Source organism: Globicephala melas, chromosome X (genome assembly GCF_963455315.2).
Source record: "Globicephala melas chromosome X, mGloMel1.2, whole genome shotgun sequence".
Lineage (NCBI taxonomy): Eukaryota > Metazoa > Chordata > Mammalia > Artiodactyla > Delphinidae > Globicephala > Globicephala melas.
Genome location: NC_083335.1, coordinates 84,864,647 through 84,936,136, shown reverse-complemented (window position 1 = coordinate 84,936,136; position 71,490 = coordinate 84,864,647). Strand labels below are relative to the sequence as shown.

The window sequence follows — 71,490 nt, the reverse complement described above, 5'->3', positions numbered from 1 at the left end:
CCCTAGCATGTTAACTAGTCCATTATCCATGCCCTACCTTCTGACCTTGAACCTGGACCATTGTTAAGTCTTTCACCATCTGTGCCCCTTTGGTTAAGACTTCAAACCTGGGCTTATGGAAAATACTCTGGCATTAATGGCCTTCTTGTCTGAATTCAAATATAGGGGATGAAAACTACTGAACTTAAAAGGACTTCAAAGTGGTCACTACTGGTGAAATACAGACTACAGTCAGATATAATAGGGTGGGAGATTGCAATGTGGACCAAACTGTTCACAGTGATAAATGTAGATTCTAGTGGAGTCACAGACTGGAACACAGACACTCCCATGATCCATACCTGACTCTGTGTGAGCCGAGGAGTCTCCACGACCTAGTCTGCATGACCGCATATGTCCAAAGTCCAGTCTGTATGACCCCCAAAGTGTCTACACCCCAATCTGTGTGACTGCAGGAGGTCCCTACCCTAGTACATATGTACCCAAGAGTGTCCACATTCTAGTCTTTGTGACATGAGGCATGTCAACACCCTAGTCTGTATGACTCCAGAAGTGTTCATACCACAATCTGTGTTACACCAGGAGTGTCTGTACCCAGTCTGTTTGACCTGTTTCCAAAGTGCTCTGTGCATGACTCATGGGACTCCACATCCCGGTCTGTTACCCTAAGTGTTCAGACACCTATCTTATGACCATAGGAGTGTTCACACTCCATTCACAAAGGAGAGAAGAAATGAATAGATATTCTTTCATTTCTGCTGCAGATAATTAGATAAATGTAGATTCAACTAAGTTTTTTTTAAAAAAACTTAACAATAATCACAAGTTGAATTAAAGACAGGAAAGAGAACTTTCAAATCACTTGAAAAAGAATGAGAAATGATTCCATAACAAAAGGTAGACCACTAAGGAAATACCAAGAAGGCATAAACAATACCAAAAACATAAAACAACACAGAATTTCACTTTCTGACAATAAACATTAATGGATTAAAGTCCATACATTAAGTGACAAGGGTACGCAGATTGAGTAAAAATTCAAAAATCAACCAAATAATGTCTAAATCAAAATGATTCAGAAAGATTGTTTTAAACAATGAGTAAAAATGTGTGAGAAAAGTAAAGACAGAGAAAACAGTAGTTGCAATATAAATTGAAGATAAAATTAACGAAAAAAGCATTAAGCAGTTAAAAAGGACCCTTTTTATTGATCCAGGGCATGACCAACATTGAAAATATAACAGTCATAAATTTCTATAGTCCATATAACAGAGACCAGACCTTTAGCTAAAGAAATAGAAGACAGCCAATTGAATCCTTGCCAACTTATCCATATGGTTGGATCAAGTTGAGCAGTCTCCACACCAGACATTAAAAATATGATATAGGCTTATAAATTAGGTTTAGTGGAAAATGCAGCAAAATAGAGGAAGTGGTCTACTTGTTTTCCTATCCCGGACTCAAAGAGGGATACTCTCGTGGCGTTGGGTGTTCTCTCTTGCAGTGAATATGAGTGGCCACAGGTACAATGTTTAACGTTCCTATTAGATCTTGACGACGCTAGGTCCGTGTTTTTTTTAAAAATTGTTTTTTAGGGAATTCCCTGGCGGTCCAGTGGTTAGGACTCCGTGCTTCCACTACAGGGGGCACGGGTTCATCCCGGGTCAGGGAACTAAGAACCCGCATGCCGTGCAGCACAGCCGAAAAAATTTTTTTTAAATTTAAATTGAGGTATACATGACATACTATAAAATATTAGTTTCAGGTGTAAATATAATAAAATATAATGATTTGATATTTGTATAAATTGTGAAATGATCACCACAATAGGTCTTGTTAACATTCATCACCATATATAGTTACAGTATTTTTTCTTGTGATGAGAACTTTTAAGATTTACTTTCAGGGGGCTTCGTCCAGTAGCTAAGACTCCGTACTCCCAATGCAGGGGGCCTGGGTTCGATCCCTGGTCAGGAAACTAGATCCCACATGCTGCAGCTAAGACCTGGCACAGCCAAATAAATAAATATTTTTAAAGAAAGATTTACTTTCAAATATGCAATACAGAATTATTAACAGTATTACTATAATATTACAGTATTATTATAGTTGCCACACTGTACATTAAATCCCCATGACTTATTTATTTTATAACTGGAAGTTTGTACCTTTTGACTCCCTTCACCCATTTTACACTCCCCCCACCATACCTCTGGCAACCACCAATCTGCTCTCTGCATCTATGAGCATCCACCTCCCACAAGGTCCATTTTCAGGTGCTTATTCAAAAGAAGTCACTGATGGTCAAATTCTACCTCACAGCCTCGTCTGACTAAAAAAGATGTGCACTGCTCTATTACTGAACCACAAGAAACCCTCAAGTTATAAAAACAAAGAACAAAAAACAAGGACTTCCCTGGTGGCGCAGTGGTCTGCTCGTCAGAGCGCCCCCTGTTGGGAGGAAATGCTGGGCTTCACGTCTCAGCCTCTCTGGGTCACCAGATGTGGGCTGGCCCCGGCAGGGCTTGACCTCAGGGAGGTGGCTCTCAGCAGCTGAGGCCCACCCTGCCAAGCTGACAGCTGCAGCCAGTGCTTCCTTGAAAGGGGGTCTGGGTGGTGCACATCCGCATCTACCACTGCCAGGAGAGACATGAGGAGAGGGGCTGGGAAAGAAACGTCTGGCCACTGGGTGAGCAACTGGGGACCCAGTTTTTTAATCTGTGGTCCTGAGCCAGTCACCACTCCACTCTGTGCCTCAGTTTTATCCAGATCCAGTTGAGAGTTGGGGAGTCAGTTCATTCATTCTTCTGACATATATTGCCTGCGCCTCTACAGTGTGCCAGACACAGTGCCAGGATTTAACAGGGAACAAAACAGGTAAAACCTCTGCCCTCAGGAAACCAGCATTCCCAGCGACCCCTAAAATCCATCCAGTGATGCAGCCTCAGAGCAGAGGTCACCTCTGGCCTTGCTTTTGATGATTGTGACACACAGTGAGTGCCGTGGCCTCAATGCATATTAGGACAGATGACTGGCTGGCACGGAAGCTGAGGAAATGATCAGTGGGATCCATGTGATAGCAGGAAGGAGGGAGCCACTGTGGCTTCTTGAGCAGGAGAGCAAAGAGATAAGTGTGAGCTTTAGAAGGGCTATTCCAGCAGCAGTCAATAACAAAAGTGCAGGAAGAAGAAAATTTTACTTCGTGTCACCCTGCTCCTTGCAGGGGTCAAATAAAGAAAAATAGATAGCCGAGGCCAGGCCACACTGCCTGCCGAGCTGTGTGTTAAATGTTTTCGGCTTGTTGTAACCAAGTTATTGCCCATCGATGGCAGCAGTGATTGGGGATTTGCCTTTATGATCTGACCACAGGGTATCTGGTTTGTTAGGCTGTACCTTTTGCAGCTAGACCCTCCAGGGCCTCTCTCCTCCATGTGGCCTTCACAGGATAGCTTGGACCTCTTTATATATTGGCTGGGCTCCAGTTGAGGGAGGGAAAAAGAGAGAGAGAGAGAGCACCAGCAAGTGAGAGAGAGTGCACCTAAGACAGAAGCTGCAGTCTTTTTATAAACTAACCTGAGATGATGTTCCATCATTTCTGCCTTATTCTATTTGTTAGAAGTGACTCTGTAAAGCCAGGCCACACTCAAGGGGAAGAGATGACACAAGGGCATGAGCACCAGGAGGAGGGGTTCATTGGGGACCATCTTAGAGGTTGCCTCTAAGGTGTGTGTGTGACTTCCCTGGTGGCGAAGTGGTTAGGAATCTGACTGCCAGTGCAGGGGACACGGGTTTGATCCCTGATCCGGGAAGATCCCACCTGCCGAGGGGCAACTAAGCCCGTGAGCCACAACTACTGAACCAGCTCTCTAGAGCCCTCGAGCCACAGCTACTGAGCACTCGAGCCACAACTACTGAAGCCCGCGTGCCTAGAGCCCGTGCTCCGCAACAAGAGAAGCCACCGCAGTAAGAAGCCCTCGCACCACAACGAAGAGTAGCCCCTGCTCGCCACAACTAGAGAAAGCCTGCGCACAGCAACAAAGACCTAACGCAGCCATAAATAAATAAATAAACAAACAAATAAATAAATTTTAAAAATAAAATAAATTTAAAAAAATAAGGTATGTGGGACCACAGACAAATATTTTTTGCAAGGCCTCTGTCTATATGAATAATTTGAATAAAAATGTACTAAAATCATGGGTCCATATGAAGTATTATGATTTATTGATGAAGATTTAGAAAAAAGTATAGAGAAGAGGTATTTATGTATTCATTTATTGTCCAATCAATACACCTGAATAATCCTTGTGTGTCCAGGCTCCATCTCTTCCTCTTAGGTCCAGGAACCATCTCCTTATGTTTTTTATTGTCAAGTATGCCTAAAAAGGAAAAATAACAATTTTTCACCTCCCATGTAGGGAAAAAACAAGTTTTCCACCTCCTTTTGTGTTTCTCTTTCCAATGTGTCTCCTTTACTACTCACACAGAACACTCACAACACCTCTGACACCACATGTGTGGGGTTTTTTCCCCACACCAAGCAATTCTCTGTGACATCAGCTGGGTGTCTTACAATTGAACTCAGTTCTGACACTGTCTACCTGGAGATCCCACAGGTTAAGGGCTGAGCCCCACAAGACTGGCCCCCACCCCACTTCAGATGCCATTTGCTAGTAGTAGGTCCCCAGGTTACCCACAAATTCTGTCTGATTTGGTTGCAACTTGGAGGTTCCCACGACCTCCTCTCCAGGTTGGATTAGTTTGTAGAGCAACTCACAGAACTCAAGGAAATACTTACTTACATTTACCAGTTTGTTAAAGGACATGATAAAGGATGCCGATGAACAGCCAGATGAAGAGATACCTAGGGTGAGGTCTGGGAGGGTCCCTAGTGCAGGAGCTTCTGTCCCTGTGGAGTTGGGGTGCATCACCCTCCTGGTATGTGGATGTGTTCACCCACCCGGAAGCTCCTGGAACTCCATGCTATTGGGATTTTATGGAGGCTTCCCCACGTAGGCATGATTGATCATTAACTCCATTTCCAGCCCTCTCCCCTCTCTGGAGGATGGGGGCCTGGGGCTGAAAATGCCAAGCTCCTAATCGTGGTTTGGTCTTTCTGGTGACCATCCAGGAGCCCACCCAGAGTCGCCTCAGTAAAATAAAGGTGCTGCTAATGCTCTTATCACGTAGGAATTTACAAGGGTTTCAGGAGCTCTGTGTCAGAAACCGGGGCAGAAACAATATATATTTTCTATTATCTCACAGTGCCATTCCTGGCTAATTTCATCTTCCACCACAAGAAGGTAGCAACGCCATTATTACTCACAATGCCATGGTTCTTTAGAACATGTTTGTACTGGAAAGATATAGATCACTAGCCTCCACAGTTCCCTAATACCATTTATTTAATGCTGGTTACATCTTACTTGGGACATTGCATCATCCATTGGCCTGCCCATAAATACTGGCTTCCAGTGACTCCTCATACAGAAGTTACTGTGTTTTGTTGATAAAAACCACAAAAGCAAGCCTTACACAGAGGATATGGGGAAATGTGAATAATACTTCCTTTTCTGGTCATGTTAAATTTTCTGTTTGGAATTTTATAGCATAAAGGTAGAACAAGATAACTTGTAACCACGTCTTCTCCTGAACTCTTTGAACAATAATCAGTGCCTCCTAGAATGAGATCTACTGCAAGCTTGACTGCACCCCTGCCTTCCACTCACCACCACCGGGGGGGGAGGAAAGAAAGGTGTCCATGGCGGAAGTCCCAATTGTACAAAGAATGTCCATTCTTCATCTGGCATGGCTTGAGACTGACCTGGGGAGCATGATGTCACCGCATTGATGAGCCAAGAGACCCCATTGGAGTTGTGGAGCAATTGTCTTGAAAGTCTCTGCAGGAAGTGGACGTGGCCCAGAGTACTGCTTGACACCTGGTGCAGAGCTTGTGGAGGGAATGACAGCCCTGGGTGCCATACAAGGTAAAGGCACCTGCCACCACCTCTGCACCTTTAGGTGCCCTAGACTGAACGTAGTCCCACAGTTGGAATAGTCACGGTGAGAGCTGGTACACATGCAGCTCAAGCCCAAGGGCTGGAACTGAATGTTCAGGCCTAGAGCCTTGAACTTGGCCTATAAACAACATGAGTGATAGTCACTCAAAATCAGGCTGTCACCACCATTCTGATGCCCCAGTCTCATAAGATCTTATGAAAGAAATGCCACACCAGCCATCAGGAGTGATCTACTTGCCAGCCCCACGCCCCAGCCCAGAACTGGCCACAGAGCTCTGGGACAGTCCTATAGGTGTAAGTACCAGAGCTCATCAGGGCATCTGTCTGACCCTATACATAGGGTAAAGGGTAAGAGAGAGCACCTTCAAAAAGGAAAAATAGGGATCAGGGCTCATGGGGGTCCTGGTCCAGACCAGGACCTCACTCAAGTGGTACTTCTGGCCCGGTCAGTCCCAGCCACCAGACAGGGTTTTAGGCCACTTTGAGGAAGCCACTCCAAAGCATGGGGGCCCCTGCATCTCAGGGCCCGGAGCAGGGATCCTACTTGCACTGCCTGTGGCTTATGTACAAGATGTACTAGGTTCCATATAATCTTTCATCAGAACATTATTAAAGAAAGTTAGCTTGTAATATGTTAATGTGGTGGGTTTAGAATATGTCCATGAATTCTTCGACACGCTTCCATTCCAGAGATGGTACTTAATTCCCCTCCCCTTGAGAGTATGCTAAACTTAGTATAGTCTAAGTATAGTATAGTGAGTATGCTCACTTCTAATGAACGGAATTTGGTGAAATGTACAGTATGTAATTTCCTAGACTAGCTAATAAAAGGCACTGCAGCTTCCTGCCTGTTCTCTCTCTTGGATCACCTGTCTGTGGGAAGCCAGATGTCATGTTGTGAGGCTGTATCAAGCGGCCATATGGAGGGGTCTATGTGATTAGGAACTGAGGCTTCCTGCCAACAGCCTTGTCAGTAAGCTTGGAAGCAGACCCTTCTGTCCAAATGAGACGTCAGATGAGACCACAGCCCCAACTACCATCCTGGCCGCAAACTTGTGAGAGAACTGGAGCCAGAACAATCCAGCTAAGGCACTCCTGGACTCCTGTCCCTCTGAAAATGTTCAAGATAATAAATGTTTGTGGTTTTAAGCCACTAAGTTTTGGGGATAATTTGTTACACAGCAAAAGGTAGCTAGTACAAATACTATTGGTTAAATTTATTTAATAGAACTTTATAAATTCAGTTCAAGGGTGGGGTGAAGTGAAGAAAACAGAGAGGGGATATACTTAGCGTTCCAAAATGGAAAGATCTTCATGTTTAAGTTTGTCAGCAGCTACCATTTGTATATTAGAAGTTGTGCTAATTACAGATGTGTGTCATTTTAAAAGCCCCCAAAAGAGCTACTGAATAATTCTTATTAACCTTGAGTTACTGGATATATTTTAAAATATGAAACTGCATTCTAAAACTATAATTAAAACTTGCAAAGAATTTATACTTGTTTTCCTTCCAGGTAGTCTGGATAAGTGTTTGTTTATGTTTTTGTACAGAGTTTGCTTTCCACTGACACAATTAAAGACTCAGCAGAGCTCTTACACAGCGTGACAGAGATGGTGGCGCCATGGGATGTCAGGAACCAGGGTTTCTGAGTCAGTGATTGGAGGAGAAGCCACCTGCCCATTAGAAATACCCATTTTGGATTTTATTGCTTCCTGGAATCATCTCCCAGGGCTAGGATGAGGCAAACAAGGTGTCTAGAGTGTAAAATTTAAGGAGACATGTCAACTGATGAATGGATAAACAAAATGTGGTCTATCCCTATGATGGAATAGTATTTAACCATGAAAAGGAAAGAAGTACTGATCCCTGCTACAGTGTGGATGAACTTCAAAAACATCACTTGATATGGGGAACCAGAGGTTACCAGGGGACCCCAAGAGGAGCTGGAAAATGAAGACAACGTGGAGAAGGCGAAGTTGAAGAATGCAGGGATTCTGAGTCTTGATGGTATTTTCTGAGCCCCTGGATCCAGCCTCGTCCAAACTATACCTGAAGCTCCCAGTTGTATGCTGTGAGTCAGGAATTCAGACAGAGCACATCAGCAATGATGGCTTATCTCTGCTCCTCCTTGTCTGGGGCCTCAGCTGGGAGGCTTGAAGGCCAGGGGCTGGATCGTCTGAAGGCTCCCTCACTCACACGCATGGTAGTTGATGCTGGCTGCAGCCTGGGCCTCTCCATGTGATTGGTTTGGGCTTCCTCACAGCATGGTGGCTGGCTTCCAAGGCCAAGCCCTGTGAGAGAGAGACAGGTGGAAGTTGTACCACCTTTCATGACCGGTTTTGGAAGTTACATAGTGTTCCCCCATCTCCTATTCATCGAGGCAGTCACAAGGTCCTGCCCAAGTTCAGATGGAGAAGAAAACAGGTTCTGCTTCTTTTTTTTTTTTTTTTTTTAAAAACCAACCTTTCAATACCTAGGTGTTGGGTAGGAGTTTTTTTATTTACTTATTTATTTATGTATGCATTTATTTTGGCTGCGTTGGGTCTTCGTTTCTGTGCGTGGGCTTTCTCTAGTTGTGGCAAGGGGGGGTCACTCTTCATCGCGGTGCGCGGGCCTCTCACTATCTTGGCCTCTCTTGTTGCGGAGCACAGGCTCCAGACGCGCAGGCTCAGTAGTTGTGGCACACGGGCCTAGTTGCTCCGCAGCACGTGGGATCTTCCCAGACCAGGGCTCGAACCCGTGTCCCCTGCATTGGCAGGCGGACTCTCAACCACTGCGCCACCAGGGAAGCCCCAAGGTTCTGCTTCTTGATGGGTAGCAACAAAGTTCTAGAAAGGCACATGGGGCCAGAAATATTGCTGTGACCATTTTTGGAAATTATGATCTACCACTAACTGAATAAGACACTGGGCAAGTTGCTTCACCTCACTAGGCCTCAGTTTCCTCATCAATTAAATGGGGATAATAATAGTGTCTATGGTGGAGGGAGAGAATCACATGAGATAATGCATATAAAGTACTTAGCCCAGTGCCTGCAATATGGCAAGTGCTCAGGGAAGATTAGAAATTATTGTCAGAATTCCCTGGCGGTCAAGTGGTTAGGACTCCATGCTTCCACTGCAGGGGGCATGGGTTCAATCCCTGGTCAAGGAACTAAGATCCTGCATGCTGCATAGTGTGGCAAAAAAAAATTATTGTCAACAGTCATTAGCATTGATCAATGAGGCATCTTGGTACAGCCAAAACAAGGTGTTGTGGGTTGAATTGTATCCGCCCCCCAAAATATATTCAAGTCTTAACCCCTGGTACCTGTGAATGTGACCTTATTTGGAAATTAGGTCTTTGCAGGCGTAATTAAGATGTAAGTTAAGGGACTTCCCCAGTGGCACAGTGGTTAAGAATCCGCCTGCCAATGCAGGGGACACGGGTTCGAGCCCAGGTTTGGGAAGATCCCACATATTGCAGAGCAACTAAGCCTGTGTGCTGCAACTACTGAGCCTGCGCCTGCCAGACACAATTACTGAGGTCTGCGTGCCTAGAGCCCGTGCTCCGCAACAAGAGGAACCACCGCAATGAGAAGTCCGCGCACCGCAACGACGAGTAGCCCCCGCTCCCCCCAACTAGAGAAAGCCCGTGCACAGCAACGAAGACCCAACGCAGCTGAAAATAAATAAATAAATTTTTTTAAAAAGATGTAAGTTAAGATGAGGTCATACTAGATTAAGGTAGATCCTGATTCCAATCACTGGCTCCTGATGAGAAGAGGCACAGAGATACATACACAGTGAGAATGCCGTGTGACGAAGGAGGCAGGAATTAGAGTGGTGCGTCTGCAAGCTATGGACTGCCAAGCATTGCTGGCAACCCACCAGAAGCTGGAAGAGGCAAGAAAGGACCCTCCTCTGGAGCCTTCAGAGGGAACATGGCCCTGCCACCAGCACCTTGATTTCAGACTTGTAACTTCCAGAGCCATCAAAAATTTGGGGGGTTTTTGTTGTTGTTTTTTGCCATGCCGCACAGCGCCATTTGTGGGATCTTAGTTCTCTGACCAGGGATTGAACCTGGACCCTCTGGCAGTGAAGGCGCGGAGGCCTAACCACTGGAACACCAGGAAATTCCCAAAATGTCTGTTGTTTTAAGCTTCCCCCGCCAAAAGACTCAGCAGACACAGGCACCCTACTCTTCCTGGCACTGAGAATATAGTGATGACTAAGGTAAGGACTCTGCCTCCGAGGGGCGGGCAGCAATACAAGCAGTAAAGCAATGAATGGAGGGGCTCTGAGAATGATGGCATGCTACTATGGACAAGAGCCTCTGTGTCAGGGGTACCTAAGTTTGATGATCTACTCTGAAGCCTCACAGGACACTGTGTAGTCGTATTCACGGCTATGATTTATTACAATGAAAGGACACAAAGCACAGTCAGCATAGGGAAAAGGCACACAGGGTGAAGTGGGGAGGGAACCAGGAACAAGCTTCTAAGACTCCCGTCCTGGTGGAGTCCTACAGGATACGCTTCATTCCTCCAGAAATGAACAGTGACAACGCATCTGAAATGCTGTCTACAGGGAAACTCACCCGGGGTTAGAGTCCAAGATTTTTCTCAGGGGCCAGTCACGTAGGCACCCTCTGGTTAACATGTACCAAAATGCCAGACCCCCAGAAGGAAAGCAGGTGTTCAGCATAACAGGGTACAGGGTTTGTACAACCATTTAGGCACAGTCAGCCACTTGCCATTTAGAAAGTGCTGGGAATTCTCCCCACATCTGAGGTCCCAGATGTCAGCTGCATTAGTCAGCTGCCATGCAAGTTACTGCAGACTGGGTGGCTTAAACAGCAGAAATTTATTTTCTCACAGTTCTGGAGGCTAGAAGTCCAAGATCAAGGTGCCACCAGGGTTGGTTTCTAGTGAGGACTCTTTTCCTGGCTTGTAGACAACTGCCTTCTCGCTATGTCCTCACATGGCCTTTCCTCTGCGTGCACCGAGAGAGCGAGATCTCTGGGGTCTCTTCCTCTTCATCTAAATACACCAGTCCTACTGGATCAGGACCCCGCACTTATGACCTCATTTAACCTTGTTTACCTCCTTAAAGGCCACATCTCCAAATACGATCACTTTGGGGGTAAGGTTTCAACATATGAATCTGGGGTGGAGACACAATTAAGTCTGTTACACTAACCAAGGGCCAATTTTGCAAGCAGGCCTCCTATGTTAACTCTTTCCAGCACAGGCTCCAAACCCAATTCCAGAAGCCTTGAAATGGCTGACAGTCACATTGTTCCCTGGGAGGAAGGGGGCTCCATTTGGTGCTTGTGGTCCAGGTTAAAATGATCCCTTCCCTGTGTGTTGAGAACCTTCTTGCTACCTTGGCCACAGCTGACAAAACCAGAAGTGGATGTGTGAGCAGAAGCCATCCCTACAGGTTAAAGGACAGAGTGTGTCTTTTTTTTTTAAATAGATATGCTTGTTGCTTATCTATTTTTAAAATTTTTTTATTTATTTATTTTTGGCTGTGTTGGGTCTTCGTTGCTGTGCGCAGGCTTTCTCTAGTTGCGGCGAGCAGGGGCTACTCTTCGTTGTGACGTGCGGACTTCTTACTGCAATGGCTTCTCTTGTTGCGGAGCATGGGCTCTAGGTGCATGGGCTTCAGTAGTTGTGGCGCACAGGCTCAGTAGTTGTGGCGCACAGGCTTAGTTGCTCCACAGCATGTGGGATCTTCCTGGACCAGGGCTCGAACCTGTGTCCCCTGCATTGGCAGGTGGATTCTTAACCACTGCACCACCAGGGAAGTCCCCAGAGTGTGTCTTTTATTTGGCGGGGAGTCATTGAAGGGTTTTAAGCAACACAACTGCTAACATTGCTGATTGAGAGAAGCTTCATTTGTCACAAGTAGTTGAAACATGAATTTCCTACATGTGCAATTAACTATGAAATGGTTCAGGGCAAGTTGAGAACTTCTGACTGTGTTTACTAGACCCTTATGAGTAAAACATAATTCCATGTACATATAAAATGCAGCACCACATAAATTTGTGTCAGTCTTTACTAGAAAAAGAAAAGCTGAACATGGATTGAACTGCTACTTCCTTAATAGTAAGTAGGTGTCATGGATTTGGGAAATGACTCATAAGTGTTGACATGACTCAGGATTGTATGAAACTAGGCCATGTAAAACTTTATTAAGTCCCATTTCACTCAAGCTTTTTGTATACAAGTTATATAAATGGAATATATGCTAAGAGTGTATTCACAGCTAGCTCTGAATTAAGGGCACTGTGCTTATAAAAGGCATAATTCCACTAATCAAATTTTATTTTTATTTTATATTAGGGTACATTAGAAACTTACACAGAAGTCTAGAGAACATCAAAATGAGCATTCTGTACCATCACCCAGCTGCAACCTTTATAAACTATGGCCAACCTTATTTCATCTATATTCCACGCACTATGTACCCTTCAGATTATTTTGAAGCAAATCTCAGATATCATATTATTTTATCTAGAATATGTCTGTATATGTGTCTGAAAGATAAGGACTCTTTAGAAAATCTAACCTCAGTACCATTTCCTCATCTAAAAATATTTAAAAATCCTAAATAGTGTCAAATATCCATTCAGCCTTCATATTACCCTGATTTTTTGTATATATTCAGGATGACTTCATATAGATAGGCACATACTGTTGGTTGTGTCTCTTTTTGTGATGTCATCAGTCATTGATGGGCGATGCCTGGATCCATTTATTCACAAGGGGGTGACAAAATGGAATGTTCTGATTCTCTCGTTCCTTCTTCATTTATTAGCCCAAATACATCTATAAAGGGAACTTCCCCTTGCCAATTCTTTGCCTTGTATAAGAAAACCAGGATAGGACTTCCCTGGTGGCACAGTGGTTGAGAGTCCACCTGCCAATGCAGGGGACACGGGTTCGTGCCCCGGTCCGGGAAGATCCCACATGCCGCAGAGCGGCTGGGCCCGTGAGCCATGGCCGCTGGGCCTGCGCGTCCGGAGCCTGTGCTCCGCAACGGGAGAAGCCACAACAGTGAGAGGGCCGCGTACTGCAAAAAAAAGAAAACCAGGATAAATGCTTGATTCTTTCCCTGTATTTCCCAGTTTCCAATATAAAGAGTTGTTTCCCAGGACTTTCCTGGCGGTCCAGTGGTTGAGACTCTGCCCTTCCACTTCAAGGGGTATGGGTTTGAGCCATCCCCGCATGTGGCCAATAAGCGGTGTGGCCAATAAAATAAAATAAAAAAGAGTTGTTTCCCAAGGTGACCAATAAGCTATTTTTATTTGTATCATCATGAATTTGTGGATTTTAAACAGGTTTAGGGACTTCTCTGGAGGTTCAGTGGTTAAGATTCCAGGCTCCCACTGCAGGGGGAGCGATTAGATCCCTAGTCCTATCCTGGTCTGGGAACTAAGATCCCGCCAGCCGCCAGGTGCGCCCTCCAAAAAAAATAAACAAACAGGTTTACATTTCATGTATTTCAATCCATTACAATTAAAACTTTGGTGACGCTCAAATCGTCCCATCTACAAATCAGTGGGATCATCTTCAATTTGTTTTCTGAATCAATCACTCATGACTTCTGGTTTTTCTGTTCCAACAAAGCTTTCCTTTCTGGTATTGTAGCCTCATTTTGTTTGCCCACATGGCTTGAGGTTTTGTTAAATTTTCCTCTTGATGGCAATGTTGCTCCAGAAATGCCAAGATGCCCTCAATCCCTCACCTCATCTGCATCTACACTGTTTCTTCGCCCGCCTTTCGCGTCTGAAAAAAACGCCTCCGAGCCAGATGGCTGCTGGAAAGGAAGTTGCTTGCTGCAGGGTTTGCGGGAAACCTGCTCACTGCCGGAGAACTTGCCTTTCTTTCTCCTTTGAATATGAAATAAATAAATCTGAGGTCTAAACTGCAAAGTCCCATCAGACATCACTTCTAGAATTCCGTTTCTACTCGATCTGGGCTTTGTAAATCCGCACTAGTTAACCCCACATTAGATCCCCGCAATTTTCGCACGTTGTCAAGAAATGCTGTAGGCTAAAGGCCTGGAGGAGGGCGTCCCTAGCCACCAAGCCCTGAGGTCCCGGGCCTCACACACCCGCCAGGCTCTGGGTGTCCTCCTCTGTTTGTGGACCCAGACGGGAGGCCGGTAGTTCTCAAAGCGGGGATGCAGCCGCATACTGCGGACGTGTTAGAAATGTAAATCCTCGGACCCCACCCCAGACCCACTGAAGGGGAACACTGGGGATGAGGCCCTGCAGCCTAGGTTTTAACAAGCCCTCCAGTAGATTCTGTGAACTAGTGCACTAGGCCAGGTGTGCTAAGTGGGAAATAACTATTTGGGGCAAGTCCTCAAAAGCCCGGTCAGAGGGTCCCCATCAATTGATCGGTGTGCACCATACAATGCTCACACAGAGGACGCGCGCGTGCGCTCTAGGGGAGGGATACAGTTTTGTCTTGCGGTTTTATCATTTATATTGGAACGGGAGCCCTTTCCCACCCATTAAATAGCCTTCCGTTGCTTCCTATTTCTTTTACTTTCATTCCAGAAATGGTGTTTTCTTTTATCATTAGAAAGGTCATCCACGCTGCTTGCAAGTTTTTCAGAAAAGAAGGAACTACGACGTTGTAGTAGAAATAAATTACAAACATAAACCCAACATCCTAGGAATAGTTTCTCATTTCTGTACTTTACAAGTTTATATATTTCTAAATTTCCGTGTTTTTATTTACATAAATATATTTTTCTAAAATTGGGTTCGCTTGTACGTACTATTATATTTTGGATCATACCTTTTCACTTCTGTATGTATTGTTATATAATATGCAGTTTTCCAGTAATGATAACTTCTGAATGCGTATTTTACAATTTTAAAATTAAAATGTAATACTTGATTATAGTGAAAATTTTAAAATATAGAAACATAAAATAAATATTTCAAATCTCAACCTAACTTTCTAGAAATATATCCAACATTACCAGCTTGATTTGCATAATTTCAGACTATATCTATTTGTATACAATCATTCAATTATATCTAATATATATGAGCATGAATACAAATGCCCAGGGTTCATCAGACCAATCCATATAATATTCATCTTGTAAGATACATCTAATTGTATATGTAAACATAGTTATAAACAACACATTACACATTTTTATACAATTAAGATCGTATCACATATAGTGTTTCATGCCCTCAGTTCATCATTCACCCTCATGTTATAAAAATGTCCCATATAGTTATTCTCAAAGTGCCTGCTATTTCTTTATTTTTTTATAGATTTAAAAAAATATCTAGTGTTTATTCTAATTGGAAAGTCAACACATTCATTTACAAAGTTTAGAAAAATTAGAAATTATAAAAGAGAAAATCATTTACTTTTAACCCTCATATAAAATCACATGTTTAAAAGTTCTAGGTGCATTCATTTTCTGCATGAATAATATTTATATTTCACATAAAAATGAAATGAATTTCTACAGTTTTATATAATATTTCTCTATTCCTCATATTATGATCATTACTCACAAGTTTGTATTCCAAAAATTATCCAAAAAGTAAAGGCCTAAACAGGCTAATCCTATTCCTCAGACCTAATTACTTTTATATTTAATTAGCAGTATGATTTAATTTAATTAGTAGTATAATTTCTAATTTTATTTATTTTAATTTTTTTATTATTTATTTATTTATTTTTGCGGTACGCAGGCCTCTCACTGGTGTGGTCTCTCCCGTTGCGGAGCACAGGCTCAGCGGCCATGGCTCGGGCCCAGCCGCTCCGCGGCCTGTGGGATCTTCCCGGACCGGGGCACGAACCCGTGTCCCCTGCATTGGCAGGCGGACTCTCAACCACTGCGCCACCAGGGAAGCCCCATAACTCCTAATTTTAATCTACCCATATATGGCTATAAATATTTTTACAACAAAATATCAATGTATATGTACATTTGTTTTACTTCTTGGATTGATTTAGGAGTTTTTATTCTTTTTTTTTTTCCTCAGTGGCTTGGAAGTTATATTTTCTATTCCTACCAATGACTAGAGTTAATTAGTATCTCTATTGTCTGCTTTTTAAAAGTCCGAGGAATCACTTTAACCAAAACAGATTCATCAGCATCACAGGACACTCTTCTTCCTCCTGTCTCTCCTGTTAATATTTTTGGTAATTTAATGCCTAGCTTGTTATCAAAACTTATCAGAAGTGTAAAGTATATAATTACTGTTATCTTTTTTGATAGTCAATATTTGTTTATCTATACCAGCATTCTATACCAAATTTTTTGCTCACTTTTGACCCTTGCATCCCACTACTTCGTTGTGTTATATTCCTGTTAGCTGGAGTACATTCTTTGGTACATTTTTCACCTCAGGTCTGTGGGTATTGATCATCACATCCTTATTTGTCCAGTCATAACTGTATTTTGTCCTATTCGTTAACTGAGTAGTGTTATAGATCTAAGTTTAAAGCTAGTTTTCAAGCTACTACTCCAATCAGTCATATAACAAATATTTATTGAGTGCCCACTTGGTGTCAGGTACTGTTCTAGAGACTGCATACATGAGAGGAAAAACAATGAACAAACAGCTCTTATCTTCACCATTCAATCGAATGAGAAATGAGATATCACTTTGATCCTATTCTCACAAATTTAATCTGTCCTTTTTTCTTTTACCTTTTTAGGATTTTCTTTTGATCTTTACATTTTCTTTTGATCTTTACATTTGATCTTTACATTTTTATCCAAAGTGATAAGGAATGCTGTGAGGGGGCCTCAGCTTCACTGAAAGGTTGGGTGGGGACACTCCTCTGTCAGCCATTGCCAGTGAGAGCCAGTCAGGGAAGGAGGTGGATGGGGCAAGGGGTGGGGAAGAAGTGGGGTGAACAAGAAGGGCCTTGGGATCAGCCTGGGGTGATCCACCTATCCTTCAAGTTGTCCAACATGAAGGTCCATAAGGGGTTCAAGATCAACAAAAACATCTACTCTTCTTCTTGCTCAAAAATAAAATTGTGTTTATTACAAACTTACAACACACAAATAAAAGGAAAATAAATGGAAAAATATACAGAAATAAAATCCAAAGTGTTGTCTTTAATACATAAAGAATTCTTACAAACCAAAAAAAAAAAATTCAATTTTTTTAAATGGGTAAAGGATGACAAATTATTTTTTTTAAACACCACAAGTGGTCAGAATACACATGAAAGGGCTTCCCTGGTGGCGCAGTGGTTAAGAATCCACCTGCCAATGCAGGGGACACGGGTTCGAGCCCTGGTCCGGGAAGATCCCACATGCCGCAGAGCAACTGGGCCTGTGATTCACAACTACTGAGCCCGTGTGCCACAACTACTGAAGCCAGCGCGCCTAGAGCCCGTGCTCTGCAACAAGAGAAGCCACGGCAATGAGAAGACTGTGCACCACAACGAAGAGTAGCCCCCGCCCGCCGCAACTAGAGAAAGCCCGCGCGCAGCAATGAGGACCCAACGCAGCCAAAAATAAATAAATAAATAAATTCACATATTAAAAAAAATACACATGAAAATATATTCAACAGCTGCCTGATAATCAAAGAAGTGTTATTTCTCTGTGATGCCTTCTTTGATTCCCACCCCCTCAAGTGATAATTTCCTTGCTCTGTGCTCTCACAGTGCTGTCAGTGACCTATGTCTTATACAGTGTAGGATATGTCTAAACCTCCAGCTCTCTGACTGATCTGCGTACTCTTCAGAACAAGAGTTGTGTCTTTTATTTTGTTTTATTTATCATAACACAGAATGGACTTTTATCCTTTTATTGTACAGTTCTATGAATTTTACCACATATTCACGTGAGCACCACAGCAATCAGGATACAAAACACTTCCATCACCCCAACTATCCCTTTCTAGATACACCCCACCCCACCCCAACCCTCTGTAAACCACTGATCTCTTCCCATCACTAGAGTTTTGATTTTTCAAGAATATCGTATAAATGTAATCATAAAGTATGTAATCTTTTCAGACAGGTTTCTTTCATTCAACATAATGATGTTGAGATTTCTTCACGTTGTGCTGTGTATGAGTAACATGGGAGTAATATTCTATTATGTGGATGCACCATAGTTTGTTTATACATTTATATATTCATGGATATTTGGATTGTTTCCAGCTTTGGGAAATTATGCTCAGAGTTACTATAAGCATTCATGTACAAGGGTATACTAGTTTATACTCAGAAGTGAAATTGCTGGGTCACGAGGTAAGTGTATATTTAAATTTATGTGAAACTGTGATCAATTTCCAGAGTGACTGTGACATTTTGCTTTCCCACCAGCACTGTATGAGTGATCCAGTTTCTCCATATTCTTGCCAGCATTTGGTGTGGTCAATATTATTTATTTTAGTCATTCATTAGAACGTGTGTATCTCATCATGGTGGGTATCTGCATTTACTTAATTGTAATGAGGTTGAACATCTTTTTATGTGTTTATATTCCACCTTATATCTTCTTTGATGACATATCTATTCAGATCTTCTCCCCATTTTAAAAAATGGGCTTGTTTTCTTATTGTTGAGCTTCAAGAATCCTTTACATACTCTGGATACAAGTTCTTTGTCTGATGTGATGTGCAAATACTTTCTCCTAATCTGTAGCTTCATTCTTTTAACACTCTTTCAAAGAGCAAAAGTTTTTAATTTTGGTGAGGTCGAATTTAATCATTTTTCTGTTATGGATCGTGTGTTTAATGTCATGTTTAAGAACTCTTCCCCTAATTCCTGGTTAAAAAGTTTTTTCTTTTTTTTTTTTGCTGGGCTGAGTGGCATGCAGGATCTTAGTTCCCCAAGCAGAGATAGATATAACCTGCAACCCCTGCAGTGGAAGCACAGAGTCCTAACCACTGGACCACCAGGGAAGTCCCCCAATGTTTTCTTTTAAAAGTTTGATAGTTTTATGTTTGACATATAGCTCTATGATCTGCTTTTGTTAATTTTTGTCTAAAGTTTGAGGTTTCCATTGAGATTCATTTTTTGCACATGGATTACTAATTTTTCCAGTGCCACTTTTAAAAAAGACTATCCTGCTTCCATTGAATTTCTTTTGCAACTTCATCAAAAATCAAAGGTCAGTATTTGCGTGAGTCTATTTCTGAACTTTTGCTCCATTGATCTATGTGTCTATTCCTTTGCCAATACCATACTGTCTTGAATACTGTAGTTTTACCGAAATTCTTAAAAACGAGTAGGGTGATTTCTCCAACATTATTCTTCCTTTTCAAAATCCTTTTAACTACTCTAATTCCTTTGTCCTTCCGTATCAATTTTAGAATCACTTTGTCTAAATCTACAGAAACTCCTGCTGGGATTTTGATTGGTATTGCATTAAATACCTTGATCCACTTGGGGGAATGGACATCTTTCCTGCACTGAGTCTTCCAGTCACTGAACACATTTATTGCGCTCTTGCTGATTTCTTTCATCAACATGTAGTTTACAGCATACAGTTCCTGTATGTGTTTTGTTAGGTTTATAACTATTTCATTTTTGTTGGAACTGTTGTACATTTTGGGGAAGTTTCCAATTGTACATTTCTAGTTTATAGAAGCGTGATTGATTTTTGTTTGTTGACCTCGTATACTCTGACCATGTTTTGCTTAATTATGAGTTCCAGGCATTTTTTGTTTTGTTTTGCTTTTGTAGATTCCTTGAGATTTTCTACATAGGCAATCTTTTTTTTTAATTTTAAAAAAATTTTTATTGAAGTATAGTTGGTGTACAATATTTTACAAGTTATAGGTGTACAATATAGTGATTACAATTTTTAAAGGTTATACTCCAATTATAGTTATTATAAAATATTGGCTATATTCCCTGTGTTGTACAAATAAGCTACAATCCTTGTAGCTTATTTTATATATAATAATTTGTACCTCTTAATCCCCTAGCCCGTTATTGCCCTTCCCCCATTCCCTCTCCTCACTGGTAACCACTAGTTTGTTCTCTATATCTGCATAGAAAATCTTGTTGTCTGTGAATAAGGACAGATTAATTTCTTCCTTTTCAATCTGTATGCCTTTTCCCTTTTTCTTGCCTAATTGCACTAGTGAAGACTGCCAGTACTATGTCCAGTAGAAGTGGTAAGAGTGAACATTCATGCCTTCTTCCCAATCTTAGGGTGAAAGCAATCAGTCTTTCACCTGTATGATGTTAGTTGTAGACTTTTTTTGTGAATGCCCTTATCAGGTTTAGGAAGTTCACTACCATTCCTAGTTTGTTGACTTTTTATCATGAAAGGGTGTTGGATTTTGTCAAATGCCTTTTCTGCATCGGTTGAGATGATCATGTGGTTTTCTTTGTCCTTTATGTTCTTTTTTTTTTGGCTGCACTGGGTCTTAGTTGCAGCTCACGGGATCTTCATTGCCACGTGCGAGATCTTCATTGCAGCATGTAGGATCTTTTTAGTTGCGGCATGTGGGATCTGTAGTTGTGGCATGCGGACTCAGTTGCAGCATGTGAACTCCTAGCTGCAGCATGTGGGATCTAGTTCCCTGACCAAGGATCGAACCCGGGCCCCCTGCATTGGGAGTATGTAGTCTTAGCCACTGGACCACCAGGGAAGTCTCAATACACAATTCTTAAAATGATTTATATAATACCCAGTTGTGCCACAAGGGTAATTTCTTTAACTTCATTGGGTCTTGCAAAGTAAGAGTATTTCCTGTTAGCAGTGGAACTGAATGCCAAATGTCCTATGAGAGTCCAGGCCACCACCCATGTGAGCCTTTGTGTGAAGTTACTGGAAGCTTCAGCCCCATCTGGAAGCCCCAGTCAGCCTAATGGTTTGCCCCTGAAATGAAGGTCTTTGTTTTCCCAAGAAGTTCCTGAATGGTCCATGGTTTCCTCTGATCTGAATGAGAACTTAGAAGGAAGTGAGAGAGCACCTAGCAGTCTCTTCTTTATGCTCCAGTTCAGCATCATACTCAAGATCAGATAGGGACTTCCTGGCGGTCCAATGGTTAAGAATTCGCGCTTCCAATGCAGGGGGTGTGAATTCGATCCCTGGTCGGGGAACTAAGATCTCGCATGCAAAAAAAAAAAAAAAAAAAAAAAGATCAGATAATTTGAAGAAAAATTAGTTTGTGCAAAGCATAATCAAGGATGATTTAGTTAAATTATAGGCTTTATTTCTGCACACTTTGTTGACAAACATAAAATTCATAATTAATGTAAGTGACACCCAGAGGCCTCTAAGTATTTAAAGGTAGAAATCAAACCTATTTGTGGTAGATTGTGGAAATGGCCCTAATTCTCCACTCTTCCCTGTTTCCATGTCCTTGTGCAATGTAACTTCACAGCTCCTCCCATCAAGAGGTGGAGTTTATTTCTTCACCTCTTGAATCTAAGCTGCCTTAGGACTTGCTCTGGCCCATAGGACAGTAGCAAATGTGATGAAAGCAGAGGCTTGAGGTATGCTTACATATGCTGTTCTTGGGAACCCTAAGCCTAGGGTTAGGGTTAGGGTTAGGGTTAGGGGTTAGGGTTAGGGTTAGGGATGTGAGCCAGGCCAGCAGAGGTCTCTCATATACCTACCAGCCTGCCAACTGCCAGATATGTGAGCGAGGCCATCCTGTACCCTCCAGCACCAACTGAGCTGGCCTACCTACACCGGAAGAGCCACCCAGCTGACCCACAGAATCATGAGAAGTAATTTAATGTTTATTGTTTTAAGACACTAAGTTTTGGGGCTGTGTCGTATGCAGCAAAAGACAACTAATGCGCAATTCTTTTTTTAAAAAAATATTTATTTATGTTCGGCTGTGTTGGGTCTTCGTTGCTGCACGCGGGCAGTTGTGGCGAGCGGGGGCTACTCTTCATTGTGGTGCGTGGGCTTCTCACTTGCGGTGGCTTCTCTTGTTGTGGAGCTGGGGCTCTAGGGTGCAGGCTCAGTAGTTGTGGCTCGCGGGCTCTAGGATGCAGGCTCAGTAGTTGTGGTGCACGAGCTTAGTTGCTCTGCAGCATGTGGGATCTTTCCGGACCAGGGATCAAACCCATGTCCCCTGCATTAGCAGGCGGATTCTTAACCACTGCACCACCATGGAAGTCCCAATACTCAATTCTTAAAGTGATTTATATAATACCAACATAAAGATGGAAAAAGATATTTTTAACTAAGCCCTTGTTATTGTTCAAGCATCATCAAAAATATCTTTGCATAGAGCGCCTTATTTGAAATGAAGGAAAAGTTTGTTTCATTAGTGTCAGGAGCAAGGTGAAGATGTCTGCTCTTGCCATTTCCATTTAACACTGTAGTGGAGATTCAAGCCAGTGCAAACAACAAAAAAAAAAAAAAAAAGGAAGGGAGAATAAAGACATGCACATTGGAAAGGAAGAAGTAAAACTATCTTCATTCATAAACGATATGATCCTATATGTAGAAAATCCTATCCTAAGAAATCCTTTTAAAAATAACTACTAGAGGGACTTTCCTGGTGGTCCAGTGGCTAAGACACTGCGCTCCCAATGCAGGGGCCCAGGTTCGATCCCTGGTCAGGGAACTAGATCCCACATGCCACAACGAAGATCCCGCATGCCACAACTAAGAATTGGCACAGCCAAATAAATAAATAAATATTTTTAAAAATAAAAATAACTACTAGAACTAATAAATAAGTTTAGCAAGGTTTCAGGATACAAGATGAACATACAAAATCAATTGCAGTTCTACATACTAGCAATGAACAATCCAAAAGTAAAATTAAAACAACTGCATTACCAACAAGGACCTACTGTATAGCACAGGGAACTATACTCAATATCTTGTAATAACCTATAATGCAACAGAATATAAAAAAGAGTATATTAATATATACCTATATATAACTGAATCACTTTGCTGTACACCTGAAACTAACACAACATTGTAAATCAACTATATTTCTATAAGATTTTTTAAAATATTTATTTATTTATTTGGCTGCGTCAGGTCTTAGTTGCGGCACGCAGGATCTTAATTGTGGCATGCGGGATTTTTAGTTGTGGCATGCAGGCTCTTTAGTTGCAGCATGTGGGATCCAGTTCCCTGACCAGGGATCGAACCCGGGCCGCTGCACTGGGAGCATGGAGTCTTACCACTGGACCACCAGGAAAGTCCCTCTATAAGAATTTTTTTAAAAAAGAAGACAATTGGGCTTCCCTGGTGGCGCAGTTGTTGAGAGTCCGCCTGCCGATGCAGGGGACGCAAGTTCGTGCCCTGGTCCGGGAAGATCCCACATGCGGCGGAGCGGCTGGGCCCGTGAGCCATGACCGCTGAGCATGCGCGTCCGGAGCCTGTGCTCCGCAACGGGAGAGGCCACAGCAGTGAGAGGCCCGCGTACCGCAAAAAAAAAAAAAAAAAAAAGAAGAAGAAGACAACTGCATTGACAATTGTATCCAAAAGAATAAAATACTTAGGAATAAATTTAACAAAAGAAACTCAAGATTTGTGCTCTGAAAACTTAAAACATTGCTGAGAGAAATTAAAGAAGGTCTAAATAAATGGAGAAACAATTCATGTTCATGGGAAACACTCAATATTGTTAAGGTGGCAATTTTCCCAAAATTGATCTATAGATTCAATGAACTCTCTAAGAAAATCCTAGGAGGTTTTGTTGTAGAAATTGACAAGCTAAACCTAAAATTTATAGGGAAGTGCAAAGGACCTGGAATAGCCAAAACAATTTTGAAAAAGAGCAAAGCTGAAGGACTTTTACTACCCAATTTCAAAACTTACTATAAACCTACAATAATCAAGACAGTGTGGTATTTGCATAAAGATAGGCATATAGATCAATGTAATAGAATTGAAAGTCTAGAAATAACCCCTAAATTTATGGTCAATTGATTTTGACAAAGGTACTAAGATAATTCAATGGGGAAAAGACTGTTATCTCACACCACACATAAAAATTAATTCAAAATGGATCATAAACCTATATGTAAAACTATAAAATGTTTAGAAGAAAGCATAGGAGAAAATCTTTGCAACTTTGAGATTAGGCAAAGAGTTTTTCAAAAAGACACCAAAAAACCCATAAAAGAAAAAAGTTGGTAAACTAGACATCATTAAAATTTTAAATGTTTACACTTCAAAAGATATACCTAAGAAAATGCAAAGACAGTGCTTGCTTCAGCAGCCCATATACTAAAATTGGAACAATATAGAGAAGATTAGCATGTCCCCTGCACAAAGATGGCACACAAATTTATGAAGCATTCCATATTTTTAAAACATAAAAAGTAATACCCATTAAAATGAAAAAAATGTTTTAAATTACAGAAATATGTAGCATGAAGAGTAAAGTTTACTACCTAAAATTTCTATCACCCCAGAATAAACACTGTTGAAGACTTTATATATATTCTTCCAGTATTTTTTTCAATGAATATTGTAAAATAAAATCGTATTTTTCTCAAAAAAGAAGACAAACCATAGACTGAAAGAAAATATTTTCAAGTCACATATCTGATAAAGGACTTATATCTGGAAAATACAAAGAACTCTTCAAACTCAGTAAGAAGACAAACAACCCAATTTAAAAATTGGCAAAAATTTGAGTAGACATTTCACCAAAGAAGATATAGGAATGGCTAATAACCACATGAGAAATAGATGCTCGGTTTCATTAGTCTTTAAGGAAATGCAAATTAAAACCACAATAAGGGCTTCCCTGGTGACGCAGTGGTTGGGAGTCCGCCTGCCGATGCAGGGGACACGGGCTCGTGCCCCGGTCCGGGAAGATCCCACATGCCGCGGAGCGGCTGGGCCCGTGAGCCATGGCGGCTGAGCCTGCGCGTCCGGAGCCTGTGCTCCGCAACGGGAGAGGCCGCGGTGGTGAGACGCCCGCGTACTGCAAAAAAAAAAAAAACAAAAAACAATAAGATGCCACTACACACCATTTAGAATGGCTAGTGCCAAAAAGAAAAATAATACCAAGTGTTGACAAGGATGTGGAGAAACTAGAACCCTCATACATTGTTGATGGGAATTTAAAATGGTACAGTCATTTGGAAAGGTGTTTGACAGGTTTCTTGAAAATTTATTCATAAACTAACTATACAGCCCAGCAATTTTGCTCCTAGGAATCTACTCAAGAGAATAAAAGCATGTCCACACAAAGACTTGTATGTGAATATTTATAGCAGCATTATTCATAATAACCAAAATCTAGAAACTATCCATATGTCCATTACTGGTGAATGGATAAATAAAATGTAGTATATCCAAACAATGGATTACTATCAGCAATAAAAAGGAACAAAATACTGATACATTCTACCACATGGATGAACCTCAAAAACATTACACCGAGCGAAAGGAGCCAGATAGAAAGGCCTACATGTTGTATGAGTCCATTTATGTGAAAAGTCCAGAAAAGGTAAATCCACAGGGACAGAAAGGTCAGTGGTTGCCTGGGGCTGGGGAGGTCGGGAGTGGGGAGTGACTAAAAGTGGGCTTGAGGGAAATTTTGGAAGTGATGAAAAAATTCTGAAACTGGATTGTGATGTTGGTTGTATGATTCTATCAATTTATTAAAAATCGTTGAATTAGGCTTCCCTGGTGACGCAGTGGTTAAGAATCCTCCTGCCATCGCAGGGGACACAGGATCGATCCCTGGTCCAGGAAGATCCCACATGCCGCGCAGCAACTAAGCCCGTGAGCCACAACCACTGAGCCTGCGTGCCACAACTACTGAAGCCCACGCACCTAGAGCCAGTGCTCCGCAACAAGAGAAGCCACCACAATGAGAAGCCTGTGCACCGCAAGGAAGAGTAGCCCCCACTCACCACAACTAGAGAAAGCCTGTGCACAGCAACAAAGACCCAATGCAGCCAAAAATAATTTTTTAAAAAAATCATTGAATTGTACACTTACAATGCATGAATTTTATGATATGTACATTATACCTTGATGAAGCTATAAAACATGTGCCCAGACTCAGGAGAGATGAACAGGCTTTATCTTGCCCCAGCAGTCACAGCAACAACCAACCACAGTGTGTGCCTGGAAGATAAGCCAGATGAGGAACCAGGGCTAAGGAGATGCTGCTGCCACCACTGTTCTCTTGACCAAAGACTACTGACTTCCTCAAGGACCTGCTATTAGAATTGTGAGAAGCTTTTCCAGCGTTCTTTGCCACAAAAGATTTCATTTTCTTGGCTTGCAATCAGACTTCTCCAGTCTTCCACAAATAGACCGTAATTTCTGTGCTATCTCCCTGTTTCTCCCCAAATCATACTAATAACTAGTGAGGTGCAGCTGCAGCAATTTCTTAACCAAGAAGGGATCACAGGTGCTATTGGGCCTTAATACCATCAAACAGACCTTTTGTTTGCCTCTGGAAAGAAATTCCCATTTCCCTCAAAAGATCTTCCAAAGTTTTACCACTAACCCCAAGCTTATTTCCTTTTTTCTTCCAGCAGATGTCCCATCCTACATGATCTGGAAAAATGGAATTCTCCTTACCTTTCTTCTCTCCTTCCTGCTCAGTCATTGCCATCTTAACCCCCATTCTTGCTTCCTTCTCTGGGTCTCTGGAGCCCCAGAGGATGATGTGGCTATATTCTGAGATTATGTCTTTTCTCCTTTTTAAAAATTTTTTAAAAAAATTATTTTAAACTTTTATTTTATTTTAAAAACATTTTTAAATTTATTTATTTTTGGCTGCATTGGGTCTTCGTTGCTGCATGCGGGCTCTCTCTAGTTGTGGTGAGCGGGGGCTACTCTTCGTTGCGGTGCGCAGGCTTCTCATTGAGGTAGCTTCTCTTGTTGCGGAGCACGGGCTCTAGGCGCAGGCTCAGTACTTGTGGTGCACGGGCTTAGTTGCTCTGCGGTATGTGGGATCTTCCCAGACCAGGGCTCGAACCCATGTCCCCTGCATTGGCAGGCGGATTCTTAACCACTGTGCCACCAGGGAAGCCCCAGGAATTAATCTTTTTAAAAAATATACATACTTTGTTTCTTAGAGCAGTTGTAGGTTCACAGCAAAATTGAGCAGAAAGTTCCCATGTACCTCCTGCCCCCCCCAGCCTCCCCAACTATCAACATCCCCCACCAGAGTGGTGCGTTTGTTACAATTGATGAAGCTACATTGACATGCCATTATCACCCAAAGTCCATAGTTTACATTTGGGTTCACTCTTTTTTTAAAAAAAATTTATTGGCGTATAGTTGATTTACAGTGTTGTGTTAGTTTCAGGTGTACAGCAAAGTGAATCAGTTATACATATACATATATCCCCTCTTTTTTACATTCTTTTCCCATATAGGTTATTCCAGAATATTGAGTAGAGTTCCCTCAGCTATACTGTAGGTCCTTATTAGCTATCTATTTTATATATAGTAGTGTGTATCTGGTAATCCCAATCTCCTAATTAGGGTTCATTCTTGGTGTTACACATTCTATGGGTTTGGACAAATTTTTAATGACTTGTATCCACCATCACAGTATCATACAGAGTATCTTCACTGCCCTAAAAATCCTCTGTGTTCTTACCTATTCATCCCTCCCTCTGTCCTAACCCCTAGCAACCACTGACCTTACTGTCTCCATAGTTTGCCTTTTCCAGAATGTCTTATAGTTGGAATCAAACAGTATGGAGGCTTCTCAGATTGGATTCTTTCACTTAGTAATGTGTGTTTAAGTTCCTCCGTGTCTTTTCATGGCTTGATAACTCTTTTCCTTTGACCACTGAATAATGTTCCATTGTCTGGATGTATCACAGTTTACTTATTCACCCACTGAAGGACATTTTGGTTGCTTCCAAGTTTTGACAATTATGAATAAAGCTGCTGTAAACATCCACGTGCAGGTTTTTGTGTGGACATAAGTTTTCAGCTCCTTTGGGTAAATACCAAGGAGCGCAATTGCTGGACTGTATGGTAAAAGTATGTTTACTTTTTTAAGAAACTGCCCAACTGTCTTCCAAAGTGGCTGTACCATTTTGCATTTCCACTAGCAATGAATGAGAGTTCCTGTTGCTCCACATCCTCACCAGTGTTTGGTGTTGTCAGTGTTCTGGATTTTGGCCGTTCTAATAGGTCTGTAGTGGTATCTTATTGTCGTTTTAATTTGCATTTCCCTGATGATATATGGTGTGGAGTATCTTTTCATATGCTTATTTGCCATCTGTATATTTTCTTGGGTGAGGTGTCTGTTCAGGTCTTTGGCCCATTTTTAAAAAAAATAAATGTATTTATTTATTTTTGGCTGCCTTGGGTCTTTTTTTTTTTTTTTTTTTTTTTTTTTTGGCGGTACACGGGCCTCTCACTGTTGTGGCCTCTCCCGTTGCGGAGCACAGGCTCCGGATGCGCAGGCTCAGCGGCCATGGCTCACGGGCCCAGCCGCTCCGCAGCATGTGGGATCTTCCCGGACCGGGGCACAAACCCGCGTCCCCTGCATCAGCAGGCGGACTCCCAACCACTGCGCCACCAGGGAAGCCCTGCCTTGGGTCTTCGTTGCTGTGTGCAGGCTTTCCCTAGTTGCAGCGAGCAGGGGCTACTCTTCGTTGCAGTGTGCGGGCTTCTCATTGTGGTGGCTTCTCTTGTTTGTTGCAGAGCATGGGCTCTAGGCTTTCAGACTTCAGTAGTTGTGGCTCGCGGGCTCTAGAGCGCAGGCTCAGTAGTTGTGGCACACGGGCTTGGTTGCTCCACAGCATCTGGGATCTTCTCAGACCAGGGATCGAACCCATGTCCCCTGCATTGGCAGGCGGATTCTTAGCCACTGTGCCACCAGGGAAGTCCCTGGCCCATTTTTTGATCAGGTTGTTTGTTTCCTTTTTTTTTAAATGCTTATTATTTTTAAATTGAGATATAATTAACATATACCTCTGTATTAGTTTTAGGTGTGCAATATAATGATTTGATATATGTGTATATTGTGAAATGATTACCACATTATCATGTTTTTTTTTTGTCTGCTGCACTCTCACCTCTTTGCCTCAGATCCGAGGGGTAGAGATGGCTTCTCCTATTCCAGGCAACCCTTTCCCTGGGCTCTGACCCCCATTGCCTCCCACCTCCTCAACGATCTTTCTCTCAGCTATCCTCTCTCTTGTGTTCCTACTAGACTTTTACCTTCTGCAAATAAAATGGCTCCCATGAAACCTGAAGCACTGTATATATTTTTAAGGTTAATTTATTTAATTTTATTTATTTATTTATTTTTTGGCCACGCCGCATGGCTTGCAGGATCTTAGTTCCCTGACCAGGGATTGAACCCAGACCCTTGGCAGTGAAAGCATGGAGTCCTAACCACTGGACTGCCAGGGAATTCCCTTTTTACATTAAAAAAATTTTTTACTGGAGTATAGTTAACTTACAATGTTGTGTTAGTTTCTGCTGTACAACACCTTCTTACATTTATTATTTATATTTTTTATATTTAATATGTATGCCTTTCACATTTCTTGCCTATAATTGTCACCAGCCTATATACACTAACCTGAGCATTTTAGAACTATTGACAGTAGGTACATAATATCTATAAATCCTAAGAATTTTATAACAACAGATGAAAAGGGGATTTTCTCCCTTTCTCTTGTAATTTGGTGCTCGAGTTGCAGTGTTGAAGCAATGTGCTCAAATTGCTTTTATTTTCCTTAATTAAAGGCACAATATTATCTATTCTTATCTGCAAAGAAAAAAAAGATACATTACAGAAGGAAAAGTAAAACAAAAAAGCGATAGTCCTTTTCCTTTCAGGATGACAAAAAGAACACACAGAATAAATTCCAGGGACTTCCCTGGAGTTCCAGTAGTTAAGACTTCACACTTCCAATGCAGGGGGTGCAGGCTCAATCCCTGGTCGGGGAACTAAGATCCCACATGCCGAGGGGCAACTAAGCCCATGCCGTAACTACTGAGCCCGTGCACTGCAACTAAGACCCGACCCAGCCAAATAAATAAATAAATAAATATTTTAAAAAAAAGAATAAATTCCACTCCCTCCGGCTCATCCAGCTGCCCTCAGGCTGGCCAGTGAATGATGAGAGGAGAGCTATTTGGCTTTGGGCTGAAGTTAGCGTGTGCTTCAACCAGAGGCAAAGCTCTGATGCTTGCAGGAGTGAAATCACAAACTATTAGACCAGGAAACTCTGAATCACAGTCTGATAGACAGATTGCTCTAAACATTTTTAAGGAAGTAATAAATTCTCTATCACACACATATAGTATACCTTTCTCTATCTTTCGGCCTGCTCTAACCCAGGCACTGTGGAGGGAACACAGGAATATGAGGCACGCACTATTCTTGTCCTCGGACTGCCATCAGCCTCAGAGCACAGCTCAGCCCAGGCCCGTGCTGCCCCAAAATGGAACCAGCAGAGCCGGCGTGGCTGAGCAAGGACTGGGTGAAGTCCAGAGGGAAGGCAACGCATGACCGTGACCAAGGAGGGCAGGTTCTATGGAAGACTCGGGCTTGAGAAGGTGAGAGCAGGGAGAAGGGGACAAGTGTCATGCAAAATGCCCCGGAATTACTGACAAATAATACATCACTTGTAATAATACCTACTTGTAGATAATACATCACTCACAGGTAAGAGTGCATTTAGCCTATCCATCCGCATCTGACTATGAAGGTATCAGGCTTGATTCCCCAGTTCATAATTTATATTCATGTGATTGTTCTCATATTTGGATTGAGAAACTAGTTTGGATGAACCAAACTTTATTTGCCTCCTCACCAATGACATCAGTTGATCTTCCTGCCTCAGTTGCCCTCCATCCACCACACCCTCTCCTCTAGCTCAGAGGACACTGCATTACCAATCATTGTTTTCTGGATTGTCTCTTCAACTAGCAAAGAAACCACAAGGGCGGGACTCATTCATTTTTGTCCCCCACCCCAGAGGGCTCAGCGCTGGGCTTACTGTGGGTTATGGGAGACTATGAGGTTTTGTGGAAACCTGGGGAGTGCACCGTTCATGCATTCATTTATTTACTCATCCCCCAGCTATTTCTTGAACATCTCCTACACGCTTGAAACTGTAAAGTCAAGCCACAAGTCTCTTGGCCACTTACGGATTACAGAGGAGGGATGATGGGGTAAGTCCAGGGGCCACGGGAGCCCACAGGAGAGGCACAGAACCTGAGCTAGGGGTGTCAGGGAAGGAGTCCTGTGGAAAGAGGTGCCTCAGCTAAAATCCGAAAGATGAATAGGAGTTTGATAGATGAGTGAGGTGAGGGGATAGGGGAACAGGGGACTGAATTTTAGAAGACACCACTCAGCTTTATTTGTGCTGGTTGTGTGGCCTTGAACAAACAGGTCACCTAAATTCTCTGAATTTCAGTTTCCTCCTTAGTAAAATGCAGACAAAAGTAGCTACCTTGTGGACTGGTTGTGACGGTTAAAGGAGAGAATGTATGTAAAGCCTCTGGCAGAACACCTTGAACAGTAGATATTCAAGAGACCTCTCAGGGAATAGAGATGCCTGAGTAATTCATCAGGTCAATCCCCTGTATTAAAGCAGGGACAGAGCTTTTGTCTGGGGGCAAGGATTCAGTTTGAGATCCAATTCACTTTGGCTCTGAAAACTCGAGTCAACTAAGGGTGAACCAAGAAGACGTCAAGAGTTCAGCTATCAATGACAACAGACCAAACCAGTAGGTGGTTACTACAGTTGCAGGCCATCAGACGCCAAATAATTTTGTTTTGCAAATTATGTATTAGGCCAAAAAGGAAATTGATCCTGAAAGTTCCAATTCATGGCTGCAGGGGCACACTCAAGAAATTTCTACCCTGAGGCCGGGGAAAGGGCAGCTGATGGTGCTCTGGTTGGCTTAGTTGTCACCTCCCATCATTGGCAGCAGCTTCATGTTCTACTAAAAGGGCAGATTTGGTGTTTAGGGTCCTAAATTTCCCTGTGTGGAAGTGAGAAGATCAGATTTACTCAAGCAGGGAAATGTTCAGTTCTGTGTCCAAAATAGAACCAAGTTATTGAGACTGAGAAATCCCTCATTTTTGCTGAGTTAGCCGAGTTTGGGAAACATAGTTAACTGGATTTTAAAAGACACAATGCTGTAATGATGTCTTTAGAATGAGATAGTGGTTGCTAGGGGCTGGGGGGGAGGGGGCATTGGGAAAAATGGGGAGATGTTGATCAAAGGGTACAAACATCCAGTTATGAGATGAATAAGTTCTAGAGATCTAATGTACAGTGTGGTGACTATAGTAACAATACTGTATTGTACACTTGAAATTTGCTAAGAGAGTAGATTTTAAGTGTTCTCACCACATACACACACACACACACATACACACAAACAGTAACTCTGTGAGGTGATGAGTGTGTTAACTAACTTGATTGTGGTATAAAAACAGACACATAGATCGATGGAACAGAATAGAGAGCCCAGAAATAAACCCATGCATATATGGTCAATTAATTCATGACAAAGGAGCCAAGAATATATAATGGGGTAAGGACAGTCTTTTCAATACATTGTGTTGGGAAAACTGGACTGCCACATGTAAAAGATGGAACTAGACCAATATCTAACACCACACACAAAAATTAACTCAAATGGATTGAAGACTTGAATGTAAGACCTGAAACCATAAAACTCCTAGAAGAAAACAAAGATAGTAAGTCCTTGATATCAGTCTTGGAGATGATTTTTTGGATCTGACTCCAAAAGCAAAAATAAACAAGTGGGACTACATCAAACTAAAAAGCTTCTGCACTATAAAGAAAACCATCAACAAATGAAAAATCAACCTATGGAATGGGAGAAAATATTTGCAAATTATATATCCAATAAAGGGTTAATATCCAAATATATAAAGAATTCATACAACTCCATAGCAAAATTCCAAACAATCCAATTAAAAAATGGGCAGAGGATCTGAATAGACATTTTTCTTTTTTTAAAAAAAAATTGATTTTATTTTTATTTATTTTTGGCTGCATTGGTTGTTTGTTGCTGTGCACAGGCTTTCTCTAGTTGTGGTGAGCGGGGGCTACTCCTCGTTGTAGTGCATGGGCTTCTCATTGCGGTGGCTTCTCTTGTTGCGGAGCATGGGCTCCAGGCATGCAGGCCTCAGTAGTTGTGGCACGTGGGCCCAGTAGTTGTGGCTCGCAGGCTCCAGAGAGCAGACTCAGTTGTGGTGCACAGGCTTAGCTGCTCCGCGGCATGTGGGATCTTCCTGGAACAGGGTTCAAACCCGTGTCCCCTGCATTGGCTGGCGGATTCTCAACCACTGAGCCACCAGGGAAGTCCAACAGACATTTTTCTAAAGAAGGCATACAGATGGCCAACAGGCACATGAAAAGATGCTCAACATCACTAATCATCAGGGAAATGCAAATCAAAACCACAATGAGATACCACCTCACTCACATCTGTCAGAATGGCCATCATCAAAAAGATAAGAAAGAGGGACTTCCCTGGCGGTCCAGTGGTTAAGACTCTGTGCTTCCACTGCAGGGGGCAGGGATTTGATCCCTGGTCGGGGAACTAAGATCCTGCATGCTGCATGGCCAGCCAAAAATAAATAAAGAAAAAATTAAAGAAAAAAAAAACGAGAAGAAAGAACACGTGTTGGTGAGGATGTGGAGAAAAGGGAACCCTTGTGCACTGTTGGTGGGAATGTAAATTGGTGCAGCCACTATGGAAAATAGTATAGAGGTTTCTCAAAAATTAAAAATAGAACTACCATGTGATCCAGCAGTTCCACTTTTGGGTATTTATCCAAAAAAATCGAAAACACTGATTTGAAAAGATATATGCACCTCTATGTTCACTGCAGCATTGTTTGCAATAGCCAAGACATGGAAACAATCTAGGTGTCCATCTATGGATGAAGGGATAAAGAAGTTGTGGTATATATACACAATGGAATATTACTCAGCCATAAAAATGAATGAAATTTTGCCATTTGCAGCAACATGGATGGACCTTAAGGGTATTATGCTAAGTGAAAAAAGTCAGACAGAGAAAGACAAATATTATGTGATTTCCCTTACATGTGGAATCTGGAAAACAAAACGAACAACCAAATCAAACTAAACTAAACTCACAGATACAGAGAACAGATTGGTGGTTGCCAGAGGGACTGGGGGTTGGGAAGGTGGATGAAGGAGGTCAAGAGGTATAAACTTCCAGTTATAAAATAAATAAGTCATGGGGATGTAATGTACAGAATGGTGACTAAAATCAATAATATTGTATTGCATATTTGAAAGTTGCTAGAAGTAAAATCTTAAATCTTAAAAGTTCTCATCACAAGAAAAAACATTTTGTAATTTTATGTGGTGACAGATGGTAACTAGACTTATTGTGGTTATCATTTTGCAATGTATACAAATAACCAATCATTATGTTGTACACCTGAAAATAATATCATGTTATATGTCAATTATACCTCAATAAAAATGTTTGTTGAGTAAATGAATTTTGATTAGGCAGATCTAATACATTCTATAAATTTTACAGGTGTTCCTCTCCTGCCTAAGATCGAATCCCAAACTCTTGTGTGAAAACCTCACTGAATTATTTTAAAAGAATAACTGGCTCTCTAGGGTGGGGTGTTGCCTACCAAATTACTTTGATCAGTCCACATAATTAGGCTTTTCACCTCGAGGCCCCTGACCAATCTATGGTTTTAACAGTCCTCACAAGCACGCATGCACTTGTCTGTGTGAGTGTTCATATAAAGTATATACACATGTGTTTGTCTGAAGAAGGGCCATATAAAGGTCACATAGCTTGTCAGAAGCCTTTTCAGCTCATTAGCTGAGTTTCTGGAGATTTCTCAGCCTTGTGGTTTAGCTTTCCCTCTGCCAAGTGGGGATGTGTTTCAGTTTCCTATTTCAATGAAGGTTTAGAAGGATTGCTGTGATACCACTTTCCTGAATGAAAAATGTCACTTGACCACAGGGAATAACCTTGAGGAAACTAAAGGCTGGAAGTTGAGAGCTAATATCTCAAGGCAGTATTGTTAGCATGTAAGCCTTTATGTTGATCAAAAACAAACCTATTCAAAGCTTAATCAAAATATGAGATAGAGGGGACTTCCCTGGTGGCACAGTGGTTAAGACTCCACCTGCCAATGCAGAGGACATGGGTTCGATCCCTGGTCTGGGAAGATTCCACATGCCGCAGAGCAACTAAGCCCACGCGCCACAACTACTGAGCCTGTGCCCTAGAGCCCCTGATCTGCAACAAGAGAAGCCACCGCAATGAGAAGCCCGCGCACCGCAACGAAGAGTAGTCCCCGCTCAAGGAAGCCCGCGCATATCAACAAAGACCCAACGCAGCCAAAAAATTTAAAAATAAATAAAATAAAATAAAAAGTGACATAAATATAGATATAAACCTTGCAGTGACACTTCTTTGGTTGAAGGCTCATAATTGCTTAAAAAAAAAAAACCTTTTTCTTTTTTGAATTTCCAGTAGTTATTACCACAATTTCAAAGACAGCAAAGGCTACGAACTCTGAATCTGGGGAAAGAGAATTGAAGTGGACAAGTGTTGAGTGTCATAATGGGGCTCCCAGACATGGGGCTGGAGTGTCTTCTCTACCTCCGTGTGGGAGTTCCCTGGCTTATGGACAAGAATTTGTCCTTCGCGAAAAAAAAATAAAATAAAAAAAAATTTAAAAAAAAAGAAAGAAAGAAAAAAAGGGCTTCTCTGGTGGCGCAGTGGTTGAGAGTCCGCCTGCCAATGCAGGGGACACGGGTTCGTGCCCCGGTCTGGGAAGATCCCACATGCCGCGGAGCGGCTGGGCACGTGAGCCATGGCCGCTGAGCCTGCGCGTCCGGAGCCTGTGCTCCGCAACGGGAGAAGCCACAACAGTGAGAGGCCCAAGTAACGCAAAAAAAAAAAAAAAAAAAAAGAAAGAAAGAATTTGTCCTTCGCGCAGACGTAGAGAATGGACCTGAGGACACAGGGCGTGAAGGGGAAGCTGGGACGAAGTGAGAGTAGCATTGACATATATACACTGCCAAATGTAAAATGGGTGGCTAGTGGGAAGCAGCCGTACAGCACAGAGAGATCAGCTCGGTGCTTTGTGACCACTTAGAGGGGTGGGATAGGGAGGATGGGAGCGAGGCTTAAGAGGGAGTGGATATGGGGATATATGCATACATACAGCTGATTCACTTTGTTGTACAGCAGAAATTAACACAACATTGTAAAGCAATTATACTCCAATAAAGATATTTTTTAAAAAAAGAGGGCTTCCCTGGTGGCACAGTGGTTGAGAGTCCTCCTGCTGTTGCAGGGGACACGGGTTCGTGCCCCAGTCCGGGCGGATCCCACATGCGGTGGAGCGGCTGGGCCCGTGAGCCATGGCGGCTGAGCCTGCGCGTCCGGAGCCTGTGCTCCGCAACGGGAGAGGCCACAACAGTGAGAGGCCCATGTACCACAAAAAAAAAAAAAAAAAAGAAAGAAAGAAAAGAAAAGAATTGGCCCTTTGGCTGCCCAAAAAACGTTTTCCCTTTAGGAATATGTTCAGGTTCACTCAGCGCTAGGCAGGGAGAGAAGAATGCTGTGTCAGCTTAGTTACTGCTGCAAAGCAAAGGACTGCAAAACTTAGTGACTTTGAATTACAACAGTGTATTTGCTCACAATCCTGTAGGTAGGCAATTTGAGCTGGGATCAGCTGGTGGTTCCACTCTTGGATATCTCTCTGCTCAATCATGTGGCTACAGTCAATGGAAGGATCGTCTGGGCTGGAAGTTCCAATGGCCTTGCTCACATGTCTGGCAGTTGGTGCCGCTGTCAGCAGGGGTGCTTTGGTTCTCTTTCACGCTCCCTCTCATCCTCCCGACCAGCTTCCTTGCATGGAGGGCTCAGGGCAGCACTGTACTAGGGCCCAGGCAGAAGCTGCAAGGTCTCTTGAGGCCTAGGCTCTAGATTTCACATAATGGGAGTTCTGTTGCATTCTGTTGGCCAAAGCAAGTCACAAAGCCAGCCCAGGTTCAAGGGGTGAGGAAATAGACTCCACCTCTGGATGGGGAGCTGCAAAGTCACATTGCCAGGGGACTCAGCTACAGACAGGGGAGGAATGTTTGCGGCCATCTGTATTAATCTGCTCGGGCTATCCTAATGGAGTACCATAGACTATTGGGCTTAAACAACAGAAATGTATTTTTTCAGTTGAGGTTGGAAGTCCAAGATTAAGATGTTGCCAGGTTTGGTTCCTGAGGCCTCTCTCCTTGGTTGAAAGTTGGCTGCCTCCTCATTGTGTCCTCATGTGGACTTTTCTCTGTGCGCATGCATCTCTGGTGTCTCTTCCTCTTCTTATAAAAACACCAGTTATATTGGATTAGGGTCCATCCTTATGACCTCATTTAACCTTAATTACCTCTTTAAAGGCCCCATCTCCAAATACAGTCACACTAGGGGTTAGGACTTCAATATATGAATTTTGGAGGGACACAATTGGGTCCATAACATCATCTTTGCAAACAATCTACGCAATGCATTTAGTTATAAACACATTACAAGATATTTTACTCCATTTACTTGTTTTGATTTGAGTACAAGGTTTATTTCTTTTGGGAGAATAAATCTTTGGGATGAGACTCAGAAGCTGTCTAGCCACTAACTGGACTGTAGCCTGGCATCTACTGTTACCCTTTGTGAAATCCAAACCATTAGGACCTTCAGGGATATCACAAGCAGGTATTCAGAGATTTGGGGAGGGAGGAGCGATCCTGTTTGGTAACTGGCCTCACTCATTGCCGAATACCCGGCACTGCTATAATTTTTTTATGATCAAAATTTTACATAAGGAGTTCATCTGTCTTTGATAAGACTGTTACTAATTATCAGGGAAAAAAAGCTTGGAAAGGATGAATATTTTTCTCTTTTTTTAATCCCTGCTCCCCAGAATGTCCTGGGCCTGTGTCTTGCTGCCCCATTCCATCATGTAGCTTGCCCCCCCCCACCCAGCTGCCTAAATACTCTTAAACATTGACAAAATACCTTTTAGTCATAAATCAAAGAAAATCAAAAAGTTTCATTTCTTTAAAAGATTTTGTGGGAACTTCCCTGGCGGTCCAGTAGTTAAGACTCTGCGCTTCCACTGCAGGGGGGTACAGATTCGATCCCTGGTCGGGGAACTAAGATCTCGAATGACGTGCACAGCGGCCAAAAAACAAAAATAGATTTTACTTTGATTTAAAAAGACCATTGTTGGCAACAAAGAAGTTTTTACTATATATATATTTTTTTAAAGATTTATTTTTGGCTGCGTCTGGTCTTAGTTGTAGCATGCAGGCTCTTCATGGTGGTGTGCAGGCTTCTTTCTAGTCGTGGTGCGACGATTTTCTCTTCTCTAGTTGTGGCGCGCAGGCTCCAGGGCACGTGGGCTCTGTGGTTTGCAGCACGCGGGCTGTCGTCCAGGCGCTCGAGCTCAGTAGTTGTGGCACGCGGGCTTAGTTGCCCCGCGGCATGTGGGATCTTAGTTCCCTGACCAGGGATGGAACCCGCGTCTCCTGCATTGTAAGGCGGATTCTTTACCACTGGACCACCAGGGAAGTCCCTCAAAGAAGTTTTTAAAGCTTCCTGTCCAACTTGTAGCACTCACACAAGCTATGCTAACACTATGCATATGTACACCTTTATCACCCAATTTTCTGAACGCTCTAGTGATTATAAGATTATAAACACACACAGTGGGTTCTCCCGTAATTGCCAAACTTAGCAGATTAAAAACAAAAAACTCTTTTTCTCTTCAAGTTGCCTATAATCAGGGTATAAACAAGTTGATGATGATGAAATCTGTATAATTTAAAGGGCTCCAGACATACAGTGCAAGCCATATTTTTGGAGGTTTTTTAAAAAAAGCATTTTATTTTATTCAAATAGGCTCATCTTTTTATTCATAAGCTAAAGATCTTCTTTTGTTTCCCTCTGTCTTCTTTAATTGTGTCACTTCGGGGTATATTTCTGTAATAGAGACTATATAGCTTATTGCATGTTGGGTTATACCATACTATAACCATTAGGGCAAGATCCCAAACAAAAACAATTCACCCCTCTCTATCTATGGCCCCTGAGTGGAGATATTAAATTGAAGTATGTATGTTACAAATCCAGTCACCATCAGAAAGAAACATTCAGTAATGACCAAGGGCCTACACTTTAACCAACCCTTTGATTTGTTCTACCCAGCACCCCAAGTGCCCATGTACACACTTACAATAACAATCTTCCTAGGATCAGAGCTGATACAAAGGCCAGCTTGTGTTTTCAGCAGTGGAGGCAGTGCTGGGCATAGACTTGGAATTTCCAAGCGAATTAAGGGAAACTTGTCCTATCTGGTGAAAGCAGGGGACTCAGGGATCAGCCTTCCTAAAATTTGGGGCACTGTGTTAAATTATCAGCAGTCTCCTCCAGGGAATTCCCTGGCGGTCCAATGGTTAGGACTCCACACTTTCACTGCGGATGGCCTGGGTTCAATCCCTGGTCGGGCACTAAGATCCCACAAGTGCCGCGGCACGGCAAAAAAAAAATAATAAATTAAAAAAACCCCCCAAAACCGTCCCCTCCCTTTCAGCATGTGACTGACTCAGGGCAGTGAACAGGGGCCCCACTGCTCCATCTATATCATCTATATCTATATCCCTATGAATCATGTATTTATTCATATTTTTTATAATTCATGTAATCTATATTTGTATTTTAATTTACATATATAATGTAAAAGTTGCAGACTTTAAAATCGGTAACTGGCTATATTGCCTATGATGTATATTAAATAACACATGTCAACATAGCAATCCTGTCCCATCTGAGCAGGCCTAATGCTCCAAAACCATCACTTTGCACATTGAATACTGGGTAAAGTGTTTATTCTCTTAAACACGTTTTGTCAAAGGCCTCGCCAGTTAGGGCTTTTAACTGCTGTAAGCTTTGTACCTGTTTTGTCAGTAAAATTAATAATTTTAGTACATCGTATTCGAAGACCACAAGATGTTCACTCTGCGATTTACGGTCTTGGGAGAGCCAGACACCCCACGGTGCCCGTCCTACTGCGGCAGGATTTAATTTTATTAAAGTAACTTCTGAGGGGCTTCCCTGGTGGCACAGTGGTTAAGAATCCACCTGCCAATGCAGGGGATACGGGTTTGAGCCCTGGTCCGGGAAGATCCCACATATGACGGAGCAACTAAGCCCATGCGCCACAACTACTGAGCCCGTGATCCACAACTACTGAGCCAGTGCACCTAGAGACCATGCTCCACAATAAGAGAAGCCACCGCAATGAGAAGCCCGTGCACTGCAACGAAGAGTAGCTCACTGCAACTAGAGAAAGCCTGCACGCGGCAACAAAGACCCAATGCAGCCAAAAACAAATAAATAAAATAAATTTATTTAAAAATTAAAAAATAATAAATTTTTAATTAAAAAAATAAAGTAACTTTTGAGAGTTTTCCTAAAACCCTAACTCAAAGAACGCTTTTTATTTTGAGTATAGAATAAATGAACGAAGAACCACGGCACAGGCATGAAAATCCTAGCGGGTGAGTTACAGAGTTTACGATTGTAACGCCCAGTGCACGAGGCGCCACGCCCTGATGTATGATCTTAGAAAACCCCAACAGTAAACTCCACCTTCTGCCCCTCCTACACTTGAACAATCTGAACTTCTGAGGCTGTATTCAAACCCACCACCCGAAATCCCCAAAGCCCGGCTTAAGTGGCCCGGAACACTGGACTGGCATCTACTGCGCATGCCTCGAACCCATGACTAATGGGAGCCCGGAGCAAGGGAGCGGAGGCGGGACTATATTATTCTCCGAACTCGCGTAGCTTCAAAGAACAACAAGGACGAGAACTCGGTCATCGACCAATCAGAGGCCACGGCGGTCTCCTGCTCTCCCCACCTGTGAGCCAATTGCCGGCTTCGGTGCGTCACGAGCTGCTTCGAAATTAAGGAATCGAGGGGGTGGTGAAAGTGGTTAAGATGGCAGATGTGAGAAGGCTGAGGGTGAGACCACAGAGTGAGGCTCGCCCGAAGCAGGTGGGAATCATCTTGGGACAAGCAGAATTGTGACACTCCCCTCTCCATTAGGGAATGAGGCAGCCGTCTTATCCCTCCCCCACAAACAAAATGGTATGTTGCAAGATGGCCACCCCCTCCGCAGTGGTATGATCCTGGGCGACAGTTCCATTTTGCGTTCCTCCCCACGCCCGCAGTGGTCCATTCCAGACTGCCCTGTTAACAGTCTTGGGCTCACACAGTCAAGGAAGTGGGCGGCCCTTGGGACCCACTGACCGGAAAGTTGAAACTCTTAGAGTCACGCACATTCGGGTGTGTATTCTTCTGGTGTCACAGACTGGGAAGTAGACACTTGGGGTCACAGATCGGGGTAGGGGGTAGGGAGTACCCATTTAGGGAAAGTTGGTGGTGACTTTGATGTTGTGGGCAGTGTAGGGACCAGGAGGGGACCTTTAGCTCCCCGGCTGGTCCGAGGTTAGCAGCACAAACCTAGAAGGGAAGGAGAGAGCTGGCTGGCACAGTGTTTTCCCGTGCAGGTGGGAGGAGTAGGGCAGGAAACATGTGGTGGGTGGGACCTCCGAGGTTGGCAGGGAGGTCTCCAGGAACATGTCACGGCCCTGGAAGAGTCTAGCTGGGCCCACACAATGGATCTCTGAGCTGGACTTTGCAGCAAGGAAAAGTAGAGAAAGGGCAGTGGGAAGGTGGCCGTGTTCGGTCTCTGACCATCCACCAATGGTGGTGGGACCTGAACGTCTGATGGAGGAGGGTGAGGAGAGGATTGGTGCAGGAGTGGGGAGAATGCTAGACTGAGGGAAGGATAGTTAATTCATCCAAGTTACTCAGCTATTCCATGAAAACAAACAACAATGCAAAATTATAACGTGTTAAGCTCTGCCCTCATCAGATGAATTATCTCATTTAATCTTCCCAATAGTCACTACTATTATTATCTCCACTTTATGGGTGAGAGAACTGAGGCACTGAGGGGTTACCAGACTTTAAACAGCTGGTAAGTGCCAGAGCCAGAGCCAGGCTGTAGGGCTCCAGAATCTGGTTCTATCCACTGAGCAATTCGTATCTCTACAGTCGTCTCTGCTTTTCTGTGCCCACCCTGTCCTCACTCCATCCTGACCAGGACTAGAAATCAGCCCCTCTCCTGAGGGCCCCTAAAGCACCCATTTGCCCATAGCATCAGTGAACAGTGTAGACATCTCTGTGGGAGGGGCTGGCCCCTGCACACTCTGAGCTGTTTTTCTTCCCTCTTTCCCCATGCAGGGAGGTGAAGAGAGGACAGGGGAGCCCAGTGGGAAGAGGGCAGTAAATCACAGCATAGATATCTAGACCGTACAACGATTATTCAACAAATATTGATTGAGCTTTTGCATGCAGGGTCTTATGCTAGGTGGTGGAGGTATGGCAATGAACAAGGCAGACGAGGGTCCGGTTCCTGCCTGCCCTGGAAGTGTTTGGGGAATTCCTGGTAGGCAGACTTTGGTTATCACAATGATGGAGGTGCTTTGGCATTGAATAGGCAGGGGCCTGAGATGCTGGGGGACAGCTCCACACCACCAAGGCTCGTAACATCCATGATTGTCATTTCTGGATGGTAAAAAGAGGCCTCCCAAAATGTTTCTTATGAAAAGGGAGCATTGGGTCCAAGGGTTGGGAACTGCTGTTTCCTTAGGCCTGTCCCCAGGAAGCACCCCTCAGTCAGGGGTAGGGAGGACCACGAGGGGCAGGAAGGAAGGGGGAGGAGAAGGATGGCATGGCAAAGGAAAATTTTGCCACCTTGGCCTCAGTTTGGCCTTTGAGGACAGCGGTAGTGAAACAGGAGGGAAAGGAGCAGGGCATAACTTTTAAAAGAATGGCATAGCCATAAGACATGACAAAAACTGACTAGAACCGACTAGGTGCAAGATGGTGGAAGATTCAACTTCCAGTAGACCTTGAGCCTCATTATACGCTCATTGTAATACGTTAGCATACACTAAATGACACATCCATCAGCGCCATGACAGTTCCAAAGCTGACCATAAAAGGTCTAAAATGGGTGGTGGCCCAATTCCTGGAAATCCCCGCCCCTTCCCCCAAACAGTTGGAATAATCCTCCCACTCATTAGCCTATGAAATCACCCAGCCCATAAAAACTAACCACGCTGTATTTCGGGGCCTCTCGCCTTCTGAGATGGCCCACACTCTGTAGAGTGCTTCTCCTAAGGCCATTCCTGCCTTTTGAGATGGACCGCATTCTGTCTGTGGAGTGTGTTTCTCTCTAAATAAATCCACTTCTTACCTATCACTTTGTCTCTCACTGAATTCTTTCTGTAAGGAGACATCAAGAACCTGAGCTTCATTAAGTTCTGAGACCAGGTGTGTGATCTCAATTAAAAGACAGTGGGTTCAAGTCCCAATCTGGGTTTTGGCTGGGTTCGAGTCCCAGCCTGTGGGTTCAAGTCCCAATCTCAGTTGTGCGCGATTTCAGCAGGACCCTGCCCATTCCTATATCTCCTCCGTGGGTTCAACCGCGTGGCAGTGACTGGGGTGTGGAAGACACTCCCATGTCTTATAACTGACAATGTCTTATTACCTACTCAGGACTTGAGGCATGGCAGTCAGAATCTTGTAAGCAATATCCCCTCAAAATAAAGCAAAATAAGCACAAGATATAAACAGGAAATGACTCTCTGTCTGGTGATCCCTGGGGGTTGGCAGAGAGAGGTGATGGGGGAGCATCAGGTGGGTGTAAGTTATTAGGCATATCCTGGTTCTTGGGGGTTCCTGGGTATTCACTGGATTACTAAGAAGTACGTTAAAACTTTTGCTCCCCTCTGTGGTGGGCTGACTTGTAAGTATTCAATCCACTCTCCTGCTTAGAACAACCAGAAAAGCTAGATTAGGGTTTTTGTTCTTTTTTAATCTATTTGAAGGTCCAGGAGAGCAAATTACCTTTGAGGTCATCACCTCACCAAATACTGTCATCCAGTACAGAAAAGCAAGAGTTGATGGGAACAAATAAAAGTAAAATAAACCAGCTCCAAATTATTAGTGCAGGTCACCAGAGCAATTCAATAATCTGAATAAGATGAAAAATGATTGTAAAATGATGAATAAATCACTGTTTTCCAGGGTGGGGAAACTCATTCTATTAGGGACTAAAATAATAAAAATCTACTTTAGGTTTTTCATTTGGAGAAAAATATAAGTTTTAAACCTGTCTGCTCCTTAGAAGAACAGGAAATATACAACTTTTAAATGTTAATTTACAAAATAACCAGCAAATGTAGCAGAGGTTTAAAGCCCCCTGATGTAGACTTAAAGGGGACAGATCTAGGAGCGGAGAAAGAAGGAGAACAAAAGACAGAGAAGGAGCAGAATAATTTTTTCTGGGGCCCCATGTGGCATTTAACAGTTTAGGAACCATTTCTCACATAATTGGCCTCAGCTCCACCACTCACAAGCTGTGTGACCTCAGGCAAGTTAGCTAAGCTTCTCTGGGCCTCAGCTTCCCTATCAGTAAAATGTAGATAGCTGGAGTGCTTACCTCAGGGGGTCGTCTGTGCCCATGAAATGAGTACATAAGTGTGAGGCACTTAGCTAAAGATCAGAAAACACTAAATCAAATTAGACATTAACCCCTCATTCATTCCTTCAAGAAACATTTATTGAGTGTCTAGTTAGTGCCAGATACTGAAGAGACGCCTGGCACACAGTGAGAGCTCAATGAACAGTGTCAACATGAATGAATGCAGTGGCTTCCTAAGGAAAAAGCAGGACCTTGCCCTAATGAACAGGCTGGAAGGGGCTCCAGGCCGGGAGGTATGAAATCACCCGGTAAGTTGGGAGCACCATTCGCTGGGTTGTGAACAGAGAAAGGAGGGAGGGAGGTTGGAATTGCCACACCAGAAGGGGCCTTGAGCCTAGGCTTAGGAGAGAAGCTTGGCACCTGCAGGTGTGGGAGCCATACAGGTTTCCAGGTAGGACTGTGGGTCCTACCTTGAGATGTGCTGTTTCCTTTCAGGTACCTGGGAATGCCAGGCACACCCCAGACATGCTCAGCTCCCCCAAGCTGCTGTATGCGTACCTGAGAACTTCACGTCTCCAAACAGGCAACAGGCCCAGGGAGGAGTGGGGACCGAGCTGGCATTCACTTGGGGAAACAGTCTGTCAAAGTTAGAGCTACGCAAACCCTACAACGCCCCAATTCCCATCCTGAGTGTGCATGCCTACGTGGACCAGGAGATGCATACAGGAGGGAACACAGCAGCCTTGCTGCCAACCACAAAAGCCAGAATCAGCTCAGATGTCTGTTAAGAGGAGAATATGAACAAATTGTACAGTAACACAATAGAATACTATATAGCAGTAACAGGCAAATATGAATCTTAGTAACAGAGCAGGCGTGGAGCATCCTGACGAAAAGTGCACACTCTGTACCCAGCCTGCCTGGCATGCAATCTGGGCTCTACCACTTGCTAGCTAGGACTACTGGGGAAATCATTTAACCACTCTGTGCCTCAGTTTCCCTCCATCAAATGGGCACGGTAAAAATTGTGTGTGTCCCCCGGGCTGATGTGAGGATTTCAATGAGTCAGTATTTAAATGAGTCAATATTTCAGAACAGTGCCTGACACACACGTTCAGTGCTACATGAATGTTTGTTAGATAAAAATAGAATGTTGAGTGGGGGGAAAGACAAGTCTCCAAATATCACATACTTTCAAAAGTTCAAAGGCAACAGCAACTAAACAAAATGTTGTTTAGGCATTTATATATGCTATAAAATCCGTTTCTTACAAAAAGGGGATGATAAGCAGCAAGTAATTTGGGAGCTGCAGGGAGGCAGGAGTAGGGATGGGGAAGATGAGCTGGGTGCGAGCAAGTTGTTGGGGTCTCAGGAGAGGGGTGGGATCCCAGGCGCTCGCTGTGTAATTAAAGGAAAAGCTTTAGCACAGCAACCCTTCAGCGCTAGGGGCCTTGGACCTCGGGCCCAGACTAACTAGATGCTTTGGGGAGGAAGGAGGCCGCCCAGCCCATGACTGCTCCCCGCCACACTGCAAAAATGCTGCAGTGGCCTAGCTCTTGCTGCCAGCCAACCAGGGGGAGGAGGGCCCGAGCTAGTTAGAGGGAGATGGGCCCCAGACAGTAAGAAAAAAGGAGGAGGACATGAGCTGGTCCAAAACATGGGTCTAACCAGTCAAATGGAGGAGGGCCCCAGTCTAAGGGAGGAGGAGGAGGCCAGGCCCACTGAGGGGCCCCTGGAGGACTTGTTTCCCTTGTGGTTTTTTGCACTTCCTGTTCCCCTGCTCGCTGCGAAAGTTCCTCTTCTTACCCTGCACTCAGAGCCTAGCCGGAGAGGACAAGGGCAGGAGGCACCATGAGTGGGGGCCCTTCGGGAGGCAGGCCTGGGGGCCGTGGAGGACCCGGGGTTCAGCAGAACATACCCTCCACCCTCCTCCAGGACCATGAGAACCAGCGACTCTTTGAGATGCTCGGACGGAAATGCTGGGTGAGCTGGGGATCTCCTGGCCCTCCCTGTCTCCCTTTCCTCTTCTTCCTCTCCTCCTCCTCTTCCGCCTCTTCATCTTCCCCATTCTCCCCCTCTCCTCCTTTCCCCTCCTTCCTCTCTCCTCATCTTCCCCATCCTCCTCTCTTTCTCTTTCTTCCCCTCCTCCTCTTCCTCTCCATCATCTCTCCTAGAATCCACTTACCCCCATTCACCAATCCCAGGAAGATCTCGATGTCCATTCAGTTTCCCTCTGGCTGCAGCTCTTCCTTCAGAGCCATGACAGCCATGGGCAAGGAAGGACCAGGTCTGGTTCCCAGACCCTCTGGCTGCCCCTGACCAGATTCCACTGAGTCCTGCTCTCCCCTCCCAGACGCTGGCCACCGCGGTTGTTCAGCTGTACCTGGCGCTGCCCCGTGGAGCCGAGCACTGGACCAAGGAACATTGTGGGGCTGTGTGCTTCGTGAAGGATAACCCCCAGAAGTCTTACTTCATTCGCCTTTACGGCCTTCAGGTGACCCCCGCCCCCCACTGGACAGACAACCCAGTTTTCAACCGACAAACCCAGAGCTGTGTCCATAGCCCTGAGCCCTCAGGCAGATCAATGAACCCCTGAGCCCCAGAACCAAAGACTTCATCCAAATGTCAACCTCTGGTTTGTCTTTCTAAGTCCGTGATGACTGACCCCAGAGTCTTCATGTCAAGATCTATAACCCCCAATATTAGTATACCTCCTAAGTCTGATCTGTTCCACAAACTCCAAAAAAATGAGTACTGTATTTTTACCTGAACCTCCAATCTGTTCGAAACTCAACATTTTGGGTCTCAGAAATCGCCCATCAAAACTCCTGAACTCCAGAATTCTGCCTAGCTCCTAAGTCATAAATCTGTTCCACAAATCCTCAACCTAAACTCTCTAAGCATAAACCCCAAATTCATCCTTCTAAACCATAAAGGTAGATCCAGTAGGACCACATCAAGATCCCAGGGCCATAAAATATTGACTAAACCCCTAAGCCATAACTCTGCTCCACAAACCTCAAATTGCACATACGTTGGCTAAACCCACCTCCAGAAAAACCTCCCAAGTCTATATGTCTGAACCTCAAATCTCAACCCCAACTCCTAATCCTGGAGCCCTACCTGCCCAAATGAAGGCCCCCATAAAAGGGGGGATTTGGGATGATTCTATGAATGGGCTCAGTTTCCTAGGACTAGAGTCCAAAATCCTCAAATTCAAGCCCCCAAGTTCCACATCTAGGGCCCTGGACCCCAAATCCAAATCTCTCACTGAAGTGTCTGATTCCCATACTGTACCCCAACCCTCCACATCTGACACCTAGACCCCCAACTCTCCGATGCAGAGCTGGAAATCTCCAAATCAGATCCCTGGGCCCCAAGTTTGTATACCATGTTCCCTGTCCAGAAAACAGAGGCCTGCCACCCAGGGCACGCCTCAGTGCCAGTGTGTTCCCCACTTCTCCAGGCTGGCCGGCTGCTCTGGGAACAGGAGCTGTACTCACAGCTGGTCTACTCCACTCCCACCCCCTTTTTCCACACCTTCGCTGGAGATGTAAGTGACCACCTAACCCCTGGGCCTCAGTTGGGGTGCAGGGAGGAGACGGGAAATGTGGGGGGGGCCTGGAAGGCCACTGACCCCCCCACGCACGTGCAGGACTGCCAAGCGGGGCTGAACTTCGCAGACGAGGGTGAGGCCCAGGCCTTCCGGACCCTGGTGCAGGAGAAGATACAAAAACGAAATCAGAGGCAAAGCGGAGGTGAGGAGGCCTTGGGGGAGGAAAAGAGGTTGAGCAGAAGTGAGCGCAAGAGTAGGGAGCTGGAAAAGCCCCTCTCATCGCTCTGGTTCCCAGTCCACCTGTCTCTCCACAGACAGGCGCCAGCTCCCCTCTCCACCAGTGCCAGCCAATGAAGGTGAGTCCTCTAGTGCAAGGAAGAGTAAGAAGGGGCTAGCCCAGGAGCCTGTGGCAGGGTTGCGATAGCTCTCTACCCATTCCGTCTTCCCAGAGAGAAGAGGAGGGCTCCCACCCCTGCCCCCACACCCAGGTGGAGACCAAGGGGGTGAGTGCTATTCTTCCCTGTGTCTCTACATGGGCAGGTGGTGGGGGGGTGAATGGATACACAGGTGGGGAGTGGGTGGATGGATGAGCAGGTGGGTGGGTGCAGCAATAAGTGGGTGAATGTGTGGGTGGATGGATTGGTGGTGGAAAGATGGTTGAACGGGGGCATGAATTGATGGAAGGATGAAAATATAGATAGATGTATAAGTGGGTGTAGAGATGTATAGGTGAGTGGGTATGTGGATAAATGGATGAATACATGGATGGATGATTGAATAAATTAATTAATGAATGAGTGATTGAATGAATTCGGTAGTGAATAAATGAATAAGTGACAACATTTCAATCGGTGAAGAAAGTAACTATTGAATGAGTGAACAAATAATTTAACAAATTAGTCGATGAGCCAGTGAATAAATGAGTCAGTACTTAAGTGATAAGCATGAGTAAATAAATTAATTAATTAATCAGTGAATGTATGGATGGTTTGTGGCACCCACCCAGCCGCTTCTCCATAAACCCTATCTGGACCCCTCATCCACTCCCTCCATGACCATCAAACACACAGATTCCCTCAACCATCTTCCTGTCTCTTGCTCCTATGCTCTGGTTGGTAGGTAAATGGGTCAGTGGCCCATTCACCCATTTTTCCCCACAGGCCCAGCAGCTGGCTCACTGTCCCTGGGGCTGGTGACAGTGGACATCCAGAACCCAGACATCACGAATTCACGATACCGTGGGCTCCCTGCACCTGGGCCTGGTCCAGGTGATAAGAAACGCTCAGGGAAGAAAAAGATCAGCAAGGCTGATATTGGTGCACCCAGTGGATTCAAGTGAGAATCTCTCCCCAGTGGGCCCACAGATCCTGGGGGTGGGGGAGCAGATGAGCAGGTGGATAGGAGGATAGTTGAGTGGATGGAAGGATGGGAAAATGGATGGGTGGGTGGGGGAGTAGGTAGATGAGTGGATGGGTAGGTGGGTGGGTTCAAAGCCGGGGACTAGGGAGAGGCACCAAAGGCACCAAGGTTCCCAACTTTTACAGAGGCAGTCACTCTCCGGGCCATGCAACTACAATTCATGACTCAGAGAGTGAATGCCTCCTGAAATTTTGCTCCTCACTCACCTCAAGCTAGTCCCACCCTAGTCCCACCCTGGGTGGGCTGGTGGGTGAGTGGATCGGTGGGTAGATGGATAATTGGATGAATGAATGAATGGGTGGATTGGAGAATGAATGGATGGGTAAATGGGAAATGGGTAGGTAGATGGATGGGTGAGTGGATGAGTATGTGGTCTGATAGGTATATAGGCTGATTTGTTCACAGACAAGGTGGATGGGGATGGATAGGTGGTCAGATATATGGATGAATGGACAGTTCAATGGGTAAATGGACAGAAGTGTGTGGTTGAATGGGTAGTCAAGTGAGTGAATGGATGGAAAGATGGGCACATGGGTAGATGGATGGGTGGATGGACAAGTGTGGGTTAGGACAGATTGGTGGACAAATGGGTAAATAGATGTGTGTGGACAGATGAGTGGGGAGACAAATGTATATAGATCAATGGTCCTACAGGTGAATGTGAATGGCTACGTGGGCAAATAGATGGGTGGATGGATGGTGGAAAGAGGGCTGGGCGGACAGATGGGTACCACAAACTATGGACCCCTTCTAGTTCCATAACTACTGCTCTCACTCCTTCATTCACTTAAGACTCATACGTTAATTCTGGCCCCTCAGAGTCCCTCTGGGCAGGAGAGGGCAAGAGGGCTTCACTAGGAAGAGAGGGAAGGAAGGGCCGTGGGGCTTCACTGGGGTCTCCTCACCTCCCCCAGACATGTCAGCCACGTGGGGTGGGACCCCCAGAATGGATTTGACGTGAGTAACTCCAAAGTCCCCTGGACCCCACTCAACTCCCACCTACCTTTCCATAGTCCACTGCTCCAGACCTACTCCCCAGACCCCACCCTTCCCACACCCCTCTTAGATCCCTCTCTGGGGTGGACCCCATGATAATCTGTGCCCCTTCCCTCCCCACCTTATTCTCACACCCCTGCCCCGGCCTTTTACCTCCTGGGCAGGTGAACAATCTGGACCCAGATCTGCGGAGCCTGTTCTCCAGGGCTGGAATCAGTGAGGCCCAGCTCACTGACGCGGAGACCTCCAAATTTATCTATGACTTCATTGAGAACCAGGGTGGGCTGGAGGCTGTGCGGAAGGAGATGAGGCGCCAGGGTGAGCCCCCCTCTTTCTGGACACCCCCTTCTTCTCCAACCCTGGTAGCTGATCTCTAAGAGATACATTGCAGGCACTCAGTCCTCATGGAAACCCCTATACCGCTCAAATTGGGAGTTGGTCGGTTAGGATACCCATTTTACAAATGAGCAAAACTGAGGCTCTAAAGAAAACTATAATAATAGCTCTGTGTTATCTTTCCCCCTCAGAGCCGCTTCCACCGCCCCCACCACCATCCCGAGGAGGGAACCAGCCCCCCCGGCCCCCAGCTGTGGGGAGTAACAAGGGTCGCTCTGGCCCACTACCCCCTGTACCTTCGGGAGGTGCTCCTCCCCCGCCAACTCCCCGGGGACCCCCACCACCGGGCCGAGGGGGCCCTCCGCCACCACCCCCTCCAGCCACTGGACGCTCTGTACCACCGCCCCCTCCCCCCCCTGGAGCTGGGGGGCCGCCCCTGCCTCCGCCACCACCACCACCACCGCCACCACCCAGCTCTGGGGTCGGACCGATCGCTCCCCCACCCCCTCCTCCTCTGGGGCTTGTGGGGGGCCTGGCCCCTGGTGGGGGTCGGGGGGCGCTTTTGGATCAAATCCGGCAGGGAATTCAGCTGAACAAGGTGAGGGCCGGCGTGATGGAGGATTGGGGGACTGGGACTCTGGGGTGTGCTGCACAAGTCAGGATATTAGGGGGCCAGGGCCGAGACTGATGGGGGTCCCAGGATTTGGGGGTTGAGTGATAGGGTTGGGAGGTTGGTGGGGAGACTGGAGTGTGTGGGAGGAGAAAGGATGATGAGGGGCGGGGAGAAGCACTTCTCTCACAGGCCCTGAGCCTTGTGTGCTGGACCCTGCTTGCTGCAGACCCCTGGGGCCCCAGAGAGCTCAGCGCTGCAACCGCCACCTCAGAGCTCCGAGGGGCTGGTGGGGGCCCTGATGCACGTGATGCAGAAGAGAAGCAGAGCCATCCACTCCTCGGGTAAGAGCTCCCCCTCCCCTGAGAGCCTGCCATTCGGAGCCCATCCTGCCAGGACCCCGACCCTGGTTCCCAGCTAGTGTCAGCCTAAAAACACCCCTAACAGCCACCATCAATAGTAACATTAGCCCATATGTTGATGAGAGCATGAACATGAATCTTTTATCAGTCTCTTTTTCTACAACGTTAACTGTCATTATGTAACAGTAATATGATTAACTCCATCTATCTTTGACAATAGTATTAACATTAATCCCATATGTTCAATAGTATTAACATTAGCCGCTATGTGATGATAATATTATAAGGAGCCCCCATCTTTGACCATCATATTGACTCTAACTCCATGTGTCAACAGAGTAACCTTAACACATTATGTGATAATATTATAACTAACCCAATCTTTTACAATAATGTTGACATTAATCCCTTAATGTGTCAACAATATTGTCATTATATGACAATTATATGAGGATAATATTAACCTCAACCTATTATGTGACAATAATATAATTAACTCCAACTTTGACAATAATACTAACATCAACCCCAGAGTCTGTTCACAAGATAAACATGAATCCATTACATGACAATATCATAACGAACCTCATCTTTTGACCATGACATCATCATTAACCCCATTCCGTGTCAACAATGTTAACCTTAACCCATTATGAAACCATAATATTGTAATTTCCTCCACCTTGGCTAATATTTAAATCCACCCCATTAAGTGATAAGTCTGTTAAAATCAACCCTTTGTATGACAATAATATCCCAACTAACCACACATTTTTGACAATAATATTAACCTCAACTCCAACTAGAACCCAGACCCCAGCTATAGTCCCTACCTTGCCCCTAAATCTCCCTCCTCTGAGGGGGTCCCTTCTTCATCCAACACACAGGCCCCAGATCTAATTTCCAAGCATGAGATCTCAGTCCCCCAGGATCCTGAGCCCCAACCTCCCAGGTCCTAGTAACCCCCCTCCCTAGGGCTTTTGAACCCTCCTGCCCATCCTGAGTTCTACTCTCTCTCTCCCTCTAGACGAAGGGGAGGACCAGGCTGGCGATGACGATGAGGATGATGAATGGGACGACTGAGTCACCACCCCCCTCACTGTTCTGTGCTCACTCCCTTGGCAGCCCTGCTCGCCACCCTCCACTTCCAGGCCCCTAAGCCCTGTTTCTTCTCCACCCACCCCTTCAATGCTGTTGTCTCTGACTGCCCCCCCAATACTCACCCTAGCAATAGTAGGGGACCTTTTTATACAAACTTTCTCAGTTCTCCTCACTCAAGGATTTTTAAACAAAAATAAAATAACTGTCTTTTTGTTTCTTTAAATCTTACTTCCTTTATATTCCAAATGTGGGAATTTGGGGTCCTTTTTCCCCAAAGTCCCTTTTATTCCCATTTCATTTATTTAACCTTATAGGTATACATTCATTTATTCCCTCGGTCATTTAGCCTGTACTTCTTTGTTTCCTTCTGCCCTTTTTTCTTTCCACAGATATTTTTACCAGGAACTACTTTAGGGGCTAGGGATAAGGCAGTGGGGAAAAAACAACAAAAATTCTTGGTCTTCTGAGGTCAACATTCTAGGGCAGAAGACACACAAGAAACAAGGAATTAAATCAAAACAAAAGATAGTTATAGGACTTCCCTGGTGGCGCAGTGGTTAAGAATCCGCCGGCCAATGCAGGGGACACGGGTTCGAGCCCTGGTCCGGGAAGATCCTACATGCCGCGGAGCAACTAAACCCGTGCTCCACAACTATTGGGCCTGCACTCTAGAGCCCACGAGCCACAACTACTGAGCCCGCGTGCCACAACTACTGAAGCCCGCGCACCTAGAGCTCGTGCTCGTCAACAAGAGAAGCCACCGCAATGAGAAGTCTGTGCATGGCAACGAAGAGTAGCCCCCACTCGCCCCAACAAGAGAAAGCCTGCGTGCAGCAACAAAGACCCAACACAGCCAAAAAATAAAATTAATTAATTTTTTAAAAAGATAGTCATAGATCATGATAAGTGCTATGATGTGCTGAGGGGAAGTGACATTAAGATGGAATGTTCAAGGAAAGCCACTTAGAGGAGGTGACCGTTATTCTGGATCTAAAGAGAGAGGAATCAACCATGTGAATATTTGAGGAGAAGGGCATTCCAGGCAGAGGAAACAGCCAGTGCAAAGACCCTGAGGTGGGAAAAAGCTTGGTGTGAGGCTGAGTGTGGTGAATGTGTGAGAGAGTTATTTGTTCAATCACTTATTTTTTTTTTAAAAGTTCAATCAACATAATATTAGATCAAGAGAGTACTTGATGGTCAGACTTCCCCATTCTCCATGCACACAACTCACACACTACGATCCTGATGGGCAGGATCTCCCTCTCAATTTTAAAATTTGGTTCTGCCCAGTTCCCAGTGCAAACCAAGTCCTGGCCAATGGCAATGGAAGAAGCAAAAATTTAATAATCAGATAGATCTGCTCTAGAACCCGGGCAAGATGCCTCACCTCTGAGCCTCAGTTTCCTCATCTATACAATGGAGGCAACAATATGTAACCTTTTCCAACTGGGATCCCACTGGGTCACCCTCGTCCTCTAGAACTTTCTCTCCAGGAAAAAAAAAAGCACAACTCAAAACTGTCCGTGGTGTTTAAAGCTGTTTCCAAAGGAGTAATTAGAAACTCTTGTACATCAAAGCCTAGAATAGAGGTGGCTACTCCTTCCCATTTCTGAAACCTGGTGGATTCAAGATCTCAGATTTCCTACCTTTAGAGGAAGAAGAAAGCGGGGAGGAAGATAAAGGTGAGGAGGAATTCAAAGAGGGCAGACTTCTTCCATCTGCAAGACTAGTGGAAGAATTTCTGAACCATCCAAGGGCAGCTTGAGGGTTTAGGGGAGGGCAGAGGTGTGGGGAGTGGAGCTGGCTTTGCCCCTTAAGAATTCTCCCACAGCCGTGGAAGCTGGAGAAGGGGGGAGCCTCAGGTTCCCTTTAATTCTTTCATTACTCTTCATCCCCTACTCCACTACCCACCCAACCCTGGTCGGTTCCCATGGCGAGCACTGAGTCTAGGAAGGGCCTATCATATCACTTCTCCCCCACCTCCCCTCGCCAAACCCAGAGTTCTGTAACCCCTTGGGCAGGCTTTGTCCTGGAAAAGACCTTACATCACACAACCTCTGAAGCCCCAGGAGCACAGGCTAGAGCAAGCACAGACCTGTGGTAAAAGAGTTGACTGTGGGTGAGTTGCTTGACCTCCCTGGGACTCAGTTTCCTCAGTCTTTAAAATGAAGATAAAAATTAAAGTAGATGGTGTCTGCAAAGTTCCTGCCTCCTTGTAGGCATCTATAAGCATCAGATGCTGCTACTGCTGTTGTTACTATTGTTATTACTGGGTGTCCCTGATCTTGAGTCACCATTGATTACAAAATGCATCGTTATTCTATGTATCGCTAAGAAAGACAAAAAAGTACTGCCAATTAAATTATGACCCATCAGCGCTTGTAAGACACAGCCTGATTCCAGAGATGTTAAAAAATTAAATGCTTCTGGAGCCCTGGCTGGTGATGTTGTTCCTTAACCTGCATTCTGGCTCCACATGTATGTTCACTTGTGAAACTCATGACATGGGTCACCCATGGTCTATGAGCTTTCTGTATGTGTGGTACAGTCCATGTGAGGTTTACATTAAAAGCAGGTCAAACTTGTGCAGCTTGGAATGGATAAAACCTTGTATTGGCCTCACACTGGGAGATGCAGTATACACAGCTAGGCACTAAATTAATTCTGAATGAACAGACGAGTGGCTGGGAGTAGGACACAGTAATAACAGGGTAGCCTCTTACTTTGAGGTCTCTTGAAAAGGTGCTAGTCCAGAAAGATTCATTTTCTTTTGTTTTATAAATTTGTTTATTGTATTTATTTTATTTTTGACTGGGTTGGGTCTTCGTTGCTGTGCGCGGGCTTTCTCTAGTTGCGGCGAGCAGGGGCTACTCTCTTCATTGCGGTGCACAGGCTTCTCATTGCAGTGGCTTCTCTTGTTGCGGAGCACAGGCTCTAGGCACGTGGGCTTCAGTAGTTGTGGCACGTGGGCTCAGTAGTTGTGGCTCGCGGGCTCCAGAGTGCAGGCTCAGTAGTTGTGGGGCACAGGTTTAGTTGCTCCACGGCATGTGGGATCTTCCCGGACCAGGGCTCGAACCTGTGTCCTCTGCACTGGCAGGCGGATTCTTAACCACTGCGCCACCAGGGAAGCCCCAGAAAGATTCATTTTCTAGATGAGTAGGAGATGCCCACCCAAGGTCATTCATCCGAGGTTTTACAGATGCAGAAACTGCCTAAGGTCACACACTTTAGTAAATGGTGGAGCTGGGATTGAACCCAGGTACTTGGGCTCTAGAATCCAAGCCTTTACCCACTACACTGTACTGTTTGGGGAAGACCAAGGGATGCTTCCCAAAACCCATAAACCTCTACATTTTCCCCTAGATTCAGGCAGAAAGAGGTCATGCCTTAAACCACTTTCGTGGGTTGGACAAGCCTCCTGGACTCCTGGGATTGGGAGGGTCCTGCCTGCCGGGGGAGACTGGGGGCATGTGAGGACCAGCATCGGACTCTGTTCTAGAAGGAATAAGGGAGGGAAGGGGAATCTATGGTGGGACTTCACTGTTAACTGTTCCACTCACGGCAAGCAGGGACTAATGGAACCTCAGCCTGACCAGCCATTTATCCAACCGGTGCACAGGTGGACTGGCAGGCACAGAATAACCGTTTGGTTAACTGTATAACCGTTTGGTTGACTACATAACTCATGGACTGACAGGGAGAGGGGCAATTTTAGGAAATGACAGTGCAGTTTCCTGACACTGTGAGCTACTGAAAATCGAACTGAATTACAGCCCGCCTGGGACAGGCTGGGGCTGGTGACCTGATGGTGCAAAAGATGGGCAGCCTCCTGAGGGACTTACAGGCTGGCTGACTGATGATCCACGCTGCTGCTGCCTGCCTCGGTGGCAGGATGTTGCAAATGGCTGACTTGTTAGGAATCACACCCAGCCCGAGGGGCTGTCTGGATGTTACACTGTCTGGCGATGTGTAAAGGAGATCTACCCTGAGGGAATTTCAGGCTGACTGATGGACAGATCTGTGGCCGCCTGATAGGCAACTGTATCTGGTGACTGACTGTCTATCCTGACCAAATCACAGCATGCTTGACAGACTGTGTGGCCAGTCGGATGCTGAGAATGGCTACCTGGCTGACTGATATGAGGGGCAGACTGAATGAGTCACAGACCAGCTGACCCACTGAAAGATGAGTATAGCTGCCTGACCCCATGGCTGTCCATGGATAGAATCACAGCCGCCCCAAGAGGGCCCCGGGGTCAGAGGCTGCTGACTGACCGACCAATGGGGGGCATGCCTTGCCTGAGAAATGACAGATTGTTGACGACTGACAGGTTGCCTGGAGGCTTTAGCTGCTGTGACTACGTGCTCTGAGGGAATAAAGTGCCTGATCATGGTGTGAATGAGGAGGAACCTGAGGGAATTACAGAGTGACCAACTGACTGTGGAGAGCGTGACTGCCAGGGCTACATTAGATGCTGACAATGACAGCCTGTCCTGACATAATCACAGCCAGCCCGAGGACCCGGCTGTGGCTTCCTGGGCGGTGGTGAGATGATTCTCCCCAGAGGATTCGGAGCTACTCCCAGAGCCAGGGTAGATAGAGAGCCCGGCTGCTGGACCGACTGTCGGTGCTATGAAGGGACAGTCTAAGGGAATGACAGGCTGGCTGACGAGCAGCGAGTAGCGTAGCTGTTGTCAGAGCCGTGTGTCTGCCTTGAGGGCCTCGCAGCTGGCCCGAGGGCACGAATGGATGCTGCTATTGACAGACTGACAGCGTGAATGGGGGGCGGAGGTCTGATGAGACAGTGGTCGTGGTGATTGTCTGATTTGAGTCGGGTGACTGACTGAGCAAGCTGTATGTGGAGGTAATCCACCTGGGGAGTCACGGCCTGCTTGGGGTTAAAATGTGGTGACGGACTGACGGCGGTAATTGGGGGTCTGACAGGACGGAGAATCCCCCAGTGCAGCTGGCTGACAACGTGATTGGCTGACAGCGTGACAGACAGACCGGCTTACGGGCAGGGCCTCCGGCAACCTCAGCTGCCGCCGCCGCCGCCTCCGCCTCCCAGACGCACTCTGGGAAAGCGCCGGCGAGCACCCGCCTTCTGGACCGAGTCGGGAGGCGGGGAGGGATCCGGTCACGGCTCGCCGGTTGGTCCGCGCGGGCGCTGCTCGCGGCGCGGCGCGGCCAATAGGCTGCGCGTTCTCGGCCACGCCCGCGCGAGCTCTCCTCTCGCGAGGCCGGTTAGGCCCGAATGTAGTTAGCCGTGGGGAAAGATGGCGGAAAATTTAAAAGGTGAAGCAGTGGCGGCAGCGACGCGGGCCCGCTGGCCGGGCCGGGTGGGCTGGAGGGGTGGCGTCGCTGGCTCGGGGCCCCGGCGTCCGAGGCCACGGGGTCGGGAGCCGGAAGCTCGGCGCCGAAAGGCTGGAGCTCGGGGCGCGCGGGCCTGGCGCGCGGGGCTGGGCGGGGCTGAGGGGAGGGGGCGCGTGCCTCGGAACGCGGCGGGCAAGGGGCTAAGTGGGGACACGGGAGGGGCGCGCGCGCCGCAGGTCGCGACCGGACGGCGCGCGCACGCACGGGGGTTTGTCTGGGAGGCCGCGCCCGCGCGCGGGAAAATTGGTCGCCGGTGACCGTTACCCTCTCGGTGTCCACGCGAGACGCCGGAAGGGGAGGGGAGGGAAGGGGACGGACCTCCTTTTCAGAGTTAGGGGACGGGGGACTCTTCTGGGTGAGGGTATCTCCTCGCAGCGTGGTGAGGGAGGGGTTTGCGGCAGAGAGGGCTCGCCCAGGAAGAGGGGAAGGGGGCTTCCCTAATGGGAGAGCTGGACTCCCTCATGCGCGGGGAAGGAGGGGTGACTCAGTGTGTTGGGGAAGGTGGGCCCCTCTGGGTGAGGGAAGCTGCGGGGAGGATGGGTTCCACAGGTGTGAGGGGGAGCTCTGAGGGTAGGAGAGTCCATCTGTGGTCAGTGCGGAGACAGCAGCTGATGTGAGTTGGGACCACGTTAGCGGGGCTTCAAAAGCAAGTTAAGGATTTGAAAGGGAGAGGCATCACAGGGAAAGGAAGGCGTGGGTACAGGCCGAGTCTCCACTAGGCCTGCCTAAGTGGAGGGGGGGAAATGCACACGTAATAATTTTGCAAAGCTCTTGTACATTTGTAGGTTGACGTCTAGAGTATTTCATCATGAGTTTAAATGTTTGGTTTTTGTAATGGAAGGTAGAAAATATTAAACATTTTTAAAAGATGAAATAGGATAAGGACTGACTGACTATATTTGGAATAAGGGTTTTGTGAAATGATTTGATAAAATGGCTTCTAAAGCACAGTAATCAAGAATATGCCTTGAACTGAAAGAAGCCTTTTTAAGTAAAAAAATCTGTGTGTCCTGAAAACTTTTGGTAGCCCCCCAAAACATTCCAGGTATATTTAAAGTAATTACTGTCACTAACCTATATTGTTCTGTCTGTTCTTGAATTCAGAGCACACCCCTTTGGGCCAGCTTTACCCTTCACAGAAATGTGGATGAGACAGAGAAAATCAAAATGCAGTGTGAAAAAATATACCTTGTGGGTTTAAGGCACCTGCACTAACCATTTGGGGAAGCTTCCTGTAATCTAATACCACTCCACAATCTCTTATTCATAATTCTGAAATCCAAAAAGCCCTGAAAACTTAAATTTGGTATCATTCAGTGGTAAAACTAGGCTAGATGGAGGGACTGTTCAGTGCCACTATCTTGCAGCTTTATTTCTTCTATGTTTGTGAAAATTCAGACTTTTGCTACAGAACTATTAATGTATTTGATTATGTCTTGATGCCCTGACCACACTAGGGGGGTGTGAGGGAATGTATGGGATATACCTAGAACTGCACTTGTAAAATCTAAAAAAGAAATTTGGATTCCAAAACATCTGGCCCCGGGAGCTTCAGATAAAGGATTATGGACCAGTCTTTCTAGTTACGCCTTTGTTTGGTGCCCTGGAGGTTTTAATCCCATCCCTACCCACACACCTTGGAGAAATGCACCCTACTGAGATGGAGGGGGTTGTTCTCTTTCTTTTGCAAAGTGGGGAGAAGGATGATTAGGTCTTGAACTCCAGGCAGGTTTGCAGGCAGTTTAAGGAATGGTATAGAGGGAGCTGGAAGCTCTGGGAATAGATTCCTTTAGGACAATCCATGCAGCAGATCCCACTTGGAAGTCTGCTGCTCCAGGGAAAGCCTTGGACAGTGAGCATTGAGATGGGAGTGGCACATTTTTGTTGTAGAAGGGTCTTAGCATTGGGAAGGCCTGTGGGAAGGCCTGTGGATTAAATTTCACTGACTCTGAGGTAGTCCTTTGGAAGTCCCAGGGAAGATTTGGGGTCCTCTTTGACCCCTGGCCTTGCCAGGATGCCCAGCAATAGTTCCTTCATGGCCCCCTTTGTTCTAGGCTGCAGTGTGTGTTGCAAGTCTTCTTGGAATCAGCTACAGGACCTGTGCCGCCTGGCCAAACTCTCCTGCCCTGCCCTTGGCATCTCCAAGAGGAATCTCTATGACTTTGAAGTCGAGTACCTGTGCGATTACAAAAAGATCCGCGTGAGTCTGGGGTGACCATGGCCGGGGCAGGGGTGACTCAAGGAAGCTGGCTTCCTGCCCCCTTACCCCCAATTACCCACATCTGTTTCCAAAAGTAATTTTCTCCTCTGATCTTAAAAAAATAGGATTAGTAGGCCCTCTTATCATCTCCATTTTACAGGTGGGAAAACTAAGTGGCTTTCCGAGAGGGGCAGGAGCCAGAATGAATCCCCAGATAAATCTCTCCTCCCACCTCCCTAGGAATACAAACCAATTGCAAAGATTGAGATGTTGACCCCAGTAGTGGAGATAATGACAGCTAATGGTTATGAGCACTTTGCCTGCCAGGCACTTCCTTTCAGAAACTCATTTAATCCTGCCAGCAACATTGTAAAATGGGAACTGTTATTGTTGCCAGAGGAGGTAATGGCAGGATGGTTAAGAGAGCAGCCTGGAGCCAGCATGCTTGGGTTCAGATCCTGGCTCTGTAACCCCGGGATACTTACCCAAATTCTCTGTACTTAATTTTCCTCATCTATAAAATGGGTATAATTAGTAGTATCCACCTCATATAGAGTTGTGAGGGTTAGATTAGTTAATACATGTAAGTTGCTTAGAACAGTACCTGCTACATAACGAATGCTAGAAAAATGTCAGCTTTTTTTTTCTTATTTACAGATGAAGAAACAGGCCCAGCAAGGTTAAATAACTGCCTAAGTTTACACTGCTAGGGAGCGGCAGTTTCAGGATTTGTCTAGTTGTAGAATCTGTGTAGTTAAACTCTATCCTATAGCTGCCACTCAGCAAGAAAAGATCCCTCTGGCTGCTGTGTGGAGAACAGACTGTAGGGGCAAGGGTGGAAGCAGGGGGACAGGTGAGGAGGCTGCTGCACTCCAGGCGAGCAATGACGGTGGTGACGGTGACAGAGGTGTGAAGTGTAGGATTCTGGATGTAGCTTGAAGGCAGGGCTGACAGGATCTCCTGAGAGTGGATGTGGGGAGTGTGAGAAAAAGGAGTCAAGGATGACTTGGAGAGCTGGACTGAACAGCTAGCAGGAGGGAATATGTTTGGGAGATTAAATTAAAAGTTGGGATTTAGACAGATAGTAAGCGGGAGTGAGGGATTTGAACCCAGTGAGCCTCACTCTAGAGCCCATGCTTTTTAACCACTGCACAGAGTCATTCCAGGAAACGGGGGGAACAGTTTGGGTGTTGTCCACAGGCGTTGGGATGGAAGTCCCATGAGGGCTGGCCCAAGGGTCTCGTCTATCACTTACAGTGACCTCATCCCTCCCCACCCCACCCCCCAGGAACAGGAGTATTACCTGGTAAAATGGCGTGGGTACCCAGACTCAGAGAGCACCTGGGAGCCACGGCAGAATCTCAAGTGTGTGCGCATTCTCAAGCAGTTTCACAAGGACTTGGAAAGGGAGCTGCTCCGGCGGCACCACCGGTCAAAGCCACCCCGGCACCTGGACCCAAGCCTGGCCAACTACCTGGTGCAGAAGGCCAAGCAGAGGCGGGCGCTCCGGCGCTGGGAGCAGGAGCTCAACGCCAAGCGCAGCCACCTGGGACGCATCACCGTGGAGAACGAGGTGGACCTGGATGGCCCCCCACGGGCCTTCGTGTACATCAACGAGTACCGTGTCGGTGAGGGCATCACCCTCAACCAGGTGGCTGTGGGCTGCGAGTGCCAAGACTGTTTGTGGGCACCTGCTGGAGGCTGTTGCCCTGGGGCGTCGCTGCACAAGTTTGCCTACAATGACCAGGGCCAGGTGCGCCTGCGAGCCGGGCTGCCCATCTACGAGTGCAACTCCCGCTGCCGCTGTGGCTATGACTGCCCCAACCGCGTGGTACAGAAGGGCATCCGCTATGACCTTTGCATCTTCCGCACGGATGATGGACGTGGCTGGGGTGTCCGCACGCTGGAGAAGATCCGCAAGAACAGCTTCGTCATGGAGTACGTGGGAGAGGTAGGGAGACGGGGCTGTGCGCAGCTCTCCCCACGTGTGTTCCCACCGTGCGCGCCCAGCTCTCCCCACTGTGTGCCTGCAGCTTCCCTGCTTTCCCTGTGGGAAAGGTGTTGAGGGGGTTAACCTGAGTGTGAGAGGGACATCCTGGCAGGGGCGAGTATTCCAAGCTGGTAAAGGCACGTTGAAATACCTCCAGACTGGGTTGACTTCATAAGGGTACCTAGCAAAGAGGAAAGCGGGAACTGAAATCCAGGCAGCGTTCCTTTTAACAGGCCGTGTGGTCTGCACAGGATTGCGTCACCTGAAAAGGCACTTCCTCTTCTCATTTCACGAGGGTCCAGCTTATCACCAAGCTGTGTCTACCCAGAAGGAGCACCTTTTACTTATCTGCACAAAAGGAACACAGTCTGGAGTAGGACATAGACATGCCTTGGGGAGGTTGGCTACCTCCTCTTTTAGCCGCGCAGGACACTGGGGAAAGGCGGGCTGTGTCCAGCAGGCTAGCCGCTGGACCAGACGAGCCCCACATCTTAATGGCTTTGCATGCTATAAGTCCGTTTGCTCTACCAGTGTGGGCATTTGGGTCGTATCCTTCCACACGACGGCGTGGCCACCTAGGTTCTTTCCCTCTTGTGCCTGTGCCATGCCTTAGAGTCGCCTCTGATCCTCAGCATTGCCTGGCAAGTAGGCTGGGGGTTGCAGAAGGGGAGATTTCTGAGAGGCCAGGCCTGGACGCGGTGCATATCATGTCTGCCCGCACCTACTGGCTGGAACCGAGTCACTGGCCTTACCTCAGTGCAAAGCAGCTGTGAAGTGTAATTCAGCCATATGCCCAAGTGGAAAACAAAAAGGGATTTGGGTGAATAACTAGCAAGTATCTGCAACAGCAAGTGTCATCTTCTAAGATGGGACGTGGTGGGCATTTGGAGTGGGGCAGTTCTTTGTTACGTAGGACCGTCTCATGCATTGGGGAACATTTAACATCCCTGGACCTTGACCATTTAAATCCATGAGTGTGCCTTGTCACGATGACAAACCCAAACACCTCCGTATTTCTGTGGGTCTCTTAGGGGTATGACATGGCTGGGAAGTGACAGAATTGGCCTAAGGGACGCACACCTGAGGATGTCTACACTGTAGTGATAACACTGATGAAGAGGAGAGGCTCCTGCTCTGAGGAACTGTAAAGTAGAGAGGGTCATAGCCCCCGGGGCTGGGAGCGGGGCAGAGACCGTCTAGAAGCAGAGCAGTCCACACTGCAGAGGACCCTGACAGTCTGGACAAGGAGATGTCCACACCCCAGATAATCCCAGTGGTTGGGTGGAGGAAATGTCCACATGTTGAAGGACCTGACAGTCTAGAGGAAGAAGGAGGTGACCACAGCCCAGAGGGTTCCTGACAGTCTAGAGAAGGGGGGGTCCTGACAATCTGTAGGAAGAGGTGTCCATGTCCCAGAACGACCTGAGGAAGAGAGCAGGCTCTCCAGAGGACCCTGGCGGTCTGACTTAGGAAGTGTCCACACCCACACTGCCCTGACACTCAGGAAAGTGAAGTGTCCTCACTCCAGAGGGATAATGACAGTCTGAAGGAGCTCAGGTCTACACCTAAGAGACTCTGACAGCCTGGAGGAAGTGTCCACACCCTCAGCGCCCTGACACTCTGGTGGAGATGTCCAGACCTTAGAGGGACAGTGACAGTGTGGAAGAGATGTCACACCCCAGAGCTATGTTAGCAGTGCAGGGGATGAGGTGTCCACACCCACAGGAGTCAACAGTCCTAGAGGAAGTCCAGAGCAGTGGGTATCCCTAGCTTCACTGCACTGACAGTCTTTGGAGGAGCTGTCAACAGCACAGGAGAATCCTGACAGGCAAGGAGGAGGAAGAGTCTTCATCTCACTGGCACCCCAAGGTCCCCTGGGCCCAATACTTTTCCCACCATTCTTCCTTAGTGTCCTTACTCCTCCACGCTGTAAACATGGCGGTTTCTGGGGACCCTGCGGTGCTGTCTTACCGGGTGTTATCAAGGGCATATCCCCGACCCGTTCACCACACTGTCCTCCTCCAATCTGGACCTCCGTTCACTCTCCACCTCTGCACTGACAGTCCTTCCACGTGAGCTGCCCTTCCACGTTCTGTCAGAACATCTCCACCCTCACCCAGCAGAGAACATAGCCTGTTTTATCAATTCTGAAACATGCACTTTCTTCATATTTTAACAACTCTGAAATGAAAGTGAGTCTCGCTTTAGTTTAATTAAATGATGGCATATCATCATTTAATTAGCAGCAGTTTCTCCTTTCTCGGGAAAGGGCGCACAAAATCAGGGAGCCTGTTAGATTTTGACAAGCTACGGTACTCATAACCACTCCTAACACAAAAACAAACAGAAATCCCTCTCACATCTCTGATCTTGTTGGATTTTGACAACAGCCCCTATCAGGTTGGGATGATTGTCACTGTCATCTCCATTCGACAGATGAGAAAACTGAGGCCCAGAGAGGTATAGTAAAGTGCTCAGTCACCAAGCTAGTAAAGTGGGTAAAAAAGGCCCAAATGTCTAAAACTGGTGTGCTGCCAAACCTGGTGGAGTGTTGTTTTTTGGATTTGGGGGGGCGGGGTTGGCTGAGGAAACAGGGGCAGGGAGAGAACATTCAGGATCCCATATCTGGGACGGGGCAGAGCAGCAACTGGACTCTGAGTCTTCTGGTTCCCATTCCCATCAAAACCCTTTCCCGGCTGCCAGCTTCTAGCCCATCTGTCTTCCCCAGTCACTCCAGAGAATTGCTGGGGAGCAGGGAAATGGACTGATTTGTTCTCAGGTTTTCAGGGTGGACCACCCCTTACAGAGTGGGAATGAAAAGAAGACAGAGAGAAGGAACCGTTTGTGCCCTGCAGGGTTTGCAGTGTGACTCACACCTGGGGAGACTGGGGGAGCAGGTAGGGGCAGAACAGGCAGGAAGATGGAGACTGAGGAGGAGGTGGGCATTCCCTCTGGTTGGGGAGGGGCCCAAAGGGAAAAGCTGGCCCAGACACCACCCAGTATGCTCATGAGCCCAGGAGAGGCTGTCCTTTGATCCCAGGCTTCTGAAGGCAGCGGTGGGTGGGGATTGGGAGCTTCAGGAAGGCTGCACAGAGAAGTGACATCTTTGGGAGCTGATGTCACAAGGAAGAGTATGTGGGAGGTAGAGGGAAACTGACCTTGATATACTCTTCCTCAAAATGCTTCTGTGGCTCCTGTTTTGTCCCTCAGGAGAGTCCCCACTTTTCAATCTGGTCAAAGCCCTTGTGTGATCTGCAGTTTGCTTTGATGGTGTATCTTTTTTCCACTGCCCCTTAAACTCTAAGCACTGTGGGTGTCTGAGTCCATCTATGTTACCAGATTGTGACCCACGAGGGCCAGACTGGACCTGGTCCCTGTGACTTCCCCACCAAATTGACCCCTGAGGGCCAGGACAAAGCCTGGTTCCTGTGTCTCCCCCACCCAACTGTAACCCCTGAGTACTGGGACCAGGCACAGGGTAGGCCTCATGAAAATCCACTGAATGAATGAGTGAACAAACAAAAATTGAGGGTATGGGGGAGCCAGGTTCCTCACGGAATGGAGCTGGAGTATGGGGCAGTGAGCAGTGCGGCCTGAGGGATAGGCCTTGGTCTTCTAAGGGGGTTGTTGATTGGCATTCAGCACGGAACAGAGGCTGGAGGTGATGGTGGAGGAGGCAGGGAGGAGGCTAGAGAAAACGGAGGCTGGTCAAGACCAGAAGTAGGAAGAGCAAGGTCACTGGCTGGCTTGAGGATGAGCAAGGAAGGAGGCCCGGGTGGGTCTTGGGCTTATGCCCAGTGTGGCAGGAGGGTGGTGGTGGGCAGTGGGTCTCTGATGAAGGGAGAAGGAAGGAATAAGGGGTGTGGCGAGAAGAGAGTGCCTGAGTTGCCTATAGAACCACTGCTGGACAGAGGTCAGGTCTCCGAGCTAGAAAGCAGGATACAAATAATGGGCATCTGCTGTGTGTCTGCTGTGTACTGTGCTGGCACTTGTGTCTGAGGGCCGGGCAGAAACCCGGGAGTGGAGAACGAGGCCGGCCCTGGTCTAGGGGCACCCAGGCTGAGGAGGGGGCAATCTTGGCTACCGCGGGACCTCACCCAGAGGCATGGGCCCAGAAGAGGGGACATGAGGGATGGAGAGGAGGGATGGAGTGTGGCAGGGGCTGGGGTGAGGAATCCGTCACCAGCATTTGGGAGGCAAGGACAGGCTGGGCTAGGATAATGGTCCAGTTACTAGGACAGATGGGGACCCATCTGGGGAGGAGGAAATGCCTACTGCTGTCTTAAATACCAGTTGTTGGCAGTGTGCGGTGTCAGGGCTGAGCGAGGTGCTCTACTCTGTGCTCTGGTCCCCTTTCTTTCCTCTTCCATCTCTGAGTTTTTGGCCTTGGTCTCTTTTTTGTGATCTCAGACTCCTTGGGGTCTTGGGCCTTTTTTCTGGACCTGGATCTTTTGCATTAAGATTCTGTCTGTTTCTAACTCTCTGCCTCTAGCTCTCTCTTCTGAGTCCCTTTCTCATTCACTCAGTCTCCCTTTTCCCAGGCCTCTCTCTTCAGCTTACTCTCCATGTTCCTTTTGCTGTCTGCACCGCCCTGCACTGGCTCGGTTCTCTAGTGCTGGATCCTGCAGCGCCTCAGGCTCTCTCGCCCTGGATCAGTCAGCCTCTCTCACCCCCACTCTCCCCACCCCTCTCTGTTGAGTACTGGGTCTTCTTCTTTCTCACCCTTGATCTGGGTCCCCTCACTATGTCCTACTATGGGTATCTCACTATGGGGACCTCTGTCTGTCACTCCTGGACCTTGTGGCCGCCCTCCGCCTACCGTTGAGACTCCCAGTGCCCTCCAGAGGGCTGAGAAGGGCTGACACACCCTGTGCGTCACTGCCTCGCATGTGTCCACACCGCCCAGCCCCGCTGAGCCAGCTGCAGGGTGCGGGTGCCTCCTTGCTCCCTTGTTCTCCTCCAGGGGGGCCATGCTAGGGGGTCGGGAGCTGTGCTGGCTTTCCTGAACCTTCTTGGCCAACCTCCCCTCCCCTGTGGCCTTCTCCTCAGATCATTACCTCAGAGGAGGCAGAGCGGCGGGGCCAGATCTACGACCGCCAGGGCGCCACCTACCTCTTCGACCTGGACTACGTGGAGGATGTGTACACCGTGGACGCCGCCTATTACGGCAACATCTCCCATTTTGTCAACCACAGTGTGGGTACCCCGAAGGCGGGCGGGGGGTCGGGAGGAGCAGGCTGGGCCCCTCCTCACCCTCCCACTGTTCTTTTTTGCCCAGTGTGACCCCAACCTCCAGGTGTACAACGTCTTCATAGACAACCTTGATGAGCGGCTGCCCCGCATTGCTTTCTTTGCCACAAGAACCATCCGGGCAGGCGAGGAGCTTACCTTCGATTACAACATGCAAGGTGGGGGTGGCAGGGGACCGCGGGCAGGGACACACGATGACGTGGGGCACAAGGACCCTTCCCCAAGGAACTTTAAGATGTTCTTACTCCCAGTCTCATATCTGGACTCCTGGACCCCTGCCTACCCTTTGGGGGTCCCTTAATTCCCAGCCACTGGACCCCCATTCTGATACACTCATGCCACCTTCTCCCAGGGCTCCCGGGGGAGGATGTTTGGCTCAACAGTTATGACACTCCTCCTGACTCCAATCTTGTCTGAATTTCCCCAGTCCCCCAACCCTCCCCACTCCTAACCCCCTTTGGCCTTCCTCATTCTAAGCCTCTGGACACCCTTGTGGCCTCCAACCAGTCCCCTTCTTGACCAACTAGCCACCTCTGAGACACTCGAGGGGGGATCTTTGGCAGGAGAGTTCAGATGCCCCTCTGGATGCCCAGGTGACCCTCCATTCCTGACCCCTGCCTGACACAACCCTCTTGGTTGCCCCTGACAGCTCCCTGACACCCCTCCTCCAAGAACCCCCAATCCCTGGCCATCTTCCTAATACCTGAACACCCATCTAGTGCTAAGCCCTGGCCCTTGCCTGAAACCACCAACCCCATGACCCCTTCCTGACCCAGACCTCAGACCTGCTCCCATCCCCTAAGATCCCTGGGTCCCGTGGTAAAAAGGGCAGTGGGACAACTTCATCTAGGCCTTCTATCTAACAAGTACCCCCCCCACCCCCGGCTATGACTCCACAGTGGACCCCGTGGACATGGAGAGCACCCGCATGGACTCCAACTTTGGCCTGGCCGGGCTCCCCGGCTCCCCCAAGAAGCGGGTCCGTATTGAATGCAAGTGTGGGACTGAATCCTGCCGCAAATACCTCTTCTAGCCCTTTGAAGTCTGAGGCCAGACTGACCATGGGGGCCTAAATATGCGTACCCCACCCACCCACTGCTGCCCTCCTGTTGAGGAACGACTGCCAGGGCCTCCTGCCTGCCTCTGCCTGCCCCCACCTGCCCCATGCTCGGCGCTGCGGGGCCATGGGGAGGACAGACTACAGGAGTTCCCTCTCCCTGTCCCAGCCCCATCCGTGGGTTGCACTTACCCCTGCCCACCTTCGGAAGTGATTTTTCAGCACCAGGACTTTCTGCAGTTGGGATTTCATCGCCTAGCAAGGAGGTCCAAGGGCTGAGCCCCAGCCCAGACCCAGAACAGAAAGACGTTTGTTTTTGCACCTGCTTCTGCCTGGAGCTTGAGGGGTCTGTTGCAGGCCCTCTCCCCACTACCCCAAGGGTGTGGGGAAGCGGCCCCAGGACAGGCTGATACCAGAGCCCAGGGTTCCCAGCCCACTGTCTCCCCTACCACGAAACGTTGTGCTAGTGAAAGAAAGGGGGTCTCCAAGGCTGGGGTCTGAGGCTGGTTCCTGCTTATGCTTGCATGCTCCTAGTGTTGGCCTAAGAGCCGTAGGGTCTCTTTTTCAGGGCTGTGCGTCTGAGAAGTGGACACCCACATGCCACTGGAAGGACAGTGGATGCCCATGGCCTGTTGGCCAGTGAAAGGCAGTCCAGACTTTCCCAGCCCTTAAGGTGGGCTGGGACTGAGCTTTGCCTTTGGGAGTACATAGAAGGTGCCCAGGGCTCTCAGGAGCTCAAAGGGTGCTGGGAGCTCTAAACCTGGGGTGCGACGACTGCTGGGAGTACCCAGAGCTGGAACTGAGACCTGGCTAGGCTGTAGATAGCACTTAGGACAAAATGTGCATTGATGGGGCGTTGATGAGGTGCCAGGCACTGGGCAGAGCACCTGGTCCATGTGGATTGTCTCAGGGAAGCCTTGGAAACAATGGAGGTGGATCCCAGGAACGGGCCCATGTGGCAGAAGGCAAAGCGCAGGCCAAGAATGGGGGTGGGGCTGGCTTACCCACGAGGGTGTGGTGAGGCGAGGGGAGCCTCTGCTGCCTCCCAGCCCTGGCCCTTTGTGCTCACCTTGGGTCCACTGGTCTCAAAAGTTACCTGCCCACAAATGTACAAAAGGTGAAGGCTCTGATGGCTGCCTCGCCCCTTGCTTCCCCTGTGAGGTCTTCTCTAGGAAGCCTTCCCTGACTACCTGTGCGTAGTGTCCCTACGTGACATTGTGTGCCCTGCCACCAGATCTGTGTGTCCGTTTATATGTCCGTCTGTGTGTCCGTGCTCCCACCCCAGACTGACCTTCAGGCATGGACTGAATCTGATTCTTCTCTTGTATATCCCTCAGCCCTACCCAGCCTGGGATGGGCATCAATAAAACAAATTATTGACTGAACAAACCAAGGTGTGGGGATTGAAGACCTTGTGTAGGTGGGGGTTGGGGACGTGAGAGGCTGGGAGCCGGGGGCGCCCAGGAACGCAGTCCTCCAACCTCAGCCATTTGACTAACACTCCCCACAGTGCACCACTTGCACCGTCTACATAACATCCTGACCTAAAATAAGCTTGCTTTATACTTAAATTTTATAATGCACTGAAAAAGCAAACTAAATCCATTGCTGTTTAAATGGACAAACCATTATCACTGGCCATAAACAAAAACCAGAGAAATAAATACAGTGGAGATAGATACAGAAATAAGACACAATTCTAGCTGGATCCTCCCTGCTCTTCAAAGTTTTGAGCCCAAAGCCTGCCTACTGCATTCAAAGAGAAAAGTTTGTGTGTGCTAGGGGAAGGTTTTTCTGCAAATATTTATTGAGCACCTATACGTGCCAGGGTATAGAGCAGATAACAATGAGATGGTGTTTCAAGTATACGTACTTGTTTTTATCACCCCTCAACCTGAACGTGAGCCAGTGCCCTTTGGTTTTGCTCAGAGACTGCACATGCTGTGGCACATACCCAAAGATTTCAAAGACCTCACACACAGGTGACAGAATCCTCAACAGCTCAGAGACCTCAGGGCACCTAGGGCATGAGCCTCCAAACAGCTCATAGACCTTATACATTGGATATTGACCCCAAACCTCAGGGACCTCACACCCTGGGACATACATCTCCCTACAGCTCAGCAATCTCATACCTAGACACAAACCCCACATCACTGAGGCTGCACTGAAGCCAGGGGACACAGACTTCCAAAGAACTCCGAGACCTCAGATGCTGCCTCATACACTGCATTGGATTCATGGGCTAGAGATGCACAAACATCTCAAATACCTCACAATCTGGAATACTGCTCCCCAAGCTATTTGGAGCCTTCACACCCTGATCATCGAGTCCCAAACTGCCCAGAGGCCTCATAGCCTCAGATAACCCCCCCAAAACAGCTGAGATGTGACACCCCAGACATGGACCGCCCAAACACCCGAGAGACTTCATACTCTGAACACAGATCCCTAAGTTATTCCAAAACCTCATACCTTAGACATGGACCCCCAAGTTGCTGAGACACCCCGGAACACAGAGCACTAAACACCCCAGAGCCCTTGCTCCCTAGAACACAGTGCCGCAAACAACTCAGACTCAAGTCTTGAACACAGACCCCAAAGGGCTTAGAGATCTCAGAGCCCAGAAACAGACACAGTTCAGAGAATTCCGACTCTGGGAAACATCTATACATGGTTCAGAGACCTCACACCTTCTGACACAGACCCCTA

The 71,490-nt window shown here is 46.5% G+C and overlaps 2 protein-coding genes and 1 non-coding gene across 3 annotated transcripts; all 3 read left to right on the top strand.

Annotated features, from left to right (window-relative positions):
* Nucleotides 1–24,170: 24,170 nt before the first annotated feature.
* Nucleotides 24,171–24,277, top strand: LOC115847195 (U6 spliceosomal RNA). The gene has a single exon (XR_004037225.1). It is a non-coding gene; the product is annotated as a U6 spliceosomal RNA (small nuclear RNA).
* Nucleotides 24,278–46,348: 22,071 nt separating this feature from the next.
* On the top strand, nt 46,349–53,104 carry WAS (WASP actin nucleation promoting factor). The gene is made up of 12 exons (XM_030846708.2): nt 46,349–46,510; nt 46,881–47,021; nt 47,994–48,080; nt 48,183–48,285; nt 48,398–48,439; nt 48,533–48,586; nt 49,244–49,418; nt 50,417–50,459; nt 50,663–50,816; nt 51,026–51,432; nt 51,674–51,788; nt 52,834–53,104. Exons 1-12 carry the CDS (start codon nt 46,379–46,381, stop codon nt 52,887–52,889), a joined length of 1,509 nt encoding a protein of 502 aa, XP_030702568.1. The 5' UTR covers nt 46,349–46,378; the 3' UTR covers nt 52,890–53,104.
* A 4,933-nt stretch (nt 53,105–58,037) lies between these two features.
* On the top strand, nt 58,038–68,883 carry SUV39H1 (SUV39H1 histone lysine methyltransferase). The gene is made up of 6 exons (XM_030846658.3): nt 58,038–58,203; nt 60,336–60,481; nt 61,770–62,432; nt 67,521–67,667; nt 67,750–67,879; nt 68,621–68,883. Exons 1-6 carry the CDS (start codon nt 58,185–58,187, stop codon nt 68,752–68,754), a joined length of 1,239 nt encoding a protein of 412 aa, XP_030702518.1. The 5' UTR covers nt 58,038–58,184; the 3' UTR covers nt 68,755–68,883.
* The last annotated feature ends 2,607 nt before the right edge of the window (nt 68,884–71,490 follow it).

Coding starts and splice junctions, on each gene's coding strand:
- WAS (XM_030846708.2), top strand. CDS start 46,379: ATGAGTGGGGGCCCTTCGGGAGGCAGGCCTGGGGGCCGTGGAGGACCC. Junction 48,081..48,182: donor TCCACACCTTCGCTGGAGAT/GTAAGTGACCAC, acceptor ACGCACGTGCAG/GACTGCCAAGCGGGGCTGAA. Junction 50,817..51,025: donor GAAGGAGATGAGGCGCCAGG/GTGAGCCCCCCT, acceptor TTTCCCCCTCAG/AGCCGCTTCCACCGCCCCCA.
- SUV39H1 (XM_030846658.3), top strand. Junction 62,433..67,520: donor TCATGGAGTACGTGGGAGAG/GTAGGGAGACGG, acceptor CCTTCTCCTCAG/ATCATTACCTCAGAGGAGGC. Junction 67,880..68,620: donor CTTCGATTACAACATGCAAG/GTGGGGGTGGCA, acceptor ATGACTCCACAG/TGGACCCCGTGGACATGGAG.